General features: G+C 37.6%; 3 protein-coding genes across 4 annotated transcripts; 1 reads left to right on the top strand and 2 right to left on the bottom strand.

Moving 5' to 3' along the window:
• Positions 1-29,113: 29,113 nt before the first annotated feature.
• On the top strand, positions 29,114-32,393 carry LOC144710515 (uncharacterized). The gene is made up of 7 exons (XM_078584321.1): positions 29,114-29,499; positions 29,684-30,047; positions 30,135-30,257; positions 30,344-30,415; positions 30,506-30,571; positions 31,739-31,777; positions 31,878-32,393. The coding sequence occupies exons 1-7, from the start codon at positions 29,270-29,272 to the stop codon at positions 32,043-32,045; spliced, it is 1,062 nt and encodes a 353-aa protein (XP_078440447.1). The 5' UTR covers positions 29,114-29,269; the 3' UTR covers positions 32,046-32,393.
• LOC144710516 (uncharacterized) lies at positions 32,197-33,968 on the bottom strand. 2 transcript variants are annotated; one of them, XM_078584322.1, is made up of 2 exons: positions 33,577-33,968; positions 32,197-32,339 (listed from the first exon to the last, which is right to left on the bottom strand). In XM_078584322.1, exon 1 carries the CDS (start codon positions 33,945-33,947, stop codon positions 33,585-33,587), a length of 363 nt encoding a protein of 120 aa, XP_078440448.1. In that variant the 5' UTR covers positions 33,948-33,968; the 3' UTR covers positions 32,197-32,339; positions 33,577-33,584. The 2 variants fall into 2 exon arrangements, with proteins under 2 accessions (XP_078440448.1, XP_078440449.1); XM_078584323.1 differs by lacking the exon at positions 32,197-32,339 and adding an exon at positions 32,697-32,891.
• Positions 33,969-48,215: 14,247 nt separating this feature from the next.
• On the bottom strand, positions 48,216-51,444 carry LOC144710709 (uncharacterized). The gene is made up of 3 exons (XM_078584541.1): positions 51,133-51,444; positions 49,961-50,357; positions 48,216-49,117 (listed from the first exon to the last, which is right to left on the bottom strand). The coding sequence occupies exons 1-3, from the start codon at positions 51,296-51,298 to the stop codon at positions 48,415-48,417; spliced, it is 1,266 nt and encodes a 421-aa protein (XP_078440667.1). The 5' UTR covers positions 51,299-51,444; the 3' UTR covers positions 48,216-48,414.
• Positions 51,445-72,089: the final 20,645 nt, after the last annotated feature.

Raw genomic sequence — 72,089 nt, 5'->3', positions numbered from 1 at the left:
ATCAAAAATCGATTGTATATTGGATTCAAGATTTTCAATTTTCCGTAGATTTTTGTAGATTTTGAATTATTGTATTGCAGTATTTCACTGCCAAACATGTTGGGTACTCAATGGAGACACGGAAGAAGAGGAAAAAAAAACAATGCGTCAGATTTATTTTTGCTGTTGTACCTACTTTTTGATCTTGAGTGGGCTTAAACGGAAAAGAGAGGTGAAATGTTAAATGTCCAAAGTTTTTTGGGTACAGTGTTGTCTTTTTTTAGCCTATGTAGATAAAGCTCCATCAAATCGACAACCATTTTTTGAATTGCAATCTTTCTCTTCGTGTTTCTCCTTTCCAAAGCACTTGTGTCAGACAGTTCGCTCAATGCACCAACTTCTTTGTTTCGTTAGGACTGCATAAAGGGTAGTATGTTAAACTGATGAACCTAGACATTGCTGATGAGAGATTTTTTCAAAGAATTCATGATAGAATAGAAACGTGAACTTTTATGGAGGGAGAATGAATGTTTTGACGAAGTCCAGAAAATAGATTAATTTCTGAAAATTTATTAATTTCAGAATTTCTGAATTTGTTTAATTTCTGAATTTTTTGATTAATTTTAGAAAATGAGAGCAATAGAGATGAGAGCAATAGAGATGATCGGAATCACTGAAATTTTTTTGTTAATTTCAGAAAATGCGAAGTAGGGATAGAGATGAAAGCAGTAGAGACGATCAGAATTTTTGAAAATTTTGGTTAATTTGAGAAAATACAAAGCAGGGATAGAGATGAGACCAATAAAAGAATTTTGGGCCATTCAAAGAATATAAGGTTCGTTTCAGGCCTCGATCGGAATTTTGACAAAGTCCATAAAATACATTATTTTCAGAAATAGATTCAAAATAGATTAAAAAGGAAAATCAATTATACAACTCCCCACGTTTAGCTTTCCCAATTGATAGAAACCCATATGGAGCACTGCCTCTAATAGAGAAGTGGAGACTCCATACAGTTTCAAAAAATACAAAGTAGGGATAGAGATGAGAGCAATAGAGACGATTAAATTTCTGAAGTTTGGATTAATTTCAGAAAATACTAAGTAGGGACCGAGATCAGACCAATAACGGAATTTTGGGAGATTCAAAGAAAATAGATTTATTTCAGGCCACGATCGGAATTTTGACATAGTCCACAAAATTCATTATTTTCAGAAATAGATTCAAAATTCAACAGCATCTGCCGTTGATCTGTTTTAAGCAAAAAATTCAACATAAAATTCGAAACATGTTCAGTAGAAAACATTGCGAGCAGAAAAACTATTTGATTCAGGCAACGATCAGAAAATAGATGACTTGATGCAGCAAAAAACTCTATCAAATTCCGAGCAAAACTTTTGGAATTTTTGATTAATTTCAGAAAATACAAAGTAGGGATAGAGATGAGAGAAATAGAGACGATCGGAATTTCACAAAATAGATTCAAAATTTCAGAAAATAGATTCAAAATTCAACAACATCTGCCGTTGATCCATTTTCAGCAGAAAATAGATTCGAAATTCATAAATTTCATTATGATGAATTCAAATTTTTATAAAAATAGATTTTCAGCAGAAAATAGATTCAAAATTCATTAACTTCATTAAAATACATTAAAATGTCAACAGCATCTGCCGTTGATCCATTTTCAACATGAAAATAGATTCAAAATTCATTAATTTTGTTAAAATACATTCAAAATTTAATTAAAATACATTTTCAGCAGAAAATAGATTCGAAATTCATTAATTTCATTAAAATACATTAATTTCATAAAATAGATTTAAAAGTCAACAATATCTGCCGTTGATCCATTTTCATCAGAAAATAGATTTAAAATTCATTAATTTCATTAAAGTACATTAAAATTTTATTTAAAATACATCTTCGGCAGAAAATAGATTCGAAATTCATTAATTTCATTAAAATACATTAGTTTCAGAAAAAAGATTCAAAAGTCAACAACATCTGCCGTTGATCCATTTTCAGCAAAAAATAGATTCAAAATTCATTAATTTCATTAAAATACATTAAATTTTCATTAAAATACATTTTCAGCAGAAAATAGATTTAAATTCATTAATTTCACTAAAATACATTAATTTCAGAAAATAGATTCAAAATTCAACAGCATCTTCCGTCGATCCATTTTCAGCAGAAAATAGGTTCAAAATTTATTAATTTTCATGAATAAGAGAGAAATAAAGAGATGGGGCGTGATTAAGAGAGAAATAGAGAGAGAGTGTGTGTGTGTGATTAAGGGAGAAAGAGAGAGAGAAAAAGAGAGAGTGTGATCAAGATAGAAATAGAGAGAGAGAGAGAAAGCGTGATTAAGAGAGATATATATAGACAGAAAGGGAGAGCATGATTAAGACAGGAATAGAGAGAGACAGAGCGTGATTAAGAGAGAAATAAAGAGAGAGATAGAGAGAGAGATCGAGAGATTTTGAGAGCGAGACAGGGAGATTAAGATAGAAATATAGGTAGCATAAGAGCGAAATTAGATAGTTTAAGAGATACATAGCATCAGCGGAGAGAGGGCGAGCGAGACAGGGAGATGATCTATTTTCAGCAGAAAATAGGTTCAAATTTCATTAATTTCATTAAAATACATTCAAATTTGGATTAAAATACATTTTCAGCAGAAAATAAATTCATTAATTTCATTAAAATATATTAATTTCAGAAAATAGATTCAAAGTTCAACAGCATTTGCCATTGATCCATTTTCAGTAGAAAATAGATTCAAAATTCATTAATTTCATTAAAATACATTCAAATTTTGGTTTAAATTTGGTTTAAATAATTTGGTCAAAATTCAACAGTATCTGTCGTTGATCCATTTTCAGCAGAAAATAGATTCATTTGCAAAATTCAATGGCACACTTTGATGAAATGCTTCAATTTCGGAAGGGGATCCAAGCAATGGGGATGAAACGTGGGTCGACAAAGAGAGAAAAGAGAAGATAGAGAGAACAAATGAAATGATTTACCACTCCTAAGCATTGCTCACTCCTGCCCGCCTTGTTCTTCCTCTAAATCTCTATCGATCAGCGTTCTGAGAGTATGCGGCCCTAGTTCACTTCAGTTCCTGATGTAGTGCAGAACCTCCATTTTTCTTCTCATATCCACGTTGCTTGGATCCCCTTCGATGCTTCGATGACTCTTGATATGGTAGTTCATAACCACCATTTTTCTTCTCATATCTCCTTCGATGCTTCTCTCTCTTGTACACGACATAACCTCCCCAACAAAGGCTTCTATCTCTCACTCTCTCTCTTCTCTCTCACTCTTTTGTCAGCCAATCAGAGTCCAGAAAGGTACATGAAGGCTACCACAAGAATTCTTGGGGTAGCCATTATCTCTAGGATTCCAAGACTTTTGAGCTATTGCTCTATTCATCTTGGGCCTATCAATAGCCATAACTTGCTTATGCAGCAGACCGTCGACCTCCACATGATCAGCACTAGAGCAATGGTGGCAAAATGAAATATCCATTTGAGATGGATGATGAGAATTAGGTGATTTTAAACTATCAATGTGCGTAGCTAAGTCAGAAAGAGCTTTTATTAATTGTTCACTTCGCATATCAGGATCAATAGCACTTACGTCAATCATCCCACCTCTTTTAGAATTTGCTTTTCTCCCATTATGATTAAGAGCACCATAACATGCATAATTTTGTGCAGTTGTTTCTAAAATATGAAGCTCCTCATCTAAATATTTATGCATAAATGTACCTACATTGGCAGTGTCTATCATCTTTCTGTCCTGATCTCTTAATCCAGCATAAAAAGTTTGAAGAATTTCCAAATATTCTATCTGATGGAGGACCATCACGTTGAGCACGCCCAGACTTTTCGTCAGCCACGTCGTGGAACCCAAGCCAATGTGAAGAACCAGAGCTTTCACTACCAGGTGTGAAAACCGCATCCACGTTATGTTGTTTTATCTCGTGTTCTCGTTGTTTTTACGGTTTTATGAAGGTCCTTCAAGATTTTATGGAGGTCTTCTTCACGTTGCTTTGCTTTATTTGGTCACCCTTGACTGTGGGGGAGGCCTTGCCTGTGTGTGTACAGCACTCTCCCCCCATGTGAGTTTGTGTTTTTATACTTTGTTTTTGTTACACCTTTGAGGGAGGGGAGGCCATGCATGGCTTCTTCCCCTTGGAGGAATCTTTAGGGGGGGAGCCCACTAGGCTTCTTCCCCTATAGAGGGCACATTAGGCCACCCCCGCTTCCTTTCACAATAAAGGAAAGGTGCGAGGCACCGCTCTGGACGGACAGGTTGTTTTGAAAAAAGGAAGAAGAACAATTGTCTTTTTTTATGTTGCTTGTAGACTCTACTCCCTCCCTGACCACCTAGGGTTTCATGTACTCGCTGGTGGTTTTCTTATACACCCGCTTTTCTCGTGCAGAGAAGCTGGTCATCTCTGATTGATACTGCCACCAGAGTTCCTGTCGAGTATTGTCGTGGAGTGGTGCACACCTAGAGTCGCCTGCCCCCCCTTGAACTCGGTATCTTTGACCGGTACGGTCATGGAGGGCAGACCATGGGTTTCGAACCCAATGACTTCACCCGGTGGTACTGCACTTCCGGCTGACTATGGTTGGTAATCTGTGGAGACCACACCCATGGAAGTACGTCGTCACCAGAACCCGTAGCTTACGGGACTAGCGACACGGAGTCGCCGCTTGTGCGTCAGCTAAGAAGGACCTAGCCATCCACCCTGGGAACCATTGATCCTGCACCTCTCGTCGATCTCCTTGGCACCGCTGTGTTGCCGTCAGCCACCTCTGTATCTCCCGCTAGTGGTACCATCGGGGGGAGGCTGATCACGCGGGTGCACTATTCCACTATGGTCATTCCCACATTTGACCACCCCGACAGTCATGCTATTGACCCCCGTGGCCTACCTCTCCACTGAGCCACACACGTCGTGCGGCTCCACCCTTCCTCGTCCACTCTAAACTGCCTTGACTGTGTGATCGACGCCAACCCTTAACCCGGCTAACTAGGTTACTCTTGCCTTGTTAGCGCCGTGCAACCTCGACGCCCGGTGCCTTCACTCTGAGCTGACGACCAGCGCCATCTCCGACATGGCCACCCAGGCTACACTTTTCCTACTGAGTACCCCATGGTGTGAACACAATGCTACAGCCGGCCAGAGTTCTCTATTAACGATCAAGATCACTGCATTGTCATGTGGGGCCCTTGACTTCTGGCTGAATACCAGTCTGAGATGTAGAACTCAAGCTGACTTCTCCCCTTGTTGAAGCGTCCTTAGCACCGTGTTGCACCCTTTCGGCGGCTTCTGCTGGTGTGGTCGTCAACAGCCTCCTCCGACCTTCCCCATCAATGGTCGGCGGTCTTCCAGGACGATCAGCTATCTCGTCCATCCCTCGTTGATCGCGCTTTGTCGACAGCAACAATTTTTTATAGGAATATGATTTCCATCTCTTTCCATGAATCAAGGTTTGCAGATAGATATGTAAACCAACTTCTAAATTTACATCTAAGACTGAAGGGACACATTTTGATAACCTCATTTGTAACATTACAGAAATGAAAATTTTGAAAAATTGAAGTAAATTCTTGCAAATGCTAAAATGGCTCTTCCTGCAATAAGCCATGAAAGTAAGGGACTGATTGATTCATATGACAATCAATTTTAAAATTTGAGCCCTCATCTATAGGTGCATTAATCTTAGTACACTCCATACCCCAAAGGAGAAGAATATTTATTTAACCTCTATCATCTATTTCCTTCATTTATAACAAAATCATTGGGGTGATCATTTTGATTATTCAAAGCCTCTCCTTTATCTCCTTCACTTTAATTCTCATTATGCTTTAGTAATCGTCTACCATTCATGATGGGACGTCTCTAGAAATTGGTAAAATTAAAGAGTGCATAAGATGGGACTTATACCTTTCCGTCGTGTCTCCTTTGGCCTCGTGGAGCTTATTGCACTTCTCTAATCAAGATTAGTAGTAGTAGGAATTCATCAAAATAATAATAATAATCCTTAATTGCTATCATTAGCCGGCAACGACACCAATTGATAATCTCAATTTAGGGTCTTAACTCATCATTGGTGATTGAGATTATTCAATAAATACATAATACCAGTACTTACCTATGAATATTTAGCTAATGATGAGTGTGGATCCTCTCCACTAACAACGATGATTAAGAATTCAATTTTCTTTGTATAGTTTTTATTGTTATGAGAATAGATAAAGATGATAATTTACTTTGCGAGATAGTGATATCAAGTAAAAGGTTATAAATAGCTATAATTCAAACTTACAATTAGCAAATAAAAGAGAAAATGAACTTAGAATTACACAAAGCGATACATGAGTGAGGTAGAGAATGTGTCTGATACGATACTAATCAAGTGCGTGAACGGTATGAAGGTAGAGAGAGAGAGAGAGAGACAAGATTTTGGGGATGCAACGAGGTGGTGTGATAATGAAAAGGTCATATTAAATACTAATTAAGCTAATGAGCATGTCGAGAAAGAGCAACATAAGGTGAACATGCTTACCTAAGATCCTTATGTTTTGCCACGATCACGGTGATTTCCAAGTGCCAGTATGCTCTCCCTCTTCTCTAATGCTTCTTCCCACACACTGAAGACACCTAGAACACATTTGATGGATCTCAAATCTCACTATCTTTGAATCATCCCACATGAGTAGGAACCAAGTTGAAGATGGTCTAGGCTTCGATTTATAAATCAGAGGGTATGAATGGAAAAAGGAGGGAAAGACAAAGCAATTTTGAAAATTTCAGCTCAATCAGACCTCTGGATTATCAGATATCACCATTTGAGTTTAGAGCAATCTTAGCCCTTTTTTCTCTCTCCTCGTCATCGGCTTAAACGCTACCTCTTATTCTGTGTTTGGTTGAGCTTTCAAATCCTTAAGATTCCTCGTCCTCTTGTCTTTCGCACTCACACTTTTTGGTGTTTCCATGTATAATTGCACTGGAAAAGACAAAAAAGAATAATAAGATTATATTATTTAATTATATAATAAACTACCTAGCTTGTGGCTGATGTGGTGGCGCATCAGCGCCTTTTTTTTGTCCAATCAATGTCTGACACACACACGCCACATGCACACGTGGAGCCAAGTCCTGCGGCCATGCCATCTGGGTATCATCCTTGACTATTCCAAAGAGAAAGAGAAGACAAAGTCATTTTTTGTCTTTTTCCACCTCAGTCCACACACATTTATTGTGAAAAAAAGAGCTCTTTTTTGTGATTTGTCCCCGTCCCCCTACACTAGAAAAAAGTCAAAAAGCAATTTGTTAATCATTAAATGCAAACATGGTATCGCTACTTGTGATGCCATGATTGCTTAGCTAAATGATTGGCGACAACCAATCATTAACTAAGTTAATGATTGATTGTCGCCAATCATTAACTTAGTTATGAGCTATGATTCATCGTCGTTCAAAAAATTGAACAGTGACACATGGCGATGTGAAATAAGATATTCACAATAAGTTCAAAATTCCATATTGAATAAAATAAAGGTCCTAAAAAATCCTATAAATATATATATATTTCGACTTCGAAAAATCATATCTTGCCAAATTTAGTGTCAAAACATTCACGAAAAAGTATATTATCTCAGAATCACTTTTCAGACAAATACCCAAAACTACATGAAAATGCCAAATTCATAATATCATTCTAAAATAAATTTAATCATTTTATGCTTGATAACATGCATATATAGTTGAATTAATGCAAATAACATGCATACAGAGTTGAATTAAGGTACTAAAATGCATGTTATCAATCATCACCACCTGAATTTCCTCCTTTGGCACTCATTGCGGATCCCTTTCACAATATTTTCAGCGTGTCTAGTTTCTCTATCATCTACTCCTCATGCGCCGTAGGCTGTGTTGCAATCTGACTCCATATCCTTTAGATCCAATTCGCCTTCATCATCTATTGTCAAGCGTTCTATAGTCACCACTTCTAACACTTATGTCAATGATCTTCATCTTTGTATGGCTCCTCATAAAGGTATGTGTGCGTGTACCAAACATCCAATTTCTCACTTTGTTTCCTACGGCCGCCTTTCTCCTTCATTTCATACATTTGTTTTTTTTGTGGCCATTGAGTCGATTCGACAGTTATCTGTTGTAAATACATAAGTACTTGAGTGGAAGGCTGACATGGACTTGGAGGCGGATGCCTTGGTGTCTCAGAGAACCTAGATACTTTTATCTTGTCCATGCGATGCCAACATCCTTCATGCGCAAGTGGGCACTGTCATACTGAAGTATAACCCAGATGGCTCCATTGCATGGCACAAGTTCCGCTTGGCTAATCATCGGTTTCCATAACTCTATGACATGAACTAGACTGAGACATTCTTTCCAAGGTTACAGGTAAAATCTATTTGCATGATCCTATCCCTACTAGTGAATAAGGCATGGTCTCTACATTAGCTATATGTTTCTAATGCCTTTCTATATACTAATCTCGATAAGCATTTTTTCATGGTGAACCCTCCTAGGTATGTTGCTCTTGGGGATACATCAAAGGTGAGTCTATTACGCAACATTTATGGACTAAAACAAAGTCTGTGTGCCTCATTAGCCAAGTTTACTGGTATTCTAATATATTTCAGAATCACACCATGTCTTGCATACCCCATATTTCTTACAAAGACTCTAAAGCTAGTGTTGTCATCTTATTTGTTTAAGTGTATTACATTCTGGTGACTTGAAGTGATGGCAGTGACCTTCAGACTATCAAATAGTACATGTACCAGCACTTCAATACACAAGATATAGTGGTTCCCTGATACTTCCTTAGGATTGAGGGCACAGATCAAGATGGCTGCCTCTCTATCTCAGTGGAAGTATGCTCTTGATTTGCTTCAAGAGATGGGATACATGGGTGAAAACTAGAGCTGTCACTTGTGGAAGCACATCCACGCTCTTGGTATATGTCATCTTTGCTCTTTGAGGATGTTAGTCAATATGAACGCTTGTTGGGGAAGCTGATTTACCTCACTATCACTCTCCTCAACATCGTGTACACACTTAGTATCCTTAGCTTGTACATGTAGGAACCTCAACCATTTCATTAAGAAGGAGCTTTATAGGATCTTGCATACATCAAAAGAACTCCAAGAGAGGGCTTATCTATCAACAATTCATTTTCCATACATTTGTATACATCACTCTTCCTATATCTCTTAATTAATCTTCTAAGACTTCCATGATCTCTGATTTTATATTCTCATCTCTGCTTTACTATACCTCTTGATTTCCACTACCTTGATGAACCCATACTTGAGGTAATAATTTATTATTACTTGAGTAAATCAACAAAAATTTATAAATCCTTGAGTTGTGGAAGAATTTCACTAGTCAGTTATAAGAAATGTCATCTCCATTAGGAACATATATTAATGTTTAACCATCTTTTATACAATGATTAATAGATGAGAGGAAATATGGGTAAATCAATAAATATGGTGAGATGAGAAGGATTATAGGTAATGATATATTTATATTATATATGTATAAATGCGATAATTATATTAATGTGAGAGTTTTATACTATATATTTATCAATACTCAAGTAAACCAACGGAAATTTATAAATCCTAGAGTTGTGGAAGAATTTAACTAAGTTCTGAGATGATTCATCTCCATCTGGAACATAAATTAGGGTTTGACCATCTTTTATACAATGATTAGGAGATGAGAGGAAATATGGGTAAATCAAGAACTATGTTGTCATGAGAAGGATGATAGGTGATATATATATATATATATATCATATTATATATAGATATAAATGTGATATTTAATGTGTGTTAATGGATAAGTGGATGATAATGTTGGGTAAATTCATGGATGCGTTGTATGGATGAATTGGTGTGGATGGAAGAATGTGGATGCATAAATGCCACGAACAAGATGACAAAGTAAGTGCACAAAGAGTCACTATAGATCCTTCTATACTGCCTAGATCAAGGTGATTTTGAAACTGTAGGAGACCCCATCCACTTTAACTTTCCTTTCTAACTTTAATCATTGAGGAGGAAAAAATTTCATGGATATAAACATTCTTCTTTTCATTAGGGCTATTAAAGTTAGGGGGATTCCAATATTATTTTAACCTGTATTGAGGACTCTACTTATATATTAGATAATTTGAGTAATTAGAGGGGAAAAAAATTTACTCTCAAAAGTTTTGCCCAAAACTCCTTAATTCTCAGATATCATTATTTTAAGTTTAATCATTATAACACAATGAATCTTCTCTCTCCTCATTATCCAATAAATGGAGTCACAATGTGAAAAGGTTTTGTAAAAATAGAAACATTTATGAAATATCTTCATTACTTTCAAAAAAAGAATAGTTCTTAAAAATCTTCAAAAATGTATATTCTGACTTAAATATCTTTTCTTACATATTTTAATGTCAGAAAATTGTTAAAAAATATATTCCAACTTAAACTATTTTTATTATTTAATTAAATGTCCATAATTCTAAAAATATATATTCCTTATGTAATTATTTTTAATGTCATATAATTATTTTTGATATATTGTGATGTATCGAGTATACTTCTTCACAAAAGTGATGTCATAATATCTCATAAAATATATAAACATTCATAAACGAATGCTTTCAGTCATCCATAATTATTCATCTGTCCTCTATGACATATGATTGATGAAACGAATGACAAAAATAGACTGATGCATTTTGGTGATGGAAGTATTTCTCTCTGTTTAATGGCTTCCTCTTCCTCTCTCTCTCTTTCTGTTGATCACTCCCTCTCCCTCTCCCTCTCTCTCAAAAGCTCCCTCTTCATCTCTGTCAATTCCTCCTCTCCTTCTCTCTCTCCCCCTCTCTCAATCACTCCCTCTTCCTCCATCTCTCTCAATTGCTCCCTCTCCTTCTCTCTCCCTATCTATCTCCCCTCTCTCTTGCTTGATAACTTCCTCTTCCTCTTTCTCTCTCAATCGCTCCATCTCCTTCTCTCTCTCTCTCGATAACTCCCTCTTACTTATCTCTCTCAATCGCTCCCTCTCTCTCTCGATAACTCCCTCTTACTTATCTCTCTCAATTGCTCCCTCTCTCTCTCGATAACTCCCTCTTACTTATCTCTCTCAATCGCTCCCTCTCCTTCTCTCTCTCTCAATAACTCCCTCTCCCTCTCTCTCTCTCTCTCTCTCTCTCTCTCTCTCTCTCTCTCTCTCCCCCTGTCTCTCTCTCTCTCTCTCTTTCTCTCTCGGTCTCTCTCTCTCTCTCAGTCTCTCAGTCTCTCTCTCTCTCTCTCTCTCTCTCTCTCTCTCTCTCTCTCTCTCTCTCTCTCTCTCTCTCTCTCTCTCTCTCTCTCTCCCCCGCTCCCTCTCTCTCTCGATAACTCCCTCTTCCCCTATCTCTCTCAATCTCTCCCTCTCCTTCTCTCTCTCTCTGTCTCTCTCGATAACTCCCTCTTCCTCTATCTCTCTCAATCGCTCCGTCTCCTTCTCTCTCTCTCTCTTGCTCTATCACTCTCTCTCTTTATGGATCAATCCCTCTCCTTCTCTCTCTTTTTCTCTCTCTCTCTCTCGCTCTTGATTGATCACTCCCTCTTCCTCTCTCTCTTAATCACTCCCTCTCCTCTCTCTCTCTCGATCTCACGATCTCTCGATCACTCCCTCTTCCTCTCTCTCTTAATCACTCCCTCTCCTCTCTCTCTCTCTCGCTCTCACGCTCTCTCGATCACTCCCTCTTCCTCTCTCTCTCTCTCTCTCACTCAATGGCTCCCTCTCCTTCTCTATATCCCTCTCTCTTGCTTGATCACTCCTTCCTCTCTATCTCTTAACGCTTCCTCTCCTTCTACACTCTCTCTTGCTTGGTCACTCCCTCTTCCTCTCTCTCTCTCTCTCTATCAATCGCTCCCTCTCCTGTCTCTCCCTCTCTCTTGCTTGATCACTCCATCTTCCTCACTCTCTCTCAATAGCTCCCTCTCCTTCTCCCTTGTTGGCATCCTATCTGGATGTCCATCACGTGTTAGAGGTCTCCAAATATCCCTTCATTATTTCCGCTGTTTTGCCCAAGTTATTTTTTTATCTCCTCCATTAGATCTGTTTGTTTTTAATGGGTGGGATTTGGCAGTTAAGCCTCCAGTCCTAGTTTTTCTGTTCAGTTGGCATTATAAATAGATGTGGGTTTCTGTGAAGGAAACACCCCACCGATTTCTTGGGTATTTTCAATCTCTTTTCATATGTCTTTCAGCTTTGAGTGACTAGAGGCGAGTGAATCCCTACAAATGGTATCAGAGCCTTGTAACACAGGAGAGCTTGAGTAGGAGTTATGCCACTGAGGAGAAGTCAGGATGCATCACAGGCAGGTGATTTAGCTTTTGGAGAGAGAGCTGTCACCAACAATGCTTCTACAACAATTACGACTCTTGTTGAACCAGGTAGTAGTTTTCTAATATTGTCGAAGACTAACTACTCATATTGGGCCATGAGGAAGGAGGTTCTTCGTGAGGCTTATGGTTTGTGGATGGCATTAAGCTGGGGACGGTGTCAAAAAAGAAGGATCGACAAGCACTGTCGATCACGCTTGGAGCAATCTCAGAGGGGATAGCTAAGCAACTTGATATCAAGAAGAGCACCAAGGAGACATGGGAGCATTTACGTTGGAAGAATGTGGGAGTGGATCGTGTGATCAAGGCAAATATTCAATCTCTAAGGAAGCAGTTTGAGACACTCGTAATGGGTGATGAAGACATGGTGATGGATTTTTCAGCGAAGCTCTCTGAAATCATTGCCGAGTTAGGAAATCTTGGACAGTTTATTGAAGAACGGGTTGTCGTCGCCAAATTTCTTCGTGCTATACCGGCTAAGTTTGATGCTGTCACAACATCCATTGATCAGTTCACTGGCATCGACAACATGATGTTATATAAGGCAGTTGGGTCGCTCAAGATGCATGAGGAAAATATGAAAGATTGCCATGTCAAAAGGGAGGACCAAGTACTTTTAGCCAGGGCTTTCAGAAAAAGTAAGAAGTATGATGAGGAGTGTTCTCGTAGAAGAGGCCGTGGTCGTGGCAGAATCAGTGGTAGAGGAAGAGGAAGAGCTTTTAGTGGAAGATGATCTCAAAATGATGAAGACGAGAAGCCCCGTGACAAGTCAAAGGTGAGATGTTACAATTGTGATAAGATCGGATATTTTGCTTATCAATGTCATAGAGATAAGGATGAGAGGACCAACATTGATGATGTTGATGAGAAGGAACCATCAGCACTTCTTACGGATGTTGTTGAAGGTCCTAAGGAGTTAAAGAGGAGCAGTTAGAACAAGGGATGTGGTATCTAGATACTAGAGCAAGTAATATTATGACAGGTGATCGAAGCTTCTTCCAAGATCTAAATGAATATTAAGCTGGTTGTGTAAGATTTGGAGATGGGTCTACAATGGGAATTTGTGGAAAAGGATGCATTCTCTTGAAGCATCGAGATGGAGGGGAAATGAAGTTGGGTAATGTCCTCTATGTACCAATATTAAAATCTAATATTTTGAGTCTTGGACAGTTGGATGAGCACGGATGTAAGATGACGATGGAGGCGGGCTTTGTTTTTATTTATAATCAGTAAGGGTGTTTATTAGTAAAGGTGAAGAAGACTAGAGGGTGTAGAGAGCAATGTACTTGCTGAAGTTGAATCCTATGGTAATTTTTTTATGGTTTCAGAGAGCAATGTAGATTTGGCTTGGACATGGCATCAGAGGAATGGGGATTTGAATTTTGAATCTTTGAAGAAGCTATCATTGCAGGTGATTGTGAAGATGCTTCCTCAACTTGAAATCCCAGATCATCTCTATAGAGATTGTGTTGCTAGCAACCAGCATACACATCCATTTCCTCCTACTACATCATTTCATGGCTAGCCAACCCTTGGAGCTTATCCATGCAAACATATGTGGACCAATATCACTTGCCACTTTTGGAAGGAGAAGGTATTTTTTATTGTTGGTTGATGATTATTCTAGATTAATGTGGGCTTTAGTTCTTAAGGAGAAGAGTGAGGCATATTACCACTAACTGTTAGTGCGTGTGCAGGAAAGTCAAAGGATGTTTGGTTCTTGGATAGTGGATGTTCAAGACACATGACTGGAGACAAAGAAAAACTATCAAACACAGTAAAAACTAAAGAGGACATAGTAACATTTGGAGATAGTAACACAGGAACCATCAAGTGTATGGGTGAAATTTGTTTTGATAATGAAGTTATTATCCGCAACATTTTGTTTGTTCATGGCTTGAATCATAACTTGATCAACATTAGTCAACTATGTGATAAGCAAATGATTGTGGAATTTCATCATAATGGTTGCAACATCTACGATGAAATCACACATGAGTTATTGCTTGAGGGTGATAGGAAAAAAAAACATGTATGTTGTAGATTTAGATATGATAAACAATTCTAGAGTTTGTTTGATGGAAAATTATCTTTATAATGATATTGAATTGTGGGATCGAAGGTTAGGAAATATTAATTATAAAAACTTCATCAAAATTCATAAGAACAAGTTGGTCAGAGGTCTACCTCTGAATCTGAATACGAAACATGAGATCTGTGAAACCTGTATTAAGTCAAAGCATAGTAGATTGAGTTTTAGACTTAAGAACCTAATCTCTGCGAAGCAACCCTTTGATTTGTTACACTTAGATCTGTTTGGTCCTAATCAAGTAATGAGCTTAGGTGCTAAACTCTATTTTTTTGTTATCGTTGATGATTTTTCTAGAGTTACATGGGTTTATTTTTTATCTCATAAGAGAAAAATATTTGAAGCTTTCAAAAGTTTTGTTCACAAAACTAAAAATCTTTTTGAACATGACATAAAGATTATTCATAGTGATCATGGTGGTCAATTTGAAAATTCAGACTTTGATGATCTATGTTACACCCTAGGTATTACTCGTCAATATTCCTCTCCAAGAACACCTGAACAAATTGGTATTGCTGAGAGGAAAAATCGTACCCTTGTTGAAATGGACAGGACAATGTTGAGGGAAAATTCATTCCCTGAATATTTTTGGGCTGAAGCAGTCAATACGGCTTGTTATGTTTCTAATTGTGTTCTTATTAGGAAGATTCTTAATAAAACCCCTTATGAAATTTTGAAAAATAAAATTCCAAATATTACATATTTTAAGTCTTTTGGTTGTAAATGTTATGTTTTGAATAATGGCAAGGGAAATCATAGTAAATTTGATACTCGAAATGATGAGGCAATTTTTCTTGGTTATTCTGAAAGTTCTAGAGCATATAGAGTTTTTAACAAAATAAAATTATTGAAATGATATGTTAAGTTTATACATGTTTATACATGTTAAGTTTGTTGAAATGAGAGTTTATAAGAAGGTGATCGGCAATGAGGTTATTGTTCATGAATCAATATCAGATGAATCAGATTCATCAGACAATCATGATGATGAATTAGGAGGAAATGATGACAATATTGATTCTCTTCCTAGGCCAATTAAGGTTGTCAAAAGGCATCCACTTAAAAATATAATTGGGAATCTACATGAGGGTGTGAGAACTAGGTCTTGTATTAGTCAGGACATACATACTGCATTTACCTCACAAATAGAGCCTAAAAAGGTGGGTGAAGCTCTTACGATAGAATAATGGATCCTTTCAATGCAGGAAGAGTTGGTTCAGTTTGAAAAGAAACCATGTATGGGATTTAGTTCGAAGGCCAAATGGTCATTAATGTTGGGAACTAAATGGATTTTTAAAAACAAAGTCAATGAGCATTGAAGTAAGGCTAGGTTGGTTTCACAAGGATATGTTCAGGAAGAAGGCATTGATTATGAAGAGACATATGCACATGTTGCAAGAATGGATGACATTTGTCTTCTTTTATCCTTTGCATGTGCAAATGATTTTAAGCTATTCCAAATGGATGTCAAAATTGCATTCTTGAATGGAATAGTAAAATAAGAGGTCCATGTAAAACAACCTCCAGGGTTTGAAAATGAGAAGTAGCTGGATTGGGTGTATAAATGGAATAAGGCATTGTATAGACTAAAACAAGCACCTAGGGCTTGGTATGAGAAACTAAGTACTTTCCTTATTGATCATGGATATGTTAGAGGTAAATATGATTCTACTCCTTTTATCAAGAGAAAGAATAAGGATATGATAGTAGTTCAGATTTATGTTGATGATATCATTTTTGGATCAAATAATGAGTCACTTTGTCAAACCTTCGCTGAGGAAATGCAAAGTGAGTTTAAATGAGTTGAATTAGTTTCTTGGATTTCAAATTAAACAATCCAAAAGGGGAATATATGTTTCACAAGAAAAGTATGTGAAAGATATGCTTAAAATTTTTGACTTCTCTGAACTTAAGTCCAAAACTACACCTATGAGAAGAGTGGTTACCTTAGACAAAGATGAAAAATGTAACAGGGTTAATCAAAAACTATATAGATGAATGATTGGCTCTCTCCTATATCTCACTGCTAGTAGACCTGACGTCTTATTTAGTGTTTGTCTTTGTGCTAGAGTTCAAAGTGATCCTAAAGAATCACATCTCACATCAGTTAAAAGCATTTTTAGATATCTTATTGGATCAGCTAATTTAGGTCTTTCGTTTCCAAAAAATAATGAAATACCAGTCAAAGCTTATTGTGATTCTGATTTTTCTGGTTTTCGGGTTGAAAGGAAAAATACAAGTAGGTCTTGTCTCTTTGTTAATGCGTGTTTGGTTTCCTGGAGTTCTAAGAAACAAAATTCAATAGCACTATCCACAGCTGAAGCTGAGTATATTTTCTGGTGGTGTTTGTGTAGCTCAAGTCATGTGGCAATATTGACAAAGAGACACGAACCACGTGTACTTTTCAAAAATTGGTGTTTCCAATTCAAAACTTTCTATTTTTTGTGATAATACTAGTGCAATTAATAATGCAAGTAATCCTGTAGTTAGTTCTAGGACGATGCACATTGAAATCAAACATCATCTTCTTTGTGATCATGTTAGCAAAGGAAATATTGTGTTGAAGTTTATCAACACTTCAAATCAAATTTCTGACTTATTTACAAAACCAATATCTAGGGAAAGGTTCAACTTTATACTCAGAGAACTTGGTTTGATGAAATCTAGTGATGCATGCTGATTAAGAGGTAATTGAATGATTTAAAAAAATATGAGTTTTTTGTGAAGGTGGAAAATTATTCTGAGGACTTCACTTGATGTTTTTGGGAAATGATGACTGGAGAGTAGAGCCATTTTTTGTGATTTTTTTTATTTTGTATAAACTTTTCTTATAGTTTTTGCTAGTATCAAAAATATATATAATTTTTAAATAAAAAAAATTACTCTCGTACTATTGAGGTATATGTTGTATTAAACTTTTTCATTAACTTCATGTGGGTCACTATCAATTTATTTTATACTCTGTAACAATTTTTTTTTACTTTCGCTCAATAGCGCTACTACAATTTTTGATCCCTTGACTATTTTGTTTTTTTTTTCACTTACCTTTTTGAAGATTTTAAAGGGGGAGAAGAATTTTAAAAAATGAAGCACAAAGATAGGGGGAGAAGATATAAATGTCCAAGATAAGAGGAGATGTTGGTTTAAGATTCAAAATATTGAAAATCATCAAAAAGGGGAAGATTGTTGGATCTTCATGAGAATAAAACTTTTATAAGGTGAGTTGTACTGGTTTATCAACATTTTGAATTTAAGTAATTAATCCTTCTTGATGCAGGTTACTAAAGCAGTTAAAAGAGTACTATTATTTTATTCTATAATTAATAATATTTTTATCAATATAAAATTGGTTTTAAAATATTAAATATATATATTGGGTAGTTTTGGGTTTTGAACCCAAGACCTCGAGTCATTTTTCTGAAAAGGAGGGCCTTTAACCATTCCTCCTACTTTACTTTTTGATATAAAATAAAAATTATATAAATAATACCTTTTTTAGCCAATATATATATATTGGTACTATAAAGCTTCAAGAGATTTTTTGGAAAATGTGCTCACTTTTTGGGCGCCCACTCTCTCTCCAAAAATTTTGGTGCTCACCTTGGGATCTGAGATATGTTCTTATTTGAGGGCTTCAAGCTTCAAGAGATTGAGGCTTTTTGGTGGATTGATTCAGAATTCACTCCTTGGATCTGCATTCATAATGATTGGTGAGATTGTTTCATAATAACTGCTCTTGATATTTTCAAATCCCAATTCCCGAGATATTGGTTAATTGATTCAATCCTGATAATCTTGTTGTGAATATAATAATATTTTCAACCTGTGATGTCTATCTTTAATTGAAATTCTGATATTAGTAACTCAGATTAGTCATCACTCATTTTATATTTCATGATTCTTCAGTCTGAAGTTCAAATTGAATATTCAAATCTGAGTTTACTATTCTGAAATCTGAAATTGACAATTCTAATTCGATTCTTGATTCTTTAATCTGTAATTCAGACTTGGGTATTTGAAGTTTGAACTTTCTGGGATTACTAATCTGAAATTCAAAATTGACTTTTCTATTTTCATCCCGGAAAGCGTATAATTGAAAGTTGAAATTGATTTTCCTAATTCGATCCTAAAATTCTTGATTCACTATCTTGAATACTGAGCTGATCATCTAGATTTAATCATCAGTTATCTACTCTGAAATGCATTCTTGTTAAATCGACTTTGTAATAATCAATCTGTTGTTAATCATTCATCTTATCCATATCATATTTGCTTGACTCCATCCAGTCTGTGCATCTATATACTTTGATCATAACACATAATTTGATTCGATATTTTCTGTTAGTTGAATTTTATCATTTCATATCAATTAAATTAACCTGGTTGTGACCATACTCTTCGACTGATTCTATTTGTATTTGTCAATTCAGTTCAATCATAAATCCGATTGAAAAATTGATCATATTTGTTTCGGTCATTGATTTGATAATACTTCATCTCATCTGGTGTACCTAATTTTGACTTGGTCACTTTTGATTAATTGATTAATACATTCAATCATAACCTTGATTGGATGACCAACATTATTTTTCTCTCATAAAGTAAATTAAAATCTATTACATCCATTATTCTAAATTGATTGTATTTAATTCTAAAGATCGATTTCAATTGATCATATTTGATGTTATCATTGATTTAATCATAACTAATCACATCCAGTATATCTAGTTTGATTTGATAACATTGTGGTCCAAATTTAATCAATCAGTTAAATTGACTTGATTTTGACTTTATCAATTACTTTTGACCATTCATAACTGGTTGACTACGATGAAGACAATTGAAGTAAATCGAGATTGTTATTAGATTTTGTTTGATCACAATGAGCTTATTAGCTTTGACTTGTATTATTGAATTAAATTGGAATTTCCAACAGATTTCGTTCTACGACTGTGATTTGATTGAAATTAATTATCAAGATTCCGTATTTGATCCACATTACATTAGCTAATATCAACCTGATCTTGATTAGAAGTGACTTATCATTCTGCTACTCTGAAGTTGATATTCTAGTGTATTTTGATCGATTTAGTGAGGAAATATATTTGGACTCAAAATTGGTGAACTTAAGTAGTGTGCTGACCAAGGGTCAACTAGGGAAGATTGGGCCTTGTTCTATTGCAGGTAGGTGGTCACCGACGCTGAGAAGATTAGCTTGGGTCAGGACAAGGAGGGTGGACGTTAGGAGCTTCATGCTGCTGTGGAGTAGCCGTCTCTAGTTTCCTTATTCTTTACTAAAGCGTAATTGTAAGGTGAGAGTGTCGCTCACCCCACATATAGTGAATTGTGATTTTTTATAGGACTTTCATTAGGCCTTTGAGCTTGTGACTGTCTTGAGATCTAGATGATCTCCCGCGGCTGCATTAAGGGCACTTTTGTGCCACCAAGCAGGGTAAAATACTGTGTTAAGGTGAGAAGCATGGTTGAGAGACAATAGTAAAAAAGGAATCATAAAAAGACAATTAGATAACATAAATACAAAAGTAGACTAATTCACCCCCCTCTTAGTCAACAACAAGAACCCTCTAGGGGATATGATCAGGCACAAAGCAAGGTTAGTGGCAAAGGGTTATGTTTAGAAGCATGGTATTGACTATGAAGAAGTCTTTGCACCAGTGGCACGGATGGAGACAGCTCTAGAACTAATATCTCTTGGAGCACTAGGAGGTTGGCCAGTTCATCACTTATATGTCAAGTGTGCATTTCTGAACGGTGACTTGGAAGATAAAGTTTATGTGAAGCAATCTGAGGGATCTGTGAAAACGGGGAAAGAGCATATGGTGATGAAGTCGAAGAAAGCTCTTCATGGCTTGAAGCAAGCACCTAGAGCTTGGTACACCAAATTAGACAAGTGTTTGTTCTCTCTTGGGATCTCTAGGAGTTCCTGAGAACATGTTGTCTATTATAAAATCTCTGGAAACTTTCAATTGCTAGTTGGTGTATATGTCAATGATCTCATAGTGACAGGTCCAATGAGAATTCACATTGAGAGGTTTAAGGCCCAGATGAAGGAAGAATTTGATATGAGTGATCTTGGACTGCTCACTTCATACTTAGGTATTGAGGTGATCCAAGAAGCTGAAAAAATTAAATTTGGTCAAAAGGGGTATGCTATGAAGATGCTTGAATATCATGGCATGATGGATTGTAATCCATCTCAGATCCTTTAGAAAGGTCGATGTAAGTTTAGCAAAGATGAAGTTCATCCACTAGTGAATTCCAAGGAGTACATGAGTTTGATGGGGAGTCTGAGGTATTTGACCCATACTAGACCTGATATTATGTTCTCAGTTGGTTTTCTGAGAAGGTTTATGGAGAGAACAACTGCTGAACATATGGGAGCTGCCAAGAAAATTTTGAGATACAACTGGCATGTTATTGTTTCATGGGCCAAATCTGATTTGCTGGGGATGTCAAAAGCAGAAGACAATGGCACTCTCAACATGTGAAGCTGAGTATGTAGCAACTACAACTGCAGCATGTCAAGATATATGGCTGGCTTGCTTGATTGAAGAGCTAAAGAGCATGGAGCCAATCTCTGTGTATTTGAAGGTGGACAACAAATGAACAATTGCCTTATCAAAGAATCCTGTGTTCCATAATCAATCTAAACATATTGAGACTAGGTATCATTTCATCCGGTCAGGCCTTGAAGAACAGAAGATCAGTTTGGATTATGTTGGGACTGAAGACCACCTACCGGATATATTCACCAAGTCTCTTAGAAGAATAAATTTCATTGAAATTTGTGGGAAGCTAGGAGTATGCAATGTCCATGCCAACCATCAAGATTGAGGGGGAGGTTGTTGGCATCCTATCTGGATGGCCAGCACGTGTTAGAAGTCTCCAAAGACCCCTTCATTAGATCTGTCGCTTTGAACAAGTTATTTTTTAATGTCCTCCATTAGATCTGTTTGTTTTTAATGGCTGGAATTTGGTAGTTAAGCCTCCGGTATGAGTTTGTATAATCTTTTGGCATTATAAATAGATGTAGGTTTTGTGAAGGAAACACCCCACTGTTTTCTTGAGTTCTTTCAGTCTCTCTTCATATATCTTTCATCTTTGAGTGTCTAGAGGTGAGTGAATCCTTACGCCTCTCTCCCTCTCAATCACTCCCTCTTCCTTTCTCTCTCTCAATCGCTCCCTCTTCCCTCTCTCTCTCCCTCTCTCTCTCGCTTGATCACTCCCTCTTCCTCTCTCTCTCTCTCAATCGCTCCCTCTCCTTCTATCTCTCCCTCTCTCTCGCTTGACCACTCCTTTCTCTCTCTCTCCCAGTTGCTCTCTCTCCTTCTCTCTCTCTCTCGCTCGATCACCCCCATTTCCTCTCCCTCTCTCAATTGCTCCCTCTCCTTCTCCCTCTCCCCCTCTCTCTCACTTGATCGCTCCCTCTTCCTCTCTCTCTCCCAGTCGCTCTCTCTCCTTCCCTCTCTCTCTCGCTCAATCACTCCCTCTACCTCTCTCTCTCCCAGTCGCTCTCTCTCCTTCTCTCTCTCCCTCTCTCTCTCGCTCGATCACTCCCTCTTCCTCTCTCTCTCTCAAGCGCTCCCCTCCTTCCCTCTCTCTCTCTCTCTCTCAATTGCTCCTTCTCCTCTCTCTCCTTCTCCATATTTATACCTCTCTCTCTCTCTCAATCACTCTCTCTTCCCCTCTCTCTCTCGATTGCTCCCTCTCCTTCTCACTCTCTCTCTCTCAAAATCATTCCCTTTTCCTTCTCCCTTTCTCTCTGTCTCTCTCTCAATCACTCCCTTCCTCTCTCTCTCCTCTCTATCTCTCTCCATCAGTCCCTCTCCCTCTCTCTCTTTCTCTCGATTGCACGGATTATTGCTATTGATGCTATGATACCTATAGGACGCGGTCAGCGAGAATTAATTATTGGGGATAGACAGACAGGTAAAACAGCAGTAGCTACAGCTACCATTTTAAATCAAAAAGGTCAAAATGTAATATGTGTTTACGTAGCTATTGGTCAAAAAGCACCTCTCCTTCTTCCTCTCCCTGTCTCTCTCTCAATCGTTCCCCCTCCCTCTCTTTCCCTCTCTGGATCTTGTTAAGGAAGGAGTCAGCAAAGCCAACTCGATGAAGCAAACTCAGCGACCTCCTGTTAGGACTTAAGCAAGATTAGTTAGTAAAGTCAACATATATCATATACTCGTTACAGACTAGAAAATAGGATTCAATATAAGTTCAAATGTAGAATAGGATTCAACATAGACAGCTAGGATTCAACATCAGATAGTTATAACAGTCAGGATTAAATTATAGATATATCCGTTATAACTAATGGGTCTACGGCACCGATCAACGGCAGTGATCCATTTTGTCCTTCATCAGTTCTGTTTTCTATAATAGACGAATGACAGAACGGAACTTTTGACAACGACGAAGTACGGATGGATGACGAAACTGAAGAACTAAATATTATGGATGGATGACTGAACAGAAGTCCATTCAGTCCCGTTCCATCCGTCCAAAATCATCATTCGTCCAACAGCTCTACTGACTTATATGTTCCTCTTTTCTGATACATATACCGTCTTATAACCATTATAAGGGAAACTAATTCTGTACACTTTGATACCTTTGTGGATGAATATTCTCATTACAATATGATCATACCTAAATCTCTTTGGACTCAAGATGACACAAAAATATTTTAGATTAACTCAATTATCTATGGAAACTTGTTCAACCTTTGATTGAGTTAATTAGATATTGGCCTCTAGAACTGTCCAGGTTTCCACAATATCATATATCAATAGGGAAATATCAGATATACATTTAACTAATTATAGACAAAACCCTCAATCGGCTATGGGCATTGAGAAAGAAGGATGAGCCTCAAGCACAAAGAGTTGGCCTTATATCCTTGTATGCCACGAATATCATGCTCATTAAGATTATTTGCTCAACTAAGGAGACCAAGAAAACTTGGTGGACCAAAATCACTTCATGCTCCCCATAACCAAAGAAGCAATTCTAAGTATTTACAGACATACATGGTCAAGTCGATCAAGGTATGGCTAGTTACAGGAGACAAGGATAAAACATCCATTAAAAGTTAACTGTTAAATCATTCTAGATCATTCTTTATTGCACTTGGAAAATGGATGAACATAGGATGTAAAAAAATTCACTATGTTATCAAAGTGCTACAATTTTTGTTCCTAACAATCACTTTCTGAGTTACACAGTCGTCACCATCTAAAAATTCACTATGTTACGAGGATAATATTTACATACAAAATGACAATATGCATTATTCAAACAGTCGCATAATACATGATATCTTAATGGAAATTATGACTAGATGTTATCATCCATAATCCCACAACATCATCAGCTATCACCCATCAAAGCATACACTCACATCAATCACGAGTCCTCATCTTTAAGCATCCTAGGGGTTCATCGCTATTCCTACGTTTGTGTAGAGCCACACCGATGGTCAACAATTATAGCCCAAAGGAGCTACAGCCATGATTAGACTCTCCTCCCACCATGAGGCCTCCCTCTCTTCACGATTATCTAAACTATATCTCATTTACATAAGTGCACCTAATATGTGATGTTTATTTGAAGTTGGCCATAGGAATATAAGTGAATTCTGGCAGTGATTGGGTTTATGAGAGTTGGATCCACAATTAAACAACTGGATAACATGGTCATGTATTCATTTCATTTAAACCATACTGGGTCCCATTATTTGCCTTCTTTAGGCCGTTGAACATTCCATGTGTATCCATCGATAAGATAACTCACCTCTGTGTTGCATCAAGACCTGTCTATTTTTTCTTTCTAATGGTATCCTATTCTACTTCCTATAATTTTAGACTACAACATCTGATTATATGAAGTTTTATTAATACTAATATCTTAAAGTATTCATCAAGTATGAGGACAAACAAATCAATGCTATATAAGAAAAATAAAATATAATATAAATCACAAGTGCCACAAGCAATAGATGTCGAAGAATGTCCGAGAAAGTGTTAAAAGTTTCGGTCAGGTAATGTTATAGCTTGCTCTGATTATTCCTTCATAACGCCGACCACATATAAGGCCTTTACGACCACGTATAGGTTAGTTAGGCCATTTTTCACTGAGAACCATGCGCACATAAATAACCTAACCATCTTCTCTGGACCACTGTGCTACATCAACAATCGCTCTTTTTTTGTTCTCCTTTCTTGCGCTTCTTTTCTTATGCGTCAGCTCTTGTCTCCATCAGTTGTTTTTAATGACGGCATGAACCTGAACAACATCATTCTGTAATTATTATTCCCGGAATTATTCCTTCTCTCCGACTAGAAACAATTATGGAACGAGTAACTTATTCAATCATTCCTTACGAAGAAAACAATTATGTCCAAAGAAAAAGACGGACATCCCCAACAGAGAAAAAAACCGGGATTCTCCTCACTACCATCGTTTTTCTTCGACACATGCTTAAATGATCAAAAGATACAGAAGTCCTTGCTCTACGGCTCTCTCTCTCTCTATCTATCTAAGATAAATCCGTCAGTTTATCTCCTTATCTCTTTCTCCTCAATCAATAAACACATTCACCTCGTCCTTATCATTTTGTTCATGAGAAATGGATCTTGCTCTTGGAGTCTGTCTCTCTGTCGCTCTGTCGCTACGATCTTGTAACAAGTGTCAAACTTCAAATGACACAGAGTAGATTATACACCAATGTATCTTTCTCCCTCCACCTCTCTTTCCCTCTCTCACTCTCTTCCACCCTCTCTCTCTCTCACTCTCTCTCTCTCTCTCTCTCTCTCTCTCTCTCTCTCTCTCTCTCTCTCTCTCTCTCTCTCTCTCTCTCTCTCTCTCTCTCTCTCTCTCTCTCACCGTCTTTCCTTCTCTCTCTCTCTCTCACTGTCTTTCCTTCTCTCTCTCTCTCTCTCTGTCTTTCCTTCTCTCTCTCTCTCTCTCTCTCTCTCTCTCTCTCTCTCTCTCTCTCTCTCTCTCTCTCTCTCTCTCTCTCTCTCTCTCTCTCTCTCTCTCTCTCTCTCTCTCTCTCTCACTGTCTTTCCTTCTCTCTCTCTCTCTCTCTCTCTCACTGTCTTTCCTTCTCTCTCTCTCTCTCTCTCTCTCTCTCTCTCTCTCTCTCCTTCTCTCTCTCTCTCTCTCTCTCTCTCTCTTTCCTTCTCTCTCTCTCTCTCTCTCTCTCTCTCTCTCACTGTCTCTCCCTCTCTCTCTCTCTCTCTCACTGTCTTTCCTTCTCTCTCTTTCTCTCTCTCACTGTCTTTCCTTCTCTCTCCCTCTCTCGCCTTCCCTCTCTTCCTCTCTCTACTTCCCTCTCTCTCTCTCGCTCTCTATCTCTCTCTCTCTCTCGCTCTCTCTCTCGCTCTCGCTCTCTCTCTCTCTCTCTCTCTCTCTCTGCGTCTACATCGAAGGGTAGGCAGGCGTGCTTATTGCACGCCGTTTTGTGCAGAGAAGAAGGCCCACGCAGGGAAAGCAAGGTAGGCGGCGGGGCCCAAAGCTGGAAGTTCTTGGCCGCCTCCCTCGTTTCCGGGAAGCTACCGTAAATCAAAACTTCGAGTTATCCCACTCATCCCGCTTTCCCTTTTAGCAAAACAACGCGCATAAAAATAAGGAAAAGCCTTTGCTCCTCAGATTTCAACTAAAACCCATCAATTATACCGCCCCTAAAGTTAAGACCTTTTTACTCTCTCCACATCTCCGTCCTTTTTTGGGCATATTAGACTCTCAACCAAAGTTCCTATAGTGAAGTCGTGGTCTTTGTTCGTCGCTTCATCATGCAACCTTTGGAGAGAGAATCAGAGAGACGGATCGTGAGAGAGAAAAATGATGGAGAGATAAAAATAGCGAGGGATTGGTGCATGCATAAAGAAAGAAGCCCTCAACAGAATTGTGTATTAAATAATTCAACGGTGGAGTCGGACTGTGCGCATGTCAAATTAGCTTTATTTTCTTGTCCTCTTTCTCTTCACCCAATTCAAGCCAGCACTCTCCTCTCTTATCCATCTTTAGTTTCCTCTTCATTCCCTGTTCCTTTGTCGAGCAGGCCTGGATGAGAGAAGGGGATAGAGAGAGAGAAAGAAAGAAAAAGTTAGTGGAGCAGTGAAAAATGTGCGGTCGGCGACCGCCAGCGGCTTGTAGCCTAGTCGACCCGATAACTTCCTCTCTACAGAGAGAAACTCTTCATTCCGCCGTTGTCTCTCCATTTGGCTGCACTCCTTAATAACGTCGCATTCGACTGAAGAATGATTTATCCCAAGGTTTTGTCTTATCGAATCGGTCTCAGAAAGCTATGAATGTCGACGCCACCGGTAAAGATGGATGAGAAAAAACGTAGACGAAAGATGGAGGGATGAAGAGAGCTAAGGCGAGAGGGATAGAGAGAACGAGAGATGGAGAGATGGCGGGAGAGAGACCGAGAAACGGAGAGAGAAAGAGAGAGGGAGAGACCGAGAAATTGAGAGAGAAAGAGAGAGGGAGAGAGGGAGGGAAAGAGAGAGTGAGAGAGGGAGAGAGGGAGGGCAAGAGAGAGAAAGAGAGAGGGAGAGAGGGAGGGAAAGAGAGAGTGAGAGAGGGAGAGAGGGAGGGCAAGAGAGAGAAAGAGAGAGGGAGAGAGGGAGGGAAAGAGAGAGGGAGAGAGGGAGGGAAAGAGAGAGTGAGAGAGGGAGAGAGGGAGGGCAAGAGAGAGTGAGAGAGGGAGAGAGGGAGGGAAAGAGAGAGTGAGAGAGGGAGAGAGGGAGGGAAAGAGAGAGAAAGAGAGAGGGAGAGAGGGAAGGAAAGAGAGAGAAAGAGAGAGGGAGGGAAAGAGAGAGTGAGAGATGGAGAGAGGGAGTGACAGAGAGTTTGTGTGAGCGTGAGAATGAGTGCCAGAGAGAGAGAGAGCCAGAGAGAGAAAACCAGAGGGAGAGGGATCCAGAGGGAGAGAGAGAGTCAGAAAGAGAGAGAGAGAGATCCAGAGAGAGCCAGAGAAAGTGAGCCATAGAGAGAGAGACAAGTTGACCCCCTCCCAGCCTGTGCCCACGCGTTCTGCTGCATTCCACTGTTGAGCATCCTAAAGAGGAGACAAGTTGTCGGTAGCAGGAGCGTGGACTTGGCGAAAGTTTCTCTACCTGTTTGCCCTAAAACAAACGCTGACCTCGATGAAGAATACCGAGAAGAAAATCGTAAGAAACCATCGGTTCTGAAAAACGTTTGAGTCCATTTGAGGAATTGGCAGTTGACCCACCACAGAGATGGCCGATATTATCAAAGACCAGAGATGTGAATTACACGTGTAATTTAGACAGCCGTCGTTTACTCTGAGATCTGTACTATTGTATGGATTGCTGAGTAAATCTCTCACTCTCTAAGAGATATGATAGATTGAGAGATAGGTAAATAGAGATTGATAGATAGATAAAGAAAGAGATAAAGAGAGATGAGAGATTGAGAGATAATTAAGTCGAGATTGATAGATAGATAAAGAGATGAGAGATTGAGATATAGTAAAGTAGAAATTGATAGATATGTAAAGAAAGAGATATGAGAGATTGAGAGATAGGTAAATAGAGGTTGATAGCTAGATAAAGAAAGAGATAAAGAGAGATGAGAGATTGAGAGATAATTAAGTTGAGATTGATAGATAGATAGATAAAGAAAGAGATAAAGAGATGAGAGATTGAGAGATGGTAAAGTAGAGATTGATAGATATGTAAAGAAAGAGAGATGAGAGGTTGAGAGATAAACAGGTACAGATGGATAGATAGACAGAGAGAGATGAGAGATTGAGAGATTGAGAGATAGATAAGTAGAGATTGATTGATATAGTAAGACAGAGAGAAATCAGCGACTGAGCTATAGATAGGCAGTGATTGATATAGAGAGAGAGAGAGGCACAGAGGGAAAGATCAGAGTTTGACGTATAGATAAGCAGAAAAATTGATAGATAAATAGAGCCAGAGATAGAGACATGGATGATAGATAAATATATATAGATAAATGGATCGATAAATAGATAAATAATAGACTGCGATATATTGGGATAGATTGAGATAGAGAGAGAGAGAGAGCGAGAAATATAGATAGAGACATAGATAGAGAGAGGGAGAAAGAGAGGAAACGAGAGAGGGAGAGAGAGAAAGCGAGAGAGGGAGGGAGAGAGAGAGAAGGAAAGAGGGAGAAAGAAAGGAAAAGAGAGAGGGAGAGAGGGAGGGAGAGAGAGACAAAGAGAGAGAGGGAGGGAAGGAGAGAGAGAGAGAAAGGGAGAGAGGGAGGGAAGGAGAGAGAGAGAGAGAGAGAAGGTAGAGAGGTAGGGAGAGAGAGAGAGAGAGAGAGAGAGGGAGAGAGGGAGAGAGAGAGAGACAGGGAGAGAGGGAGGGAGAGAGAAACTGAGAGAGAGAGAGAGAGGGAGAGGAGGAAGGAGAGAGAAAGAGAGAGAGAGAGAGAGAGAGAGAGGGAAAAGAAAGAGAGAGATACCCGACAGCTCCCCCAGGTCCTCCTTTCTTTGCCTTAGTAATTATTATACACATTCGGAGTGGGAAAACACAAGGCTGCATATTCCCTATTCTCTATCTATCTCCTCATCGTCGGCTTTCTCTCACTCACTCACACGCGAGATTCGCGCAGACCCTTTACAAAGCCATGACAATGCTAGATCCTCCATAAAACCCATTCTCCCCGGCTAAGTCCCTCGCCTGTACGCCATTCTCAGGAGAACAAGCCATGATGGCTCAGCAGATATCCGAGCCCCCCCCCATGCCCAGCAACGCCGCACCGTCTGGGCCAAGCTGGTGGGACGTCCATGCCCAACCTCTTAACCCTAATTCTACCTCCACAGTCGAAGATGGAGTCACTATCTACCCTTCTAACTTCGCCCATATCTCCGACCTCTCGGCCGCCATGGACTTGTGCGGAGAACAGGTTGATCATCGCATCTGGAGGCAGCTCATACAGTGAGTTATTTCCCCTCAGCTTTATTATTATTTCAATGTTTTTCGCCTCAGTTTAACTTGTTGCGGAAGACCCAGCTTCCTGTTGTTCATCCGCCTTTACTTTCGGCGCTATGATCCTAAAAGAAACCAATTATTCTGTGTCGAGAACTCTTCAAAAGCTCTGACGATGGTTTGGACATTGCAGGGGAATGGGCAACTTAGAGAACAACGGGGAGAACTTGTCTTCTCAGATTTCTGAACCGGCTTTCAACTATTCGAAAAACCCTAACCAGATAACGAGCCTGGTGGCACAGCAAGCTGCCATTAACGGGCGCTTCAATCTACCAGACTTGATGACAAGCTGGTCCATCGGCTCACCGATCGGAGGCCATGCCAGCATGAACCAGCTCGGATTGGTCAGCCCGAGTTTCTGCGAAGTGCCATGGTCGTCTTCGAGCAACTTCTCCGACGCTTGCTCCTTTGCAAGCTGTTCTAGCCAAGCTCCGATCGATTTCAGAGAGCAGAAACTGAGCGAAGATAGGATAATCGGAGACGACATGTTTCCATCTGTAAGCAAAATAATCGCTTTCGAATCCTCTGATGTTATCTTCATTGTCTTATTTATTAAGATGCGTTATGATCTTTGGAAAGTGCAGATTCGACGTAGCAGCAGTCAGTCGAGCGTATCGAGCGAGGTGAAGAAGAAGAGATTCGATGATAACGCTGAAAGCCGACCCAAGAAGTCGAAGAGCGAAGGCTCTGCAACTTCCGCGGCCAAGGTTTCATTCAACTCTAAATACTTGGAAATTATTTGGGGTGTGATTACAAAGATGTTTAATTTTTTTTCGGTTTATGTGGGTACCAGCCGCAGGTGCCGAAGGTGAAGCTCGCTGAGAGGATAACCGCACTTCAGCAGATAGTATCGCCCTTTGGAAAGGTAGAGTACGTAGAAACGGGGTTTTCTTCTTCGTCGAAGAAAGGTCGGTCATACACTGTTATAATTTTTTCTCTTCTTCTTTCATTGTAGACTGACACCGCGTCTGTGTTGCTTGAGACGATCAATTTCATCTCGTACCTCCACGAACAAGTTCAGGTGATTCGTCTTGTCTAATTCATTTCCTGACATTTCTATCTTCCTCGAAAGATATCCATCATCGTTATATTTAACACCGAGCTTGTGTATCTTCGATCTACGTTTTTTTAAGCTTTCTCTCACTTGGAGTTTCTCTTGTTTTTGTTTCTCTCACTATATGTGTATTCCTTCTTCCTATCTCTTTCTATCTGTGTATTTTATTTATCCTTTCTGTTTCTCTCTCCATATACACTCACTCTTCTTCCTGCTTCTCTCTCCCCATATATATTTATTAATTATTCTTCCTGTTTGTCTGTATCTATATATACAGATACTCATTCGTCTCCCTGTTTCTTTCTCTCCATATATATTGATTCATTCGTCTTCCTTGTCTCTCTCTAATATATGTATACTCGTTCTTCTTCCTATTTTTTTCTCTCTCACTCTCTCGATACATATAATCATTCATCTTCCTGTTTCTCTCCCTCTTTCAATATATAATTATTCTTCTTCCTATTTCTCTCTCTCTAGATGCATATAATCATTATCTTCCTGTTTCTCTCCCTCTTTCCATATGTACTTATTCTTCTTCCTATTTCTCTCTCTCTTTATATATATATATATATATAATAACTTATTCTTCTCCCTGTTTCTCTCCCTCTCTCTGTTTATTAATAGTCATTCTGCTTCCTGTTTCTCCTCCCCACTCTATCTATTCACACTCATTCTTATTCATGATTATCTATATAAAATAATTTGTTATTCCTGTCTCTCCAATCATTTTTCTTCTCTCCATCAATTTACAAATCTGCTTTGTCGCGTCTGTCTTCCTATCTCCGTTTTCTTGTTCTTCTTATCAAAAAAAATTTCTGTACTCCACTTCTTTCTGCCTCATTTCCAATAACTTCAGTCTCTAAAGAATTATACATTCACTCTCTCTTCTTATTCTTTTACATCGATCTATAAAGCTTCCCATCTCTCTCTTGCCTTCTTCTTCTCACCCTCCCCTAGGTCTCTATTGCATTCTACTTCTCTTTCTTCATGGTCTCCAAATCCATTTATAAACCTTTTTTGTATCTACTTCATCTTGCCATTCCTCCTATGTCTTTCTTCCGTTGTTGCATGTTCTTCCTTTCTCTCTATGCACTCTCTGACTAGATCTCAACCATATTAATTCTGCTGTCTCAGCTCCTCAGCGACCCCTACATGAAATCAGGCTTTCCCAAGGTACTTACTCTGAAACCCCACCATCCTCTCTTCCACAGTTACCTTCTCCTTCTTCTCCTTCTTCTTCACAGATAAGGCCATGTTTTACGGTGTTACGCAGGATCACGTAACGAGAGAGGACCCCGAGAGGAAGAAGAATGAGACGGGGGCCGATCTTAAGAGCAAAGGCCTCTGCCTTGTGCCAGTATCCTGCACCCCTCCAGTGTACCGCGAGAACAACGTACCGGACTTCTGGACACCCACTTACAGAGGGTGTCTGTACAGATAGATCAAATAAGCCGGATAATTACTGGAGTATTATCCCTCAAATTCACGGCCCACTGGACCCGATCTAATCGAGTGGGCCGGGGATTTGTGCAGCTTCATAGGATTTTCTGTTTTCAAGATTTTTAGGCATCATTAACGGGCTTTATTTGCTATTTAAGAAAAAAAAAACACCTTTTTTTTTTTCATCAAGCATTCTTCAAACATTTCAAGAAAGGCCCAGAAATAGCCAAGAACATCAGCATCTTACCATGCAGTTGTGATGAGCGGCATAAACATCTCCCTTTGAATTCCATCCCTGAAGTGAATATTTATGTATTATTATGCAAGGAATCAAAGAATGGCCTCCGAATGTCAGTCCGCAGCAGGCAGCTATAAAATAGATTACATCTAAAAGTGACTGACAAGTGTAAAAATCCAGACAAGTGAAGGTTTTATATTTTCCTAGTCGCACCATTTTGAACGGAAATTACTTGATAGTATGCATGATAAAAAACCAAGCTCATAGAAGAAATGTATTCGACGAGGATTCTCTTTAAATTTCTACACAGGGAATTTGGGGGCCGTAATTATATCAGAAATCTTTGTTTCCAGCTTTTCTCTGAGGATAGGTGCCGGAATCACAAGCATTTCTCATGGGCCAACAGCAAGTGCAGATTCTCGGAAAATCCAAAAATAATTAATCGAGCAGAACATTTGACATACTTTAGTTTTGGCACTTCTTTCTCCGAAATAAGATCACAGATCTTTGGTACTAGTGAGAAGAAATTAATTTTGTGTGGGGAATGTCATGTGACGCTTTAAGATATAACGGGTTGCTAAGATGCACCAGCCGCGTGCATTTGTGAGACTGAAAAATTGATGCAAAGAGCTCTAATAAACTTTAAGAAAATCAGAATGCCAAACATAAAATATAATTTGATGGTTCTTCATAAGCATAAATTTTGTATATTCTAACATACGCATATAAATCTCATTAACTATAATCTACTCTACTAACATAACATTAACAATTTAATCCAATTTCAGAGTCTTATTTCAAAAAAGAAAATCCAATTTGAGAGTTCTCGAAGTAGTGGCCCCAAATACCCGATGTCGTATAAAAATCTAACAATACTACAAAAAGGCAAACGGCGATGGTACGCACAGAAACATGATTACCTATTTATCTACTCCACTAAAACGTTAAGAGCTTTTAGAAGAATTTTCCGTTTAGTTTCACTAATTTGATTTTCTCTAAATAAGAGAACTAAATTTTAAACCCATCACAACTGCAGCAGAAAAAATCTTAACAAGCCCCCACGATTCGTTGATTCATAGAAAAACCGTTTCCGGAGCGACCGACAGCCGATTATTAGAAAAGGGCGAGACTTCATTCGAGTGATTCAAAGCGATTAAACCCTAATCGGCAGAGAAAAATGCTCTTCAAAGCAAAATTCTGCAAGAAGGGAGAACAAATCACGGTTCTGGCAAACAATTTAAAGAAGAAATATCACAGAGAACACTAAATCAAAGCCATAAAACATGACGATTACCAGTGGCATCACTTGCAGTAACGGTCGGCCTTCTTCTTCACTCGATCATCAAGGGCTTCTTCAACGGTGCGAGCTCCAGAGCGAGATTTATTAGCTGGGTCGTACCCAAACTTCCTCGTTTCGACAGGGAAGAGCTCCTCGTACTTCATACGCTTGGCGGCATCAATTGTGAAGACGGGTTTATCCTCCGCATCCCCAACTCCTTCTACAGAGGCCGACGCCTCATCATCAACAGCGCCCTCGCCAGCTTCTTCTTGCTTCTGCTGATGCTTCTTCTTCTTCTTCTTCTTCTCGATGGATTTGATTGCCGCGAGCTCTCCGCCCTTGAACGTCAGTCTCCCGCCCTTCACTTTCTTGTAGGCGTCCGACATGGTTAGAAATTGGTGAAAGGATCAGCGCTTCTATGATTATATATATGTATATTATATATATATATATATATATATATAATAGGCCGCCTATCTGCAGGCCATTGGGATTATTTGTTGATTAATGTTTTGTTGTACATTTTTAATGCACTTGGTAAAGGGCTTCTATTGAATTATATTTGGTTGATACTAAGGGCTCATTGAATGGGTTTTCTCCTGCCTCTGGATGTGGCCTTGTTCTTGGGAAATACACGATGGAAGATGCTGAGTTTTACTGGTTAATTCATGTTTCATATATCCTTTTAAGGTACTTGGGAAAGGGTCTTTATTCAATTATATTTGGCTAATGCTGAGGGTTCTCTCCTGCCTTTGGATGTGGCCTTGTTCTTGGGAAATACACAATGGAAGATGCTGAGTTTACTGGTTCATTCATGCTTCTTAGTATATTTTTAAGGAGGTTGGAAAGTGTTTTTATTTACTTGTATTTGACTGATAGTGGGGGCTAATTGACAGGGTTTTATCCTGCCTCTGGATGTGTCCTTGTTCCTGGGAAATACACAATGGACGGAGCTCAGTTTACTGGTTCATTCATGTTTCATTGATACTAAGGGCTGATTGACAGGGTTTTCTCTTGCCTCTAGATGTGGCCTTGTTCTTGGGAAGCACATAATGGAAAATGCTGATTTTACTAGTTCATTCATGTTTTTATAGAATATTGGAAAGTGTTTTTATCTACTTGTATTTGGCTGATACTGAAGGCTCATTGACAAGGTTTTCTCCTTCTTCTGGATATGACCTTGTTCTTGTGAAATACATAGTGGCCAATGTGTACTAGATTTCCCTAATCAGTATTAATAAAGTGTGCTATCTCTCAATATATATGTTCTAGAGGAATCAACACCTGTCCACCCTACTTTAAGTAAAAGAAGGATATTAGTTTTTTTCATGAGCTTAATCGTAGTGGCTAAATTAAACTCCTAAGTTTTCGTCATCATCTACAGCTAATCATAAAGGTAATCTTTGGTTTGAATGGTGAAATGAGAATCAATACTAAATATTAGCCTCTGCCCTGGGAATAATTGAACCTTGTAAGTGGAATATATCTCACGAGTACGGAAGGATTCCCTATTTCTCATCCTACAGGATCCATGTTGGGAAATATGGTTATTGACCATGATTTCATTGGAAAATGTAGAAGATGAAGAAGCTGTAGGACAATCAATTTATTCCTTAAAATAGTCTATATTGATTTCAAACTTAAATAATATTTTAAATTTAAGGTTATGCATAAATATTGCATATTTACTAAGTCACTCAATTCTCACATAAGTTTTATTATAATATTTCATTCAGAATATTTTGAATAATCATTAACTGGGATGTTTTAAAATTTAATTACCAGCTGCGAACTGAAGTTCACTTACACATATGAGCCAATCAACTAATAGTAAACTCATACCTTGCTATTCGAGGAGAATAATCATGATTCATTGAAGTTCACTTACACAATTCAAACCATTTTTTGTGCAATACCATGTTGATAATCGAAAGGAGAATAATGTCAGATTCAAGAGATAGCTTTTGCAAATTATAATAAATTTGTTTATTAAATATAAACATTTATTTTATTTTAGTATAAGTAATAGTTGTATTAAAAGTCAAGAATAAAACCAAGGCATTAGTAATAATAAAGATGAGTATAATAAATACAGAATAATTTAATTATGTATTTCTACCAATTATAATACATAATTTTCTGCTTTTAATACTTAATAATAATAAATATGAATATAATAAATACATAAGGAATTAAATATATATAATTAAGTATGATAAGTGGAAAATTATGTAGTATAATTAGTAGAAATTCAAAATTAAATTACTTCCATGAGATACCAGGTGGAGATAATTAAATACATATATTACAAGATATTTAAACTAAAAAGATAAAGTAAGATACTGATTAGGCATAAAATAAAATACTATATAAAAATAGTAGTTATTTAATAAAAGAGAGAGGGGATAAGTTCTAAGTTGTACATGGGGAATAAAAAAAGAGATGGACAATAAGAAAAAAGATTTTATATTATAAAGTTGATTATAATAATATTTCAAATAAAGAATACATTATAATAGAATGAGTAGCAGCCATAACAAAGATAGTCAGAGTCCTTATTAATATAGAAGCCTGTCCTAATTATGAAATCTAGGAAATGGGTGAAGGTGTACATGATAAATCCTAAAGTTGTATGCATCAAAGTTGTGCAAGTTTCAATGGTCTAATGATGAACTGGAGTAAGTTTTGCAAAGTTGGAATGTGAGTTTGTTAAAGTGATAAAATATGATATCTTTACTGAGAATGGAAATGAATTTTGTGTATACATAAATATTAATGGGATAACAGTTACTCTCATAATAATTTTTGTGGAGGACATTCTATTCACTAGGAATGATGTATCAAAGTTATTCTCTATAAAAGAATGACAATCAAGGATCTTTTCCATAAAGTTATTGAGAGCAAGAAATCTTGAAATAGATCAATAATGTTCTCAGGATTTGTCCAATCCATACACATAGAAACCATCACCAAAAAGGGTTTTGGAAGGGATTATTCCAATAAAGGTATTGTGTTCATAGAGATGGAGTTTTGATGTTTAAAGAGATCTCATCAAATACTTCTAAAGAGAGGAAATAGATTAAAATAGTCCAATTTTCCATGACCATTGGATCCATCATGTATGAGATTCTATGTATAAGTCTGATTGCAACAAATGTTTTAAAAGTTTGAGCACTAAAAAGATGTCAGATGCGTTCTTCGTGTATTGATAAGGCCAAAGGATTAATTTCTAGTCTATGTAGAGGAAGAATTTAAACTCAGGGATTACAAAAATTAGAGATTTAAATGAGATTCAAATGATAGACATTATATAGTTTTCATTAATCTTTTACAAAATGAAGGTATAATCTATTAGAAAATTCTAAGCATGCCAAACTAAAACATGACAAAGTTTGAGTACCTCATTATAATTGATGTCTCCAATAGAAATTTTGATTTAAGTAATCATCACTAACCTTGTTATAATCCATTTGATAATAGAGGATATTGAATTTTTGTGTGATAATAACGTTGTTATTGCACAAATAAAGGACCCTAGGTCTCATCAGAAGTTTAAGACTCTTTTATGACACTTCACTTGATCAAAGACATCATGTATATCGAAGAAGTCATTGTGGAAGATAAACAAGTAACTCAATGTATATTGAACATTATTAGAAGGTAAAAAAGTTTATTCTCTACTAGTGATTGGCTTTTTTTCAAGCAGAATATTGATGAAAAAAAATATGTGGCCGATAAGCCCATCACACATTCTACTTCCTGTTCAGTATTCATTGATAAAATATACATATGATACTCATATTCAAGTCAATGAGTACACAATATGGCTTGGAGGTTTATGATGGGGACCATAATATAGAGTTCACCAAGTCTTTAAAAATGTATTGTAAATATTTTTGTTCAAAGGGTAGTCAAGAAGGACATCAAAATTTCTGGATATAACAGCAGTATCTAGTCTGACTCATATCATCAGCAGTATGTATTACTGCGGAGACACTAAAGATGAATAGCAGGCTCTTTGAAGGAAAAGAGTTCTACAAATTAATTATGTATGAATAGTAGGATGATATATACCTATCAACCAAGTTGATTCATGTCACGATTGTGTAAGTGGTCTGTAGACTAGAGACATAAAAATATATCATGGGAATGGGCGATTATGTTTTAACTATGAACTAGTAATTTCTATTGCTGAGAGCAAATTGTGGGGTCATAACTAGTAGTATTTACTCATTGAAATCTTCAAGTCCAAGTATGGCGATGAGACCAAGCCAAAGCCACTAAGTGTGAGGATTGACTCTTAAATGGATGGTTTGTTCAAACTAGGTCAAAGTGGATAAAGAAAGAGCTGAGAATTAAAAAAATAATGGCATAATTAAAAGTCAAAACCATTCTATGTCAACTAAATTAAAACTGATGAAAATATCATAAAGAAATAGACCAAACTTTATGGAGCAAGTTAACCCATCATAGGCATTTATTATTTTTCTATGTTTAGAAAGTGAAGATTTGAAGCCTTTGTTCAATCATTTATTTTCAAAATAAGAAGAAAAATCAATGGACAATTCAAAACATTGATTTTGAGCTACCCATTATCGTTAGTTGTATTGAGCATAAAAAGGATAAATAATATACAGAAAATTATATTTATAGATACTATAAAGAGAAATAATAAAAATCATATAAAGATTGATATTTTTTTAGGTTTAGAAGATGATCTGATTTATAATGTCCAGACAAAGTCGAGGAATTCACCAAAAAATTGATATCAAAATGATACGAATTTGGTATAGATGGTAATCTCAAAAAGAGAGAGTCATTAAGAGGCAAAAATAATGGAAATTTGATGTTCTTATATCACAAAACGAATCTCAAAAGTTTAAACCTAAAAATCCTAGCTCACATGAGAATGTTGTGGTCAAAAAAAGATTTTGCGATCTCCACCTTGAACATAATTTCAAGTAATTTATATCAATGAAGAGGGCTCGAAATGCATCTATTACCTGATAATCACAATATTTGGATCAGAAACGTGTAAAAAATCCATGGCTAAGTCACAAAATTTTAGCGCAAATTTCAGGAAAAACAATGACGATCAATCCAACTATCTTTGAAATTTCAATCTAACTTCAATATTAGCTCATTTCAATTCAAAATAAACAAATAGTACATTTTTCCAACGTAGGACCCCCAGAAATTAGGCCTTAAATAAAGGTCAAAGCTCATTTGTTATGTAGTTTTTCATGTTTGGAGACTTCGGCATGTTGGTGAGAAGTCTCCCTCCTACATTGGTGCATTGAAAAAAGATTTCCCCCAAGACGAGCATGAACAAGTTAAAATTACGAATCAGAATTTGACCAAAGAAACACAAATCATACTTGAGTGACCACATATTTATAAGGAACTATTTTTGTGAAGAGAGAGAAAAGCATAAATACATTCATATGAACATGAGGGATCTTGGCTATCCATTTCATAAAATGAAATTGATCATCAGGTACGATGGGAGTGGCCACATTGTGTAAGTCAGGGGGTCCACCGTGCTTGCTTCTTGAACAGTCCCTAATATTAGATCTTCATTCGATTTCTCATGATCTTCCATGTCTACGTGCAAAAAGGTTCAAAATGTTTGTCCCACATGGAAATATTTATGTTTTAAAATATTATATATACCTCCAGTGAATTTTGGTTGTAAATAACCTATATCCATTTGACCTATGCGAGCCACCTGATAACATATTGTTTATAGTATTAATTTCATCCATATTGCATTTGTATTTGCACTAAAATGACTATAATTGCATGTTTTCATAATAAAAATGAAATAAATTTATCTTTACTATATTCTCCTAAAATTTACTGATTTTTATGGATTTTTATAGAAATTATTTGGTGGATAAGATGAAGAAAAGGGCTCGAAATTATGCTCTATAGTTTTTGCAGGCATAAATTTACTATTTTATTGAAGTTTTTGGTATTTAACTTGTCTTGTAAGAAAAGAGAGGATTTTCGTAATTTTCCAGGTGAAATAGGAATGGAGGGGCATATATCCAAATATTTTTGGAGCAGCATCCAAATAAAGTTTGGCAAAAGCAGAGGGGTTTTCTACAAATTTGGTGGAGAGAGAAGGCCAAAAGGATCGAACGCCTCAAATTGCTCTATTTTCAAAGCTTAATATCTGAAGATCCAACCGTCGGATTGAGCTAAAATTTTGAGGGCTACTTCTTCATTGTATCCTCTTTCCATCCATACATAGGGATTGACAAGAAAAGCCTCAAAAATAAAGAAAATTAGGGAAAACTCAGGGGAAAAAGTGGAATTATCTCACCCCCTTACCCTTGGTTGAAATTTCCTAATTTTCTGTGTTGGATGCTCGACCATAGTCTGTAGTCAAAGGAGAGCTCTCCTTGGATAAAATATTGTTCTGATATTTTATTTTATTTTTAGTTTCCATCTTCATTGATCTTGATTTGTGCTCTCCTAAATTGCCTTGGCTAGGGTGAAGTGTACGAGCCATTATCTTGATTCAAGAAGGAAGTTAGCTAATGATCAAATTATATTATCAAATGTAATAATACTACAAAAATTATAAGGATTTTCTATTCTTTACTTTCCTCTAAATCCTCATATTATTCACCAATCATTACTGTTTAAAAACCCTATATTAAGTACTCTCTTTATCTCATTACACTTCTGATTCTAGATCTTTTTTTGAGGATCAGGGTGAATGAAGTGAGGACCTATATTCTATTAATATTCTCTCTTCTCTCCTACCTCCCTATTCTCAATTTTATTCCCTTATGATCTCTATGGATCTATTTTTTATTTAAAATTAAAATTAAAAGAGACCATCCCCATTTAACCTTGGAAATATGATCTTCACTAAATATCATATTTAATAAAGATTAAATCTATTAAAACTACATCCTAAATAGCTTACATTAAATCCTTGAAATCTGTATCCCTTTGGACAATCCATCCACTCATCCATCTTAAGATAGAGGGTTTAGTATAAATATTATTTTATAATTTGATTACACAAAATGATAGTAATTAACTTAGTGAGTAATAGTAAAATACACCTTACACCACCCTTGTGCAACATAGGATCCACGAATGGTCCTATGCTGCAGCCGTAGCCTGGTGACACCTATGTGGCATGAGGATGGCCCATAGGATTCAAAAGGATATTGGCCTGTGTTGCAGCCTTAGCACGGTGGCATAACTACCTTTCATCAGTTCTACATCAGCTGCTATGATTCGCCCACACCAATAAATTTTTATTTTTTGGCATTATTAATTTGTGAAATTTCATTAAAAATTCAGAAAATAATATAATTCAGTATTTTCTATGTTTTTAATTTATAACATCTTTTTAAATAAATTTTCTCCATATGTTTTTAAATTTATTTTTTACATATGTGCTAACTGAACAAATGATTAGATATAAATATGTTTAGTTTACAAAAATTAATAGTTTGACGAGAAAAGTCAAACCAGATACGCTTTAAAATTTTATTTTATTATTATAGTATTCTTCTCCTCCTCCTTGATTTTTTACTAATCCACTTAAGTCCTGAAATAACAAAACTCAAGAATTTTGACTAGTTTAAAATAGTTACCTTATAAAAGTTCAAACATGAATTAATAATATAATCAGCCATAAATAATACAAACATTAAGACTTAGTGGAACGGCATGGTAATGGTGAAAAAAATATATACTGACATTAACAAGCATCATAATCATGAGGATTCATTATTAAAAATACTGAATGGTTTAACAAATTAACTCACAAGATGCATGTTATCATCTGTTCATGAAATTCCAGACCAGCTTAGCTGGGATTAGGGTTCGGCAGTTGTCATTCATCATCCATCATAACACACGTCACGGTGACGCCATCGTGATGGATTATGTGACGGTGATGGTGACGGATTTAGGGGCCTGTGGCAGTGACGGTGATGGATGAAGACCTGGTTGTGAAGGTGACATGATGGTGACGAGGGTATTGGATGGGGGACGTGACAGGTTGACCGTGACAGATTTTTTAAGACTCTTTAAAAAACACAAAAAAGCTTCAAAAATTAGTCGAATTCTGTCTTGTGATTTTCCATCGGCTGCGACGCGATTGGACGACCCGTATTGTCTGTCAGCTTGCACATCTCAATTCTGAAACTGTTCATCCAGATTGTTTTCCTACCATTGGATCTTGAATGGCAGAGTAATGTCAAGGGATGAGGGAAAAAAGGGGGAAAGAGAGCAAACCTTGCCGCGAAATGCAGATTTTCTTCTCCGTAATGGATGGGAAATGTAGCGATCTTTTCAGAGGAACCAGAAGTCAGGATGATCCAATCATCAATATAAAGAGGATGTCAAGACGAGCAATTCCATAAACAAATCACCTCAAGCGGACTTCAGGATCAAAAGTTATTAATAAATGAATTTTGACCAATCATAGCCATTGGATCAATATTCATTTATTTAATTAATTTTTTTCCTTACACTCAATGATGTATTGAATGCTGATTGGCTGCAAAATTTCAAGTTCATTTGGTACTTCCTCTCTCGGCATGCCATGTACCCCCTGCAGGAAATAAGAAAAAATTAAAAAATGAAATTCGTACATAGCGCTTTGTACGTACCTGTGCGCTTTTATTACCGTGGGCCAGTCAAAGAGCGTCGTGTCACCTTGCGTGCTTGCGCTCTGTATGCACTGCACGGGAGGTGAACTTACTCCCTAAAGAGAGAATTTCCCAAAATTTTGCAGGAAAGTCCATGTGATGCAGGACGAGGAAGGTGTCGTCGTCCATGTGGTGTACCGAAGCGGTGCTTAGATACCAAGATACAGGAAAGTCCATGTGATGTATCGAAGACGTCGTCCATCATTGTGGACCTACAAAGTTGCGACATGATGCGATGAAACCCTAGATGAATGTACGTGCAGGACCCACCTCGTGGGGTTCTTCGGGCTCTGTGCTTGGGGCGGGAACCGACGGCTGTGACAATGACCTCCCAACCTTTCGGAGAGACGGAGGAGTCTACGGCCCCGAACAATTAGGCTCGACCCGTACCTAGGGAAGACGCTCGTTGGACGTTCTCGTCTCTGTTTATACTCTCACCTAATCTATCCCGAGCGCGGTGGAGTGCAATCAAAAAGGAATACGACAAAAGATAGATTAATGAGCGAGCTAGGGGAGCGAGGTACCTCTTCGGTGACATTGTCCCAGAGTCATCGTCCTTGTGGATGCAGAGATACCAGTGGCGGGGTTGGTGGAGCTGTGCCGGAGGCAGCACGGCGTCGCTGGACTGGCGGCGTGGCACGGCTTAGGAGCGGTGATGCATGAGCGGAGTTGAAAGAGGCGAGGCAGTGCAGCTCGATCGCGAGGCGCACGCTTGCGTCAGACAGCGAGCCGGACATGCTGGTGTAGGCAGAAGGGGCCATAGACAGTGCAACGGGCCAGGCGGCGTAGGTTGGCGGTCGAACAGATCGACGTAGGGATGGGGCATGGACAACACGGCAGGCCGAATGACGGCAGACGGTGAGCGGGATGGGCTGGCACGGGAGGCGACACAAACGGTCGGCGCGAGGCAGTGACGCGGCGACGATGGCGGTCGGCGATCTAATCGACTACAATTGCCAGACCAGCAGCGATGGCGGTCAGCAACCCGACAGTGGCGGCGATAGGCGATCCGGCAGCGACAATAGTCGGCAACCTGACGGCAGCGGGGGTTAGAGACCCAGCTTCTGCAGCGATCGACGACACAACAGCGGCGGAGGCAGTCTGGCGGTAGCGGTCGGGGACCCGGCTGCGGAGGCAGTCGACAATCCGACAGCGGCAGGGTCGGTCTGGCAGCGCGGGCAGCGGCCTTGAGGAGGTGCAGGTCAGCGCGGCGGCGGCCAGCACTGGCCCCAGCGTCCTTCCCTCTCCCTCTTCCTTCCTTCTTTTCTCCTTCTCTCTCTCTCTCTCTCTCGTGAACGTGGAGTAGTGCGTCCCGTTCAAAATTTCAACTTTGACTTTTTTGATCTTGACCAAGCCATTAGGGAGTCTACTCCATCCCTTATGTGGGGAATCGTAATGGGCCCCTTGAAAGAGGTCAAACAAGGGGGCCCATTAGATAGGGGCTCCCTTAAAAACCCAACAACAAAAGGAACTAAAAAGAAATACAGATGAAATCAAAAGAGTGATCAAAACAAAAGGGTCATTGCGAGGATATGGCCTGAAAATCATAGTTACTAGGGTACCTTCACCTTCGCCTTGGCGTGCTGATCTGGCGGGGCTTGAGCCAGCGTGTGTTGATGGCGATGGCGTGGGCTTCAGCATCGTCCTTGATGGAGTGGGATCTTGTGCTCCATAACCCTGATTAAATGGGTGGATGCAAATGGGTGTCGCCGGAAAAATATTTGTGTGTATACCCTTCTCGTTTTCTCTCTCTTCCATTTTTTTCCTAAAAATCATTAAAAAATCCTGATTAATTGCAATAAACCTTGAAACTATTATAATTACTTTCAACCTGGACCTAAAGCTGTTTTAAGGGTATAATTGCAACGAAAAGTTAAGATAAACCCCTCTGACTTTAGAAATTGCTTAAAAAATCTTATTTTCCTTATAATTATATTTTTCCATTTAAAAATTCATTTCTTCCTTGAATAAATTCCCAAAAAATCCAATAGATTCCTAGAAAATTCAGTGATTTGCATTAATTAACATTCCAATTAATTTTTTGAACCTGCCATTTTCATTTAAACAGAATTATTCCAAGTTTAAGTAAATTCCATAAAATTCAAAAATTAACAGAAAATTAGAGAAAAATCATAATTCACTTGGAAAAATTAATTAACATGTAATATATGATAATAACTCTATTTTAAACTCCTTACATGCATCAAATTGTGATAATTTCTTGAAATAAATACCGAATTTTGGGTGTTACCTCTAGCCATGGTATAAGTGGAGATAGATCAAAAAAGATGATGCAATGAAGTCCTTTGCCACTAGGAACATGATTCCTCTTTAAAGGATACTCAAGACGGACATTGAAATATCTGGGAAAAATATCACTATACAATCCTACTTCTGTGAATAGCATGGTTGCTCCTATGGCCATTAGTGTAGAGACACTAAGGACAAATTGTGGGTGCCCTTTAGGGAATATATTAATAAATTGATCTGTATGAATACCTTAATGGTAGTATATGTAAATGCCAATCATGTTGATTCATTTAATATTCATATAAGTTATCCTACGACCTGATATGTTGAAGACATCTTGTGAATGCAAAGTTATGATTTGGTTACCAAATATGAATCCCTAATCAGTAGTTTCAAATTATCTTTAGTTCCAGTATGGCAAAAAGTCCACAAAGGTGGTTGGATGGCTAAGATAGGATCATGAGCTCTCAATAAGAGGGGAGATTGACTCACAGCTCTCAATAAGTGGATTGAATTCCCTAGCTAGGGTAGTGGAAATATTAGAGAAGAGTTTTGCCAACTTACTGATATGTATCTCCTAGAGCACAATGTATAGCTTGGAAACCCTCAAGATAGAAGCTTAACCTAACCTATCTATTGGGTTAAATCAATATTTGATAGTTAGTATATTTATTCATATTGGTAATTAATATTCATATGATATATTATCCTTTAATCAAAACCAAATCAATGTTTATTCTTATTCCTTCATTTTGAATTATGGTCCGTTCATCGAATTTTGAGTGATTAATTTTGTATCCTATAATTCTAAATTATCTGCCCAAATAGAAAAGTTTCTAGAAATAAAAATAAGTACGAGGGAGATAAAGATGCCAACTTGAGAATCTTCTAGAAGCAATCTTGAGTGACCAAGCGTTCTTGTTGTTACACACTTAACCTCCTCTAGATCAGGTAGATTCTTAAGCAAATCTATCAAACTGCATAATCAACATGGAAATATATAGAGAAAAAATGAATAGGGAGCTTCTGCGCTAGATCAAATGAGTTTTATGGTCCCTAAGACTCTCACTAGGCCTGGTACACTGTGTGTCATGATAGTGTGCTAAAATTTTAGAGAGAGAAAACATAATAATGAAGTTTACCTCCTTTACTAAAATCAAGGCAAGAATTACCATGTTCTCATATTCTTACCCTACCTAAAAATAATGTCAATGTTAAAAAAAGCTACAAAATTAAAAAGAAGTTTTTACAACTGGATCCAATTCGTTTTTCAGTAAAACTTAGCTTAGCTCAATCCATAAGACAATACGCCACATCACAATGAAGTTTTTATGAACAATCGGTTTTGTAAGTCCACTCATTAGTTTACTTCACCAGATCAGACTAAAGCAAAAGGATCTTCCCCATCTCATGACGTAATGTAGGTTCCAATTACACACACCGAGTTCTATTGGCTTAGAGATCGAGATATCAACTATACCTACCAAGTGAAACTTTGTGAAATACAAAGATACAAACGCCATTTTGAAGTTTCATTCCCTGTGAAAAAAAAACTCAACTTACTTTTCCTCTTCCTCTTTTCATAAATTCAGGTAGGTGATGGAAATATATGCGGCCGGTAAGCCAATCACACATTCCACATCTCGTTCCATGTTCATTAATCAAACATATTCATTATAGTGCACATGTGATGCTTATAATGAAGTCCATGAATACATGATCGAACTTAGTGAATTATGATGAGAGCATATTACGGAGATCACTAGTCTTTAAGCATGTGTTCTAAACATTCCTATGTAAAGGATACACGAGAAGGACATCAAAGTATCCGGATAGAATAGCACTATCTAGCCTCACTCATATGATGAGTATGGCCAGTCCAACAGCCATTAGTGTGGAGAAACTAAGGATAGATAGTGGGTGCTCTTTGGTGGAAAGAGTTCAGTAAATTGATCTGTACAAATTCCTAAATTGTATTATATTGAACTGTCAATCAGGCTGATTCACGTCATGGTTGTATAAGTAGTCCTTAGACCTGAGACACCAAAGATGTCATGTAGATGGACAGTTGTACTTTGACTATGACCTACGTGTCCCTACTCATGGGATTCTAAATAGTCTTAGTTCAGGTACATCAAGAAGTTCACGAAGATGATTGAATAGTCAAGATGGGATCGTCCACTCTTGATATAAGAGGTGACAGCTCAAGGAAGACGATGCGATGAAGTCCTTGTCCAAGGTAGTGAAATATCGGAAAAGAGTTGTTCGATGATTTTTGAATGCATCATTACTAATTCAGATGACCTATTAGGGTTTGACAGTTGACCTATTCATCCATGGAGTGTCAAGTGGATGAGGGACTATACATACACGGTAACCGACGATGAATAGGTTCCATGAAGTGAGTCAATACACACTCCTTTGTATCTTCTAGAACAAGAGGTGTAGCTTGGCACCCCACATGTTGGAGTCTCGACCTATCGATTGGATTATATCAATCCGACATTAATTAATCTATATGATGATATAGCTAATTAATTTGGAAGTCCAATAAACGTTATTGGGCCACTGAAGTCATTAACTAGACTGATACATGGGCCTAGAGGGTCACACGCAAATGGTACTTTGGACGTCCAAAATATACTTAAGTTTTGGGGGTTTTATGGAAAATACCCACTTAATATAAACGGGGGAAGGCTCTGAACGAAATTCACCCAGGCCAGAATTGTTCAGGGGCCTTTCCCCTTCTTCTCCCTTATCTCCACACCCCTCTACATGCATGATGCGATCAGAATGGCGTAATGACGACGGTGGAGGTAGAATGGGGCTCGTCAAAGAGAAGGAGGAGATTTGACGTGGTGAGGATTGCGTGAATACGTCTAGAGGCTGCACACTTGAGCAGCTCAACTCATCTCACTCGGGGATCCAAGAAATCTTGGATGTGATCCGTGCAAAGGTACTTCGATTCATAATTTTATCAATGCCGTTCGATTCTATTCAAGTCTTCTGTTGTGGAATATTTTGATTTAGTCATCAATGTCAAGGCCTCTAGAACCCAATTGTAGGTTTCTTGGAGCTAGAATCGGTTAAGGCCAAAGTATAAAAAATACTTCATTAACTACAACTTTAAGAGAGAGAAAGTCATGAAGAAATATAGTGAAATTCAATTTCAAGTTTCTCAATTCTTATGAAACAAGAGTGAATGTACCTTTCTCATTTTCTTTCTGATATTTCAGGACACACTGGGTTAAAACTAGGGATCGATGGATAGTGCAGAGCAAAAATTTCCCCAAGTGGATGAATTTTTTACTGCCCAAAACCCACGGGGTCTTATCAGGGTTGGATGTGGGCGAAATTTGAACAACAACCATAAAACTTTTCCCTTATCACAGGACTCTAATTGGGCATGCATGCCTCAGCTCGTAGCATCTACTGATGTCCTTAATTTACTAATTCAATGGCAGCAAAAATGATGGACACTAACATGATTATTCACCGTAACTTACCGGCCAATGATCCACCTGAGTCATATTTTTATTAGTTGTATTATGTTAGTATATAAGTGAAAAAAAATGCCCATGCACGCGGCCCAGGCCCGGCGGTTTAAAAAGTCAAACTGTGAGACGACCATGCAACCCTAGGTTCAGTTGTTTTGAAGTTGATAAAAAAAATTATCTAGCCAACTTGATATCTGGGAGCGATAAAGAGATTACCAAAAGATAGAGAATGACATCAACTTGGAATTTCTCCCTCAAAATTATAAAAGATCCAACAGATCTTTCCAATCCCCCTCACTATAGGCTTCAAGTTGACTTCACGTCAATATGCCAAATTATCCAGCCAACCCAGGAATTCAGAGAGAGAAAGAGATGAACTGAAGAGAGAGAATCAATCCTAGGGTGGAGCTTCTCTCTCCTGCTCACCGCCACCCGCTTCCAGGGAAAGGTCTACCCGTCGGCGGTGATGTCAACTCGGAGTCAAAGGGCAAAAAGTCAACGCCACCGATTTGGTCTCTCTCTGAGCCAACCCCTCTCAGCATGCCTCCAACTCCAAGAAAATCCCTGGTGAACCCCGTGGCGCTATCGTGACCGTCCATCTGGGAGAAACCTTGCTTGCCAGAGACCCTCCTGAACGGCTCACATTCATCGGCTCCCCGATCTAGACCCACTCCAACGTTCCCCTCTGCCAGCGAGCTCATCAGATTCCGGAGACGAGCGTCATGTGCATTCGCCATGGCTGGCTGGCCAATTCCAGAGACAGCTCCCTTTTCTGAAACCTGTGTTATCGGAAAGCTTGATTGATCTGATCCGCCATTAGAGAAGAAGCTGAGATCGAACAGACTCGCTGAAGAAGAGGAAGCGTTGAAATATGGCGGTAGAGGAAGCTGTGCTACTCCATGCAAGGGCTGCGGAAGACCTCTGAAACTCGGGAGGATTCTGCTGAAGGAAGAAGAGGAAGAGCCGCTGGGTTGCTCCGAGGGAAAGAGAGACGACGTGGTGAGATCTTCGGCGGAGATTATCTGAGATAATCCGAGACTAATTCCCGAGTTAGTTCCGTAAACGTGGGCGCTCTCCTGGGCTAGAGCGTCGCAGAAAGCCCTGTGGGTGATGAAGCTGTCACGCCTGAAAGATGATTTAGAGGAGAAACGAGATTAAGTTCTGGAAACATGAAAATCTTCATTCTGGGGGAGATTGGATGGCGCTTACCAATGATTTTCATTTACTTTAAGGGAAGAAGAAAGCCGTTTTTAGCGTTTCCCAATTTGGAAAGACTTTTTAGCGTTGTCGGAAAGATGAAATAAGAAACTTTGAAGGATGGGTTTTTGCCGAAACTTTGAAAACCATCTGGGTGAAATGATCCGTGGGTCATCCTTGATTTCGTCACACGTTTCAATGAAGTAAGAGTAAGACCCATGTCAGCTCTCTCTCTCTCTTGGCTAGAGAGAGTGTGGTGTCGTAATGGAGTTGGACCAGCTGCAGAGAGAGCAGAGGGACACGACCTAGTGCCCTCTGACTCTCCTAGGAGAGTTCAAAACTGCGGAAATTTATTAAAAAGGCGACTCATGGGCGAGATAGAGTTATAGAGAGAGAGAGAGAGAGAGAGAGAGAGAGAGGGAGAAAGCGAAGGTCGGATTATGGAAGAAGAGATAGGAGGAAACCGGACGTTAACACCGAGGTCAGAACTGAGAAAAGATAACCGGCATCGTTCAGTATGTGTTTACCATATTTGAGCCATATCTGTGAAATGTAGGTTCACAGAGTCAACGGAAGTGAGAATATTTCGCAGTTCGCTGATAGAAAACTAAAAAAATCCTATCGCACGTAGTCAGGGAGAATGGGATAATAATTCGCATTTAGAAGAAAATATCAACTTAATCGAGATGAAGATAGAGATCATGCTCGCAAAACCCACTTGGAAATTCATGATGATAACGATTATAATTAAGAGGAAGGAGATAATCATACCGGGAGAAGACAGTGCCACATCCGCAACGATACTCGCGAGTACCGCAAGTCTTCGAGTGGGCTTTGAGATCGGACAGAACAGCGTATTTCTTAGAACACTTGTCGCACTTCCATTTCTTCTCGCCATGCTTCCGAAAGTAATGTTTTTTAATACCAGTGAGGTCGCCGAGGGCACGAGAAGGATCATGATGAACGCATGTGGGCTCCGGACAGAGATAGACTCGCTGCTTTGCCTCGCCGCTGTCCTTCTGTCGCAAACTCCAAGGCAGATTATGTCCTCTTCGATGTAGTCTTAAGTTTTGGTCTCTCTGGAATCCCTTGTTGCAGACCTCGCACACGAATCGGTTTGTAGCCATTAGCGTCTTCGGCGACAAAGCTATCACCTCCGCATCTGGATCTGTAAAGAAGACGACTATCCAGATCAATTAACTAAAGAAATCAACGCATCGATGAGTCATAGTTAAACTTACTTGAAGATAGCATGGAGATCAAAGGGATGATAAAAAAGAACACGATATAAATGTAGGTTCATGAAAAGAGGCGAGAGAAAGGGATAATCGCCAAGACCACTTATTCATCGTGAATTAGGGTATTGATACAAGTGTAAATTTATGAAAAAATCGACTGAGAGAACAGGATGGTCGCCTAGAACGCTTGATCTTGATGAATTCGGATCTTTGCGTAAATGTAGGTTCATCAAAAGACAGTAGAACTGAGTAATAATCACCAAGAACATTTATTGGTAGCCATGGAGATAAAGATAGGAAGAGAAATGGATAATCATATAGTACACTTATTCGTGGTGACATCAGGATCTTAATATAAGTGTAATTCATGAAAACGAAGTGTGAGAAGGGATAATCGTCTAGACCACCTGGCAGGTGCCCATGGAGATAAAGCTAGATCGAGAGAAAAAGAATAATAGCCCTAAAACTTCTACTCTTCATGAATTTGGATCTTGATACAGATGTAAGTTCGTTACATGTCAGACAATAAGATAGGGAAAATGGTCAAGAACACTGAACGGCTGCCGTGGACATAAAGATATAGAGAAAGGGATAATCGACGAGATAACATAATTCTTGTTGAATTCAGATCATGATATCAATATAAGTTCATGAAAAAGGTGTTATAAAATGTTTCAAATTAGGCTTCGTTCATGGATACTGTACTTGGTCTCCCCGGTTGATTCCTCCTCCGCTTCTGAGGGGGGGAAGAGAGAAGAGCAGATGCAACAGTAGGAGGAGGGTCAGGCGTTGAGATTAGCTGGTTCATCTGATCAGCAATCTCCTCTTCTCCATGGCCATACACAGTCGCAGTTGATGAAGCCGACGCCATCTTTGAATCAAACCAAAGATTCTCTCAACAATTTATCTTCTCTTTCTCTCTCCCCTTCGCTCTCTTTCCGTCGTATAACAAATAATTTGGAGTCGTTCAGAATCGATGAGTAGAAACATGACTTGATTTCCTCGAGCATCCATTATTATACTTATCTCTTCCACCGCAGAGCTCCGATTTACTTCTTCTCGCTTTATGCGATTGACGCGTAATCCCCTCCGGCGCTGAAAACAAACAAAGTTACGCCATCAGCCGCTGCATGTGGTCCTCTGAGTGACACACACAAACAAAGAGAGAGAGAGAAGAGAGAGAAGAGAGAGAAGAGAGGGGAGAGAGAGCCAGAGAGTCTGTCGGGATGCGGGGGCGAGTTAGGGCGACCAACCGGTTGCTGTGCAGCACTGCTCCATCGTCCACCTTCTTCCGTTTCCGATGAGCAGACAAGGCTCTCACCTAATCTCATTTTCTGAAAGCAGTTTCATAAATTCGCGGTGCGCTTTAGAACGATGTTGACAACGAATTTTAATGTTGTTTAATTGCGGCGGGATAATAACTATTGATCTTCTCGTGCTTTTGAAAAGCTATACAGTTTTTCTATCTTTCTGTTTCTTTCTTCGTAATAGCCGGTCGTTCCCAGAAAAATTAGATCGATTGGAACTCTTGGTTTTTAGATCAAAGCTCAAGCGCCAAGAGAGCCCATTGCTTTTACGGATGTTCATCCTGGACTGTATCCTATTGCATGAGTTAAACTTGGGCCACCTAGAACACCGAAAGGTACAATGATCATAATAGCGTTCCCAATTCTTGTCTGCGTGAGATTCCCATCAAAGAAAGCAGCAAATCTGGGAGTATTCATCGATGCTCCGAGGAAGGCAGCTAGAGAGATGAATAGAAACTACAGTGTCTAATAAGAACATGCAGATTTATCATCAAACTTTTGTTCACTCCGAGTTTATAATTCCCTGGAAAGAAGCGGGGTCCATCATGAAATGATGAGAATGAGGGCTGTAATTGAGAAGAAATTGGCCTTCTTTAAAAATTTCATACTTTGTTATGTGAGAAACGTGACACATGTATTCTAATATATCTATCGATGGTATGTGGACAACGGGAAAGGTGCCAGTTAATCTATTAACGATTGTTTTTCAAGAGGCGAGGCGCATCGGCCATCCAAGTAGGGGAATATTCGAGGACGATTTCGTAGATTTATCTCGGAGATCCATCTAAGAGGCCTAATAATACTACATGGAAATAGTAGCATATGTGCGAAAGAAGGTCGCCAGCGCATATCCTAACACAAAGGTTATACAACAAAACCTGATAAAAGAGAAATGACTGCGTTCACGGATAAGGGAAGACTCCATATAAGCCTGACAGCGACACTGAAAAGGATGTAAATGCCGTCACTTGGGCACACAGTTTAATACTCCTTCCAACCGATAGAGGGTACAACAGTAAATAATAAGGTCAAAAGATTGTAATCTAGCAAGCTTTCGGCAGGTCCTTCACCAAGTGCGACGTCAGTCTACCTTGGGTTTCATGGAGTACAAACTTGGTAGCAGAATAAATCACAAAGGATGATAAATTTCTTTAAGACTTGATGATGCCGGACAGATCCCTCATTGAGATCTAAGGACTGATCAGTCATAGCAAATCCATGCAAGGTGAGGTGATGGATGGATGAGACACTACATCTCAAATGCAGGGGAGATAGGCGGAGACAGGTATGGCTCTGATACCAATTTGATGCAGGACAGCTATGTGGATGTGGGAGTGATGACTAATGACCACCGAAGGTGACCCAAACAAGCTACCATTCACAAAAACATCTTAGATTCAACTTTACTATCTAGTCCGACGACACAAGTGTACACAAGTACTAAAAGAAATAAATTGGCTTATGAGTGGGTGGAACAGGTGCACCTGATTGCCAGATATACGTTGTTGGTCTTTTAAGTCGAGCATTGACCAAGTCAGGTTGACCATTGATCAGGTTGAGTAGCCCATGGACTAGGGTCAAGTTGATAGTTGACCCTTGACTAGGTTATTTTTGACTGAGCCGAGTTGACCAGTGCTGAAGTTAATAGTTGACTGTGTGGGTTGACCATTAACGACCAGGGTGACTGCTGAGCGATGGTTACAATTGACTCTTGACCTGGTTGTCAAAGGTTGTCTAATGCGTAAGATCAAGAGAATGGAATGGGGTCAGCGGAGAGCGAGAGGAAGAGAGGGAGAGAGATGGCGATTGATCGAACTGGATTAGAGCGATAGAAGGAAAAGGGGATGGGGAAGATGAGCTACGGCAGGAGATAGGTTTTAACAGCAGAAACGGCAGCAGCAGCAGATAAGAAAATGGGGAGCAAAATCTTTGAACAAAAGCAACTTTTTCAAGAAACAATTCTCTACCTTTTAACAAGCTCAAGTTTGGGATCTTATAGATCCATAGAGAGGAAGAAGAAGATGGGCAGAGAGGGGGAAAAGGATGGGGGTGGTGGTCGCAACTTCAATGTCATCCCTACATGTATATGAATGTGGGGTCGTGTGTGGTGTGGTGGTTATGTTAGGGTCGTATGTTGGTCATTATGGGTGTCACCATTGGGGGAAGTAGTTACGGTCATGGCTGCAGCATCGTCAACTCATCAATGGCAACTCCACTGCTTGATTTAGGTATGTGTAGAGCAGGGTCTTAGTGAAATTTTGTGCCAATCGGTGCTTGCAATCAACAGGTAGGAGCTTAAGCACTCCATGCAACAACTTCCCACACACCAAATGAATGTCAATTTTTATATGCATCGTGAACTCATGGAAACTTGGATTTGAAGCTATTTGCCTTGCAGCTTGGCTGTTGCAAAACAGCTTCATGGGCAAATGATGACTGATTACCAAGTCTCACAGTTTGTCTTGCAGCTTGGCTGTTGCAAATCAGCTTCATGGGCAAGTGATGACTGATTTCCAAGTCTCACAGTTTGTCTTGCAGCTTGGCTGTTGCAAAACAGTTTCATGCGCAAGAGATGACTAATTCCCAAGCCTCACAGTTTCTAGTGGAGCTAGTATATATCTACATCAATGCCAGCACTATGCCATATTTTGCTTCAGGAGATGATCTTGAGACTGTCTTGTTTCTTTGATTTCCAATAAAATAGAAAATCTCAGATAAATAAACACAATCCAGTAACTAACTTTGCATGTGGGTGTACTTTTCCTAATCAGCGTCAGAATATTAGATGATATCGTTCAGATTAGACGTACAAAACTCGACATTGGAAACTGATGGTGTTAAGGAGTTTGTTTCCATTCATTTCATTATAAGAAATTCTGTATTTGACATCCAATATAAGCTATTGGATATCGATAAAGGATAATGGACATATTTCCATGTGTTATCCATTACAGGTCTGTTATCTGTCACTATTTTGTAATTTAATTGAACTTCATGTTTTCATATCTGGTATTGGCAAACATACATCAGATATTGATAATGTTGTAGGATATTTTTTATTGTATGTACCTAATTATTGATACATAGTTATAATAGACATATATGAGTATTGGGTTGATACAAATCTTTTGCATTTTTTGGGCCCAATAGATGTTTATGTGTCTTTGACTGTTATGCATATAAAATTATTAGGGCTAAGTTTGGTCTTACCTCAAGGGAATAACTGGCCTGGCAGCAAGACGAAGGTATGACAATGGTGACAAGGCTGATGAGTCACTAAAGGAGGTGCAACAAAGACGATGCCAACAAATGTGCGACTGAATCAAATACAAAGGTTTTGGTATAGGCAATGGTGTGACAGAGGTGCAATGGTGAAACACTGTGATGATAATCAGGGTGTGATTTCGACAAAATTTCGCTCTTTCCCAAATCATTATAGTTTTTCATTTTTTTCTAGGGAGTTGGGGGAAATGTAACATCTATATCCACATGTTCTCTTACTCTTTAAATATAATAACAACTTGCATGATTTGAATCAAATTTTATGTATCAAAAAAAAATCATGAGATATTACTTGGTATACAATTGAATATTTAGAGCAAATATGGAACAATCAGCAGATTTTTTATGTATGCATCAGGTATGTTGGAAGCTAAGAGGGGGGGTGAATTAGCTTATCTTCTTTTTGTTTACCTAGTTAGCTTTTAAGATTCCTTGATTTGACACTCACCTTCTTTCTCTCGAACACTTAGATTTACTTGGTTCCTCGATCCGCTTAGTGATCGAGTCAATCCAAGGCCCCCCTTCGAGTCCAAATTAGGACTCAGGATAATCTTACTAAGGATCCTCCCTTGTAAGGTACCCTAACCCAACTTACAGAGTTGCTTCTGCAGAGGAGTCTTCCGATGGCACGTCACGTTCTTTGGTGCACGAGCTTCAACCCCGAACCGCCTTCGGGTAGACCGTCACGAACTCTTCCTCGTACGTCCACTTCCCTCGTCACCGTCACGTCCTTGGTGCCACCAACGTCACCTCCCTGCCTTCTTGATCTTCGTCACCTGTTCAGATTAGTGGAAGAAACGATATACCGCTCCCCGTGATTGATCAAAGGTCAATCACCGCTCTCAATGATGTATGAATGATCAAACAAACTAAGATTCAAATGTAATATCAAGATAAATTCTGAAAACCTGTTTCATAAGTACTTTCAAGATCAACAAATCAATTCCTCTTAATCACTTTCAAAAATAATATCAATCCCTTCACTATCCTTCACAAAATCTCATAAAAATCACCACTAACTCAATGATTGTGGAGGAAACTATCACCCTATTCAGTAAATAAATGAATGATGAAAATTAAAAACTTCCCTTATCAATGGAGAAGCACATCCACACTGATTGCAGGGGAGAAACTTCACAAGAAGCAGCACTTTCTTCTTCAAGAGTAGCACAAGAGAGATGTTTTTCAAAAGGGATACCTCAACCCTTGCTCTGAAGGGGTATTTATAGGAGTAAAGGGGTAGATTGTAATTTTCTGAGAATTTCAAAAAACAATTCGAGCTCAAAAGGAGCTGTAATTAATTTTTTATGATTTTTCAAAGTTTTATAGAAAGTTTCCTTAATTAAAAAATTAATTATAGTAATTAATGCTAATTAAAGTAGTTAGGTTTAATATAGGAATTTCAAAAGTCGGAAAAATACGATTTTTAGAAATAAGAAATGATTTTGGAAAGTCAACCGTCGGACCCGACCTTTGGAATAAATCAAATTTCCTAATTCGATTTTTCGGGTCACCAAAGTACATTATATATAAATAATTTATTTCTACACTAAGAGATGACTTCTGGCGCAGTGGTAAATCGCTTCATTACTGACGCGGAGGTCTTGGGTTCAAATCTCGTTCTCCCCATATATATATATATATATATTTTTTTTTTTTTAATTCAATCTTTAGTAGCGGACCCGACCTCGGATTTAACTGGTTAAATCCACCCATTTAGGCCTTATTGGGCCCTTCTTAAATGAACTAAAATGCCAGAAATTTATTTAGAAGTCAATTTTGCACTATTTAAAATACTTTTAATTGTTTAAAAATTTCAGAAAAATATTTATAATATTTTTAAAGTATTTAAAAATATTTCTAAGGCTTCTGAAAATAATTTAAACATACGTTAAATATGAAATGACCTTTTAAAATATTTTCAAGTATTAAAATAACATTTTAATACTTTAAAACTATTTGGACCCAATAGAACCCTAAGCCTAGGAGGAATGTCATATTGCATGGTAATCGTAGATGACTACTCAAGATATACTTGGGTATACTTCCTGAAAGCCAAAAATGAGGCTTTTGAGAAGTTTAGAGTCTTTACGATGCAAATGCAAAACAACCTAGAATTAAAAATTAAGAAAATCAGAAGTGATCATGGAAAGGAAGTTGAAAATGATCACTTTAATAGATTTTGTGAAGAAATGGGAATTCTTCACCAATTTTCTGTCCCTCGTACACCTCAGCAGAATGGGGTGGCCGAAAGGAAAAACAGAACCCTAATTGAGATGTCTAGGGCAATGTTGGGAGAAAATAACCTACCCGGCTATCTGTGGGCAGAAGCTGTGAATACGGCAAACTATATAGGAAATAGAGCCATACCCAGACTTATCCTTAAGAAGACGTCATATGAGCTTCTTAAAGGAAAGAAACTGAATATTGGGTATTTTCGGTCTTTTGGGTGTAAGTGCTTTGTCCATGTGAATGGAAAACGGGACATAGGCAAGTTTGAGGATCGAAGTGATGAAGGAATATTCTTAGGATATTCCGAAACATCGAGGGCTTATAGAGTCTTCAACAAAAGGACATTGAACGTTGAAGAAACCGTTCATGTAAGATTTGTTGAAAATAACCTAGGAGATGATCGTGAGCAAGAAGTAGAACCTGCTCATGAAAATCGACCTAATGATTATATTTCTGAAATCGAAAAGGATCAAGATGAAGAAAATCATCAAGATGAGGTAGACATCCCGAGATCAGTAAGAATTGTTAGAGATCACCCTATTGAGAATGTGATTGGGGACTTAGAAGATCGAGTAAGGACTCATTCTTCTAGACGAGAAGATATGAACATTGCCTTTACCTCCCAATTTGAGCCAAAGAGAGTCGATGAGGCATTAATGGATGTCGATTGGATAAATGCCATGCATGAGGAATTAGATCAATTTGAAAGGAACAAAGTTTGGAGTTTAGTTCCTAGACCTAGTAATCAAAATGTGATAGGTACCAAGTGGGTATTTAAAAATAAGAGTAATGAAAAAAATCAAGTCATTAGGAATAAGGCTCGACTAGTGGCTCAGGGATACGTGCAAGAGGAGGGCATTGACTATGAGGAGTCATATGCACCTGTGGCACGATTAGATGCCATTAGATTGCTCCTGTCATTTGCATCGGCAAATGACTTTAAATTATTCCAAATGGATGTAAAAAGTGCATTCTTAAATGGAATAATTAAAGAGGAGGTGTATGTCGAGCAACCTCCAGGATTTGAGAATAGTGAACATCCTGATTGGGTTTATAGGTTACACAAGTCATTGTACGGGCTCAAACAAGCTCCAAGGGCTTGGTATGAGAAGTACCTTCCTCACAGATCATGGATACATAAGAGGAAGAGCCGATACCACATTGTTCATTCGGAAAATGAACAATGATATGATAGTTGTACAAATATATGTAGATGACATCATTTTTGGATCTAATAATGAATCATTATGTGAGGAGTTTTCATCATTGATGCAAAAAGAATTTGAGATGAGTATGATGGGTGACCTTACTTATTTTCTAGGATTGCAGATTAAACAGACTAAGGATGGTCTGTTTGTATCACAGAAAAAGTACACTAAAGAACTAATTAAGAAATTCGGCTTTCAAGATTTGAAATCAAAGTCAACTCCAATGGGAAATGGAGTTAAGTTAGACGCCGATGAGAAAGGCGTTAGTGTTGATCAAAAGAAGTATAGGGGGTTAATTGGATCTTTATTATATTTGATGGCTAGTAGACCAGATATTTTATTTAGTGTTTGTCTTTGTGCCAGATTTCAAAGTGCTCCAATGGAGTCTCATTTGAAATCTGTGAAGCATATCTTCCGATATTTGGTCGGAACCACTGACATGGGTCTGTGGTTTCCCAAAAATCAGGATATGACTTTGATTGGATATTGTGATGCTGACTTTGCAGGATGCAAAGTTGAGAGAAAAAGCACAAGCGGATCATGCTTGTTCTTTGGCGGGTGTTTGATTTCTTGGAATTCCAAGAAACAAAACTCGATCGCTCTCTCGACGGCAGAGGCCGAATACATTGCAGGGGGTGCATGTGTGGCTCAAGTTTTGTGGATGAAATACCAACTTTAGGATTACGGAATCTTTCTTGAGAAGAGTCCGATTCTGTGTGATAATACTAGCGCCATAAATTTGGCGAAAAACCCTATCGTGCACTCACGCACGAAACACATAGAGGTGCGGCATCATTTTATTAGAGACCATATTAGTAAAAATGATGTTGAATTGAAGTTCATAGAAACGTCAAATCAGATCGCAGACATTTTTACTAAACCTTTAGTAGGGGAAAGATTTAGTACAATAGTAAGAGAACTAGGGATGATGAAAGGAAGTCAGTTATCATGAAGACCATATGATTTTTGTTGATATCGTTTGGCTTTGTTTTGTTTTTCAGGATTTCTTTCGGTTTTTGTTTTTGTCCGAAAATATCTAAGCAACCATTTGGCATCCAATGGTGTCCATTATATTGCTAAGATATGCACTCAAAAGGGACAGGTCATGATTAGTGTGACGGATCGATTTACTCATGTTCTTTCTTTCACTTTGATAAATTTTATGTTAAACACCCTTGTTTTTTTTTTCATTTCTTCCTCTGTTTTAATTTTAAAATCTTTATTCAGTCTCTCCAAATTATCTTCTCGGTTTTTTGTGTTTCTGACACTATCATGACGCATAAAACTGTCCCGATATGTTTTTTTTCCGCCGGTTTTTATCCCACACCGTACAGGTTCCACGTGTGGTTGTCTCCAACAAACGGGTCACCAGCTCATAGAGTCAGGGGGAGTAAAATTGTTCTACCTAGACATATTTAAGTTTAAGCCTAACCTATTTTTTGCAAGAACTTGTTGTATTACGAAAGATTTCAGGAAGTCCGCAATCTTAGGAGAAAAGGCAAGTTGCTTGGAGTGGTTCCCTTATAAGGTATGATTTTAATTTTAGGATTTATGAAGGCATGTAAGATCCTCCTTATATGCACTTCCTAGATGTTTAGGTGATGCATTTGATTGTTATCTAAATGCATCTACCGCGGTGAGGTCTCATTCATACATGTCTTTGCTCATTAGTGCATGGGTAGCACACATCTCCGATGTTTGATGATTACCCTTGTTTGATGATTACAAAAAGGGGGAGAAAATTATCATGATAGGGGGAGACATAAGTATTCTTATTTAGGGGGAGAGTTTCTGATTTAAGAAAAATATTTTTAAAATTCATGATATTAGTAATTTTGTAGTACATCAAAAAGGGGGAGATTGTTGAGGTTTTAATGTACACTAAATTACTTTAATATCATGAATTTATAATTAAGAAACTAATTTATAATTAGAGCTTAAAATATTTTAAGATTATGTTTTTTAAATGTGTTAAAACTATAAAATAAACTAGAATAATCATAAAGTACTTGGGAGAATGAAAAATGTTTTTTAAATTTTCTGAAAATAGTTTTAAAGTATTAAAATGTTATTTTAATACTTTAAAATATTCTAAAAGGTCATTTCATATTTAACGTATGTTTAAATTATTTTCAGAAGCCTTAGAAATATTTTTAAATACTTTAAAAATATTATAAATATTTTTCTGAAATTTTTAAACAATTAAAAGTATTTTAAATAGTGCAAAATTGACTGCTAAATAAATTTCTGGCATTTTAGTTCATTTAAGAAGGGCCCAATAAGGCCTAAATGGGCGGAGCCCATTAGCCTTAGTGGCGGACCCGACGGGCGGATTTAACCAGTTAAATCCTGTATGATTTCTGTATGCAAGATTATATAATTTCTGTAAACTGTGTGCTCAACAAGATATGTATGCAAGATTATATGAAATATAGCTCACTGGATTTCAGGTTTTTATATCTCTCTCTTCTTCAATATACTTTCTTTGTGTTATTTCTCTTATCTTCAACTTGCTCTCCTTTTCTCTCAAATTTTTCTCTCCTATTTTCTTCTAAATCTCTTCTATCTTTTATAAATCTATAACCAATAAATTTTCCTTTACTCTAAGACCTATCTCACATAAGATTGGAAATGTGTACCTTTTGATGATTTAAAGCTCAAACCTGCCAGGAGTGGAGAATGTATCCTTGATTTTCCTTTTCACTTGGTTGCCTTTGAAAGATGATCCCAATGGGAGAAAAATCTTGAAGGCCTTCTCTATCTTTCTTGGGAGATATCTTTTGCGTAGGAAGTGCTTAAGGAGAGATCTTTCAACTCCAAAATTTTGAGCTATGGAATGAGGACGCTCTTCCCCTTTAAGATAGAGTTGGTGGGAACATTAAATTCTTATGACTTTTGAACTAAAGTGAAAAGACTTAATTTTTTGCCCTTTTCTTTCTCTTACTAGTAAAAGTCATGGCAGGGCATTTTTGGGACTTCTATCAAACCCATAATCTCCATAAAATGGATTACATGATCCAGATAAAGGCAAAATTAAATATTACAAATTAAAGACAAGGTTGCATGGTCAATTGTCAACTTGTAGATGTTTTTCTGATGTCTACACTCTAAATTCTCAAATCCTTCTCAGAAAATTAATTAATTTCTTAATTTTAATTATGAAAACTTTCATTTATTCCATCTCTATTAAACAACAAAAAATGCATATATGGTTGACTAAAAATGAGATACATAACTTAAATGATTTGTGATCTGCCTCAATCTGCTACATATCTATTCATATAGTTTCATAATTAAATTTCCTGGATTCTTAATTCTTATTAGGTAAACTTCTATTTAAAAATGAAACATTATTTCAAGGTATTTTTCTTGTATAAAATATTTAATCCAATTACTCAAATTTAGTCGTAAACAGAAGCTTTATCCTGGTCGATGTTTTTGACTGACCAAACAAATTTCAACTGATCTAGAAATTTGGGATATAGTCACACATGAATTATTTATTCCACAACCCATATTTGGAGTCAAGATGTTTTGGTCTGGTTCATTGACCCTGCTTGTTTATTTCAGAATGTCAGGGCAGTCCATGAGCATAGGGGATGTGTGCATGTATGAGATAATTTTGAATTTCTAACTCATCAAAAATATCTTTGGATATGATTTCAACTGATTTTGAAAATATAGATTTTCATGTGTTCAACATATTAAATGTAGACTTTATAACGTAAATTCATTAAAATTCATAAATTGACATGAAATCAATGGCCTTCAATCTTCATTAATGATTGGTTGAGACCTCCTTGACTTTTTTGATCAAGCATATTGGGAATGCCATTTGTCAGGCATGTAAAACGAAGGCAAAAAAGTAGGAATGAATTCTCCACAAGGTATTTTGTGTTTCTTATGTTTTAGAGATAAATTTTTAATTGAGTTTGTCTTCCCTTCATGGAATATGGTTTTCCAAGAATATAATGTGGCCCAGAATCCAACATATACAGTTTCCTTTTTATTATTTTACTGTAAGGGTTTGTTATTTCTGCCAGACTAATCAAACTTATAATTTGTAATTTTATCAGTAGGAGAGAAGTAGATGCATTTTTGTAGTGAATGCTGGCATTGGAGAAGTTCTAAGCAGTAATCTCTTTCTTAGCAGAACATTTTGTATCCATGATGACTAGGAAGAAGGAAAATAACACATTTAACATTGAATTCTGGACCTAAACATTTTGTTGTTCATGGTGTTCCATAGAAAGGAGATGTATGTGTAGGAGGCATTGTTATCCACTCATCCAGTTTAATGAATGGTTTTTATATTGATATTTGGGTTTGCATGAGCATTGGACAGTCTTAGCATATCAGCCAATGACACTAGTGCATATCCTGGGGTGACCATCACCGCCTGTACCTTGCACCTCTGCATACTGAAACATCAAATCCAAATGATGTCCAAGTAACCACTCCATTTCTTTTCATATATAGAGCATAACAGAGCATAACATCAAGGAATAGACCACTGATAATATAAAATTAGATCAATAAAATTATACTTTTATACTTCTTTTTTACCACATATTTTTCACTTTTCACTTGCATTATTCTAAGTACTTGCATTATCTCACTTGCATTAGAATTTCATGATTTATTTTCCTATGCTCTAATTTTATATATTTTATTGATTTTTTAGACTAACCCCATTTGACTTCTTAGAGTCAAGTAGATTTTCTCACATCTTCTTGGAGTATTATTTGAGAAATAGGACTTGGGTGAATCCAATGGTCAATCTAAAGAAGAAGGAAAGCAGAAACCCAAGCCATATCATATATAATAAGAAGAGTCCCAGTACACAAGAAGCCCACTCTAGAAGCTCATTTAAATCTCCTTAAGAATCAGGTTAACTAAAGACAAGAATTCAGGAATTAACCCACAATTTGAATTTGAAAGGCATGTTATCATAGAACATCTAATCAGGTGGATATCAAGTAATCCTAGCCCTCCAAACCCTTGGAATCAAATCCAATGGCTGGGAGAGTTAGTGTACTTCTATTTAATCTCTTCCCCTCTCTATAAATATATAATCTTCAATTTATAATCCAGACTTGTTGTTGGACGCCTAGTGCATCATATTTCTTTGATCCATTGTTTTTCTAAAAGAGTGTGGGAGAGATAGTTTAAGGGCTATCATGATTCTTGGGGAAATAGTGACACTTGGCCTTTGGGGAAGTAACAATAGCATTTACTTCAAACCTTTCCAACACATCGAAAAACACTGAAAAATTTCTCATGTCACAAAAGTTACAGGATTGTCAGTTCACTAACCTTTGGTGCCCAATTATACCCTCTGGTGGAGCGCCACCACCACAAATTGCACCCAAAGGTTCTTTTCGATGGTAAATATTATTTCCTGCCCTGATAAGTCCCCAAAAATTCCTAAATACATCTTGGTGTACATTTTGTTTCCTGTTATGCAGCCTTTTGAAGGTAATTTTTGCTCATATGTATGGCCTGCTTTGTGTTCCACATTCACAAAGTATTTATTTTGACATGCCAGTTTTGTGTTCACCAAATTTGAATTGTAGATTCCTTTTATTCATTTTTATTTGGGAGAAGTTTTTCTTTAATTCCACTTATGAAAAGTTAAGCGTTCTAAATATATAAGACTGTAAATCCTTGAAAGATTGGATCCAAGATTCATAAAAACTCAAGAATCTCACTAACGATTAAGTTGTACCATCTTTTATTATTTCCTTCAAAAAAGTCCTTACATGATTCTTTCTTGAATCTTGAATTGATACTGATCATTGGAAACCAAGGAATATTCAATATCCAGATATTATATCTTTGAGACTGGAAGGGGAGAGGAAGGAATGGAGAACGACAAGAGGGACATAAAGGAACCAGATCTAGGAGGAGTTTTTGATACCACATTTATGCAAGATAATATGGAGGTGACTTCATGGGAGTGTCTCTAGAACAATTTCTTGTATAGAAGATGAAGAAGCATGTGTGAATGGTGTCATTGTATGTCTGAAAAGAAAAGTGGTGCATGGAACCCTATATTTCTTTAATATTGTATTTTCTGTCACATGCAATCATTTATCATGTGGATACAGGACAACATAAATCCTCTTGGGTTCTTTTTTTGATGAAAAAATAATCTTAAATTCTGTCAATGCGCCAAGCCAAAAATGGAATTTTGTGTCATTTTTTGTCAGATATCAACTAAATTGGATGTAGGTGATGCCTTTGGGTGAGGAGCAGAATAACAAAAATTTTAGAGTATATCGAAGTGGATGTTAGTGTGTAGGATAGCTCTATTGATTGAGAAGATTTGTGTTTTTGTAGCCATATATCAAACTATCAAAGTTTTATGAAAGGGGATAATTATTGAAATTAAATTTGGGTTTATTTGATACAATTATCTAGGAGGATATTTAGCTTGTATTAAACCATGTTGATTTCATAGCATTAGATCAAAAAAATTCAAACTAAAATGCAAAATCTTCAATTTTATTTTTATTTTTATGGTTTCCATATCCTTAAATTAAAAATAAATCCATAAAGTGAATAAGTATATCAAGCTCCCATCTGTTTCAACACTTCCATTTGCTTGATTGCTAATGATCTACTTCCTTTCACACGCTTCCTTAAAGCTTGATTAATTATGTGCACCAGGGAAAACAACTTTCTGCACTTCGAATTCATTTAGATACATCTTTGATAAATACTATCCATTTGAATTGATGACATCTCAGTTTACTCCCAAACTCATCCATGTTTGTCTTTTTAATATCTATTGTGTTTTCTAATGTACTTTAATTGTAAAAAGATGCATGCTGATAGAAACTCTGAAGGGATCTATCGATTCTGATATCAAACTAAGGACGAACAGAATATGCACTTGCTAGATACAATAAGTATACCATACTAATTCTTATGAGGATGCATAAACACATATGGGGATGGCATGGTGGAGTCAATGGGTTGCCTTAGCCAACTTCCCTTCCTTCCAAGAAACAAGATAGTGCTTCCTTAGAAGAACCCTGCTCTTTCTCTCCAAACACATTCCCTTCATCCTATCATGGGAGTGTTGGAAGTATATGTGACCCCCAAGCTAATCACCCATTCCAAGTCTCATTTGATATTGATTTATACAATACACAATTCATTATACTACATGTGTGATGCTTATAATGAATTCCATTTATGCATGCAATGAGTAAGTGAATTATGATGAGATCATAATACAAAGATAACCAGTTTTTAAACATGTATTTTAAACATTCATATTTGATAGATACTCAAGAAGGTCATTAAAACATTTGAATAAAATTGCATTGTCTTGTCCCTCTAGTATGATAAATACGGCCAATCACATTGCCATTACAGTTAAGACATTAAAGACTGATAGTGGGTGCTCTTAAGGGAAATAGATCACTTAATTGATCTACATGAATCCATGAATGGTATTATACCTATTATCAATAAGTTTAATTCATGCCATGATTGTCACAGTGATTCTTAGACTGGAGACACCAAAGACACATTGTGGATGGAGGGTTCTGTTTTGACTATGATCTAAGAGTCTCTAATGAGGGGACTCCAATTGATCCTAACGCAAATGCAGTAACAAGTCCTCTATGGTGATTGTGTGGTGAAGATGGAATCATTCTCCCTTTGTATTAGAGGAGTTAAATTCAAGGAAGATGATATGATTAAATTTCTAGTGAGGGTAGCAGAAATATCTAAGGTGTTCTTTCATGATTTCATTAGGTATCAATACAAACTCGAATGGCCAATTAGGGTTTGATGATTAACCGCACCTTAAGTCATTCGGGAGTCTTGTGAGGGTAACATATAAGGGATTATATACATGAAAAATGATAATTGGTTCCATGATAATATGTTCTAGGGCATGAGGTGTAGCTTGGAAACCCACTCATAAATCCGATTTTGGGGTGTATTAATGATAAATAAATCACTAAGTATAGTCATTTAGGTAATATTAATTAAAAAAAATGTTTATTAACCTTACTAGCCCAGGGGAAATAAGGGTTGATCCTCAAAGAGAAAAGTAATAGTTAGTGAATTTTCAGTTTAAAATATTTTTAGTAGTTTTGTATAAGTTAGTTTTATACTTATAATTGTTTTACCTATAAAGAAAAGTAATTAAATTTACTAAAATTATAATTAATAAATTTTATCTATATCAAAATTAACCCTAAAAGGAAACATTAGGTAAAGTATGATTTTTGGGAATTTTTAAGGATTTTTTACAATTATTTTAAATTTAAAATAAAATAAATTTCACCATTTAGATGTTAGAGGCGTTGGAACCGTCTGGATGTTGGCTGTCTACCTACAGATAAAGGTGAACAGAAAGGGATAAAGGGAAGAAATAGTGATCAAACCTCTTAGTCACACCCGAAAGGCCCAAGGTGATCTAGACTCCACTTCTCCAGCAGCTCTTGCTCTTGAATGCCCTGCTCTACCCAACTCTTACTAAATGTAAGAGGACTCAAGAACAATTTCACATAGGCCACTAAATCTTGGATTTAGATTGAAAGAAGAGTGAGTATTACATTGGACTTTGAGGGGTTTATATAGGGAAGAGAGAGAAATGATGACCCTTGGATCTCCCAAATCCTTGAATGGTCCAGACGTTTTTCAGTCTCAATCCTGGTGAAGAGGTGTCCTCCAATCAGGTTGGATTCCTCTGATTGCTCCTCATTATGGTCACTCACTTGGCTTGCTTTTTTTTTAGATTTGGCCTTAATGAGATTAAAGGCTCATTAAAGTCATGGAAGCTGTAACTTTTCACCACTCTAGGAGCTCTTAACATGTTTGGGCCTTCCTGAACCTCTTTTCCTCAGCCCAATAACCGTCAAATGAGACCTATGCCTGAAATGTCAAAAACTCTAAAAGAGAAGTGAGATTCCTTCCACTTGACTCTATGAGTCAAGCGGATTAGTTTAAAAGAATACTTTTAAATACATAATTATTCATTTAGGCCAACTTCATGAATTAAGTGCTAAATGATGTTTAAGTGATAAAATTAAATATTTATTCTCATTAAACAGTTGATTCAAGTATGTCATTTAGCACCTACTATTTGATTCATCACCCACGGGCAAGAAACTTAACCAATCAATTGGGTAAAATCAATCCTTGATTTTTTAATCTATATGTGATATAGTTTATTAATAAGGTCAACTCAATAAAGCTTTTTCAGCTATTGAAGTTATTAACTAGACTGATACATGGGATTGGAGGATTGTTCGCACAAGGCTTTGAGACAGTGGAGGATATACCCAAAGTTTGGGAATTTTTATTAATTGTTCGCCTTGATAGAGACTTTTATGAAACTTGCCCCATCTAGTATAAATAGAAGGGGGCACCCTCATTTGATACACATGCGAGACAGTTTGAGTGCCCCCCCCCTTCTTTCTTCCCTTTATTCCTTGACTAATGCTTCTTGAGGGAACTATAGTGATAAAAAAATCAGTTTCTAGTTGTAGTTCTCATGGAAAGAAGAAGACTTCCAGAGCTTGGAAGATCATATGGATACCATTACATGCCATGCATCTGAATGACTTTAAGATACTCACTTGAGGAACCATTCAAAGATGATGTATTCAGTTTTTCTATGCTCTTAGTTTTCAGGGCTATTTTCCATTCAATCAGGTTCGAATCATGTTGATCAGAGCCTCAACTTTTCCCAAAGAGAATAGCCTTAGTGCAAGTTGTGGTTATTCAAGAAAAAAAATGTTTTTTTCGAGTGCTTAACCACATAATATTAACAAATTTTGGCATGTGTCTCTCTTCTGCACAGTGTGGTTTGTGGCCCATCACACCCTTCAATAATCATTTCTCTTATTTTTTAATATCCGCCTCCACCCTATAACATTTGCCTCCTGTAAACCAAGTCATAGTCATTAAATTTTAAGGTTTTTCTTAACTTACTGACATTGAAGTATGCCATTGTTTGTAGATAGGATTCAACAACATGAAATTGTCATTTGTGAGTAGGGAACAGCACATCCAGGACGTGATGCCCCAGAAGTGATGGAAGGGATGATGAAATGTGATGGACAATGACGTGACAAAAGTTTTGTCAGGTCACCGTCCCATTTTGTGTCCCAGTATGTTACGAAAAAACCATCACGTTCGTGTCACGCATCCGTCCATGTGGCGTCCCATCACATCACCATCACCGGACGGAATCACCATCACCAGCGACGTGAAAAAAAACCATAAAAATATGTATTTTCCCAGCCCCTTGCTCACCAACAACCGCCTTCACCTGACTCTTGCTCGATGACTCCTCTACCCCGACTTCGCCTGACTCTCACTCGACGGCTCCTCTACCCTGACGACTATTCTACCCCAGGACTCCTATACTCTGATGACTCCTCTACCCCGACAACTCCTCTACCCCGACAACTCCTCTACCCCGACAACTCCTCTACCCCGACAACTCCTCTACCCCGACGACTCTTGATCGGATTTTCTCTTCGACGTTCAGGAAGTGTTGTATACAGTTTTTTCTGACTATTTTTGTTGTATCATGTTTCCATTTTATGCTGATCCTTTCTGATTTTTTAATTTCTGTATGAATCGATTTTTTAATTTTTGAAGATCATTTTTTATCTGATTTTCTCATCAACGTTCAGGTAGTGTTATATACAGTTTTGTCTGTTCTTGAACCGGGATTGTGTTCTTTGAAGGGTTACTTCCTCAGATTGACTCTGACTTGGGTTTTTGCTCTCTAATTGGTCTCTGTCTGTCATTGTATTTTTCGTTGTATGCTTTGTTCTCTTGTTCTTCTTCTTTTATCTGAGTGCTCTGCATGCTACCCTTGTCTAATGGATCATCGTTGATGGGTTTGTCTTATAGAATCTCGAGTCGTATCTTGAAATTTTGTTGCTCCTTACTGATTTATCACGTCTTTATGGGTCAATTTTGGTTTTGCAAGATGATTGTACCCCCTTTCTTTTTATGCTTCAAAGTAGAACATTCTTGATCTGATTTTTCTTTGGTGTTCAGGTAGTGTTGTATACAGTTTTTTTCTGTTCTTGAACCGGGAATTGTGTTCTTTACGGGGTTACTTTCTCGGATTGACTCTGAATTGGGTTTTTTCTCTCTAATTGGTCTCTATCTGCAGTTGTATTCTTCTTCTGCTTCATTCTCTTGTTCCTTTATTACATGTTTATGAATCTTTGATATAACCATGAGGAAGAAATAGTGATATTTGGCAAGAGTTGAACACTGTACAATCTGTGTAGACTTTACTATGGCATATATAAATGTGCCTAGAAATTTTACTCAATCAACTATAATTTTGGGGCATGTGTTCCTTGTCACAACAAAGGCTAATACAGATTGGGAAAAAGAAACTGTTTAGGATTGGACCCGAGGAAGTTGAATTAAATACGAGGACCTTCCTAAACAATTGCAATGGTTTACAAGAAGAACTTGGTACATGTGACTTATCTCATGAGGATAATGATGAAGAATCATTTGAGTATCTTCTTCAGAACCAATAGAGGGCCCAACTGATTATCTTGGAATTCGAGGAGATGTCTCTCATCAAACCCTTGAACTGAAACCATTGTCTAACATAACATGGCATGTAATCATAGCTTCAGAACTAACCTCTAAACATTAATATTATCTTTTAAAAGTTTTGAGAGATCAGAAACAAGCAAGAGGTTGGACCTTTAATGATGTATAGGGCATTCCATCTCATCCGTGTGAACATAGACTTTTCTTTGAGAAAGGATCAAAACCATGTTGACAGATTCAACGAAGGGCAAACCCTAATATTATTGAATTTCTCAAAAATGAAATTTTAAACTGGTTGGATGCTATTAATTGTATTTCTGACAGCTCATGGGCCTCTCCTATCCATATTGTTATTAAGTAATCTGGAATAACTGACGTGATTAATGGTAAAGGTGAAGAAATTCAAAATAGATTAGTCACTAGTTGGAGAGCTTGCATCAATTTTAAAAGTTTAATTTAGTGATCACAAAAGACAATTACCCTTTTCCTTTTATTGGTCAAATTTGTGGAGCAAGTTTTGTCAAAGTTTATTGTGATTTCTAGATAAATAGTAACATAAATCATAAAAACACATATTTATGGTTTATCTTAATCAAGTCAGTACAATAGTGATAATTTTTATGAACTCAAACATTAAATTTGCATTAAATGGCAATACGAAAAGCATGTAATCAAACAAGTAATATTATATAAACACACTAAAATAATGATTATTTGTGTACACCATCAAATCAGTCTTCTAATAATTATTTGTGTACATAAATAAATTTAATACACATAATTAAATCACTGATGAATCTCGAGTCAACAAAAACATGTTTCATTAACTTTAATACAATGCCCTTTGATAAATATAAACCTGAACACATATATATAATCAAAGCTTATTTTTCAGGGAGCCAGGGAAAACAAAATGAGCATAAACATATAAGAGATAAATTTGATCATTTCCATACAACCATATAAGTCCTAAGAATGAACTATGGTGTTCACTCTTCATTCACTTAATCATATAAGTTGGAAAAGTTCTTAAAATTTTGTGATCCGTTCCTAAATCACTCAATTTTAAAATTCCAATTTCTCTTATTGGGATATACTGCTAAAACGTTGTTTTTGCTCATTTTCTTCATGATATATTCTCAACTTTTACCTGAAAATTAGCATTTGGGACTCATAAGAAGAGGAGACAGTCCATTCATGTTCAAATATGGCACTATTCTTTGTCTCTTTGTCAGCAAAGCTTTCTCAGGTTGTAGACTAGATCGAGTTATTGATGGATATTATGTGGCCATCAAGTCAATCACACCACCATGTTTAATTAAGTTCATTGAATAAAATTTATGTTCATTATTACTCTAGCGTGATGATTATAATGAAGTCCATGAATACGTGCAATGACCTAGTGAATTATGATGAAATCATAATACGGTGATCACTAGTATTTAAACATGTATTCTAAATACTCCTATTCAATAGATAATCGAGATGGATACAGAATTATCCGGATATAATAGCATTAACTGATCTTACTTATACGATAAGTATCGTTGATCCTATGGCTATGAGTGGCGACACTAAGGACAAATTGTGGGTGCTCTTTGGAGAAAGAGTTCACTGAATTGATCTGTATGAATCCTTGAATGGTATTATATATAAACGTTAATTAGGTTGATTCGTGTGACGACTATATAAGTGATCCATTAACCTGAGACACCAAAGATATCTTGTGAATGGACGACTACATTTTGACTACGATTTACGACCATCTAATCATGGGATTCAAACAAGTCATGGCTCGGATGTAGTAAGAAGCTTCCAGAGATAATTGAGTGGTCAAGACGGGATCATCCACCCACATTACGAGAGGAGATTGACTCAAGGAAGGTGATGCGGCAAAACCCTGGCCAGGGTAGTAAAGATATTGGAGAAGATCTTCTCCAATGATCTCTATTTTGCATTAGTACTAATCGAATGACAGATTTGGGTTTCACGATCAACATACCTTAAGTCATTCAGGAGTCTCGTGCAAATGATGGGTTATGCATATACGATAACTGATGACGATAAAGGT

This window comes from Wolffia australiana, chromosome 12, assembly GCF_029677425.1.
Source record: "Wolffia australiana isolate 7733 chromosome 12, ASM2967742v1".
Taxonomy (NCBI): domain Eukaryota; kingdom Viridiplantae; phylum Streptophyta; class Magnoliopsida; order Alismatales; family Araceae; genus Wolffia; species Wolffia australiana.
The sequence above is the reverse complement of the archived record's forward strand: the minus strand, read 5'-3'. Positions and strand labels throughout refer to the sequence as shown.

Bases quoted from the DNA above. Each gene is read 5' to 3' on its own strand.
- LOC144710515 (XM_078584321.1), top strand. From the start codon at position 29,270: ATGATGGCTCAGCAGATATCCGAGCCCCCCCCCATGCCCAGCAACGCC. The intron at 30,048-30,134 runs GTAAGCAAAATA...TGGAAAGTGCAG, and splicing joins GAGACGACATGTTTCCATCT to ATTCGACGTAGCAGCAGTCA. The intron at 30,572-31,738 runs GTGATTCGTCTT...CTGCTGTCTCAG, and splicing joins ACCTCCACGAACAAGTTCAG to CTCCTCAGCGACCCCTACAT.
- LOC144710516 (XM_078584322.1), bottom strand. From the start codon at position 33,947: ATGTCGGACGCCTACAAGAAAGTGAAGGGCGGGAGACTGACGTTCAAG.
- LOC144710709 (XM_078584541.1), bottom strand. From the start codon at position 51,298: ATGGCGTCGGCTTCATCAACTGCGACTGTGTATGGCCATGGAGAAGAG. The intron at 50,358-51,132 runs GTACAGTATCCA...TCTTCTTTACAG, and splicing joins GAATCAACCGGGGAGACCAA to ATCCAGATGCGGAGGTGATA. The intron at 49,118-49,960 runs GTATGATTATCT...ATCATCTTTCAG, and splicing joins TGTGGCACTGTCTTCTCCCG to GCGTGACAGCTTCATCACCC.